The 56380-nt window shown below is 35.4% G+C and overlaps 1 long non-coding RNA gene across 4 annotated transcripts; it reads right to left on the bottom strand.

Moving 5' to 3' along the window:
• Positions 1–2083: 2083 nt before the first annotated feature.
• On the bottom strand, positions 2084–35772 carry LOC149921297 (uncharacterized). 4 transcript variants are annotated; one of them, XR_016477322.1, is made up of 4 exons: positions 35635–35772; positions 32973–32988; positions 3267–3376; positions 2084–2387 (listed from the first exon to the last, which is right to left on the bottom strand). It is a non-coding gene; the product is annotated as an uncharacterized LOC149921297 (long non-coding RNA). The 4 variants fall into 4 exon arrangements; XR_016477324.1 differs by lacking the exons at positions 2084–2387; positions 3267–3376 and adding exons at positions 31502–31753; positions 32795–32904 and having other exon boundaries at positions 35635–35714; XR_016477321.1 differs by lacking the exons at positions 32973–32988; positions 35635–35772 and adding an exon at positions 20680–20787.
• Between the last annotated feature and the right edge of the window lie 20608 nt (positions 35773–56380).

The following is a 56380-nucleotide window of genomic DNA, read 5'->3' on the forward strand; positions in this document are numbered from 1 at the left end:
AAGGAAACCGACTTAACTCATAAAAAATAAAATACTTTGAATTTGAATTTGAATTTGGTTTCAGCATACGGCCGTTTTTGTAAATGAGCTGGTTCGCTGTTGCGGGAATCAATATTTTTTGTTCAGGATTTAAATTTACATCGTTATTTTCGATGCTGGGTATTTTGTCTACTTCTTCCTCGTGTACATCTGAATTGGCTCTTTTCGTAGCATCGGTATGCCCCCATTTCCCACAATTTTTTGTACCTTTTTTAAGAAAAATTACCACACTGTAGTCATTGTATCGCGTATTAATTCTTCTAGGCAAATCAGATTTTGGCAGCATATACACTATACGTTTAAAATTGTTTAATATTCCTAAATCGGGATCTTCTTCCGCATTGACATCTATATAAATTACATCAGATGTTATTTTCCCGTATTTTGCTAGCCGTTTTATTAGGAGTTCATTGGGTATTTCGGGGGACAATTTGATATTGTAATTTTTTCAGAAAAGCGTTTTAATCTCTCGCAGCTTACTAATTCTCCTTCGTGTTCGAACCCATCGGTACATAATTGATCCGCCATTTCTGTTGTTGCGACGTATGCACAAATTCTTGGTTTAGGAATTCTTGAGAAATAAAATTTATTTCCCTTACCTATGACTCGGTTAATTAGTATCTTTTGCATAAATTTTAGCAGCTACATGGGTGATCGCCTGAAAGACTACGGCGTGTTCCCTCGTCACCGCTGGAGGTAGAGGTTTTATCTTCTTATTTTTGTCGGGAGGATCTTTACCAGAATGGGGGATTCCCTATTCGTCGTTTTCAGGGGCCGCCATACATGTAGTCAGAATGTATAGCCCGGTGTACCGGTAACAAAAAACCACACCACCGAAGGCCTATCATCAGAATATCCTACGCCAGCGTCCACAAGCCCGGACAGGTGACAAAACCAGCATGGGTAGCAGAACCCCACTACTGATGGCCGCACCCTCGACGCAAGCCGCACAACCCAGCGGAAGGTGCAACATAGGGACGACCAGCCCGCCACTTCGCACACAGCAGTGGGATAGAGAACGGGTGCTCTAGCAACTCCGGCCGACACCCCGCCTACAGAGGCAGGGAGCCAAGCCCTTTGGAGAGAGCGCCTAAAGGGGAACGGCAGGCACACAGCAGCATGCATAACCTGGCACAGCTGGCACCGGAGATCCCGGTGTGATCTAAAAGGCCGGGAGAGGGTCCCACCGTGCCCTCATACGGAGGCCCGCAGCCCCACAGCAGGCAACCCAATCCGCCGAGGCGGCCAGTTTGCCCGGCCCCTCTCCATTAGCCTGAGCCGAAGCCCAGTATCCAGCCCACACCTGACCGAAGTCGGAGGTGGAGATAGGACCATTTGATCAGAGCTAACATCTCCCAGTGCGCCACCGCCCTTATGGGTTACAAGAGCTGGACCCCGACTCCCCGGTAAAGCCACCAGTTATTGCACACTCTAACCCATTTTGGGTCGGGGCCGCCATACAACGGCACAACCTGAAGCCTCAGCTAAAATACTAAAAAAAACACTAGACAACACGGAGCGAAAAAAGAGACGTCTTCACCCGGTGAGTGCCAGCGCTATTTTATTTAATTTTTAATTTAATTTTATTTTTTATTTTATTATATTTTATTATATTTAATTATATTATATTTAATTATATTATATTTTATTATATTTAATTATATTATATTTAATTATATTATATTTTATTATATTTTATTATAATTTATTATATTTTATTACATTTCGTTACATTTTATTATATTGTATTATATTTTATTATATTTTATTATAATTTATTATATTTTATTATATTTTATTACATTTTATTATATTTTAATTTATTTTTATTATTAAAACGCACGCTTAATTCTTTTACCAACTTGTGACTTAAAATAAATGTTTTCCAAACAGTCTTTATTGATACAACACCATCAAAATTGGTAGAATAAATTCGGGACCAAGTTGTAAGATTACTACACAACGCTCATCTTTGCGTAAACATTCTTGTATCACTTTGCATTGAGCTTATATCTCCTTTAAAATAAATTGGAAATTTCACATATATATTTTAACTGAAGTGCAGATTTAATTATTACAAAAAGAGTGCTATCACATTCTAGTATAATGTAAATTTAATTATAATATACTTTCTTCATACATTCAATTGCAGAATTTCTTTCCATAAGCGCTCAGGCATTTTTGAGGTCGTCCACTTTTTTTCTTAAATGTTTTGCAGTCATCGTTTGTTGCGCAGCGGCAAACGCAAGCAGAGGAACTAGATTCCCCAACAGAAAATTTAAAGCAATGTCCATATTCTTTCTTCGCACATTTCAAGTCGTTGCAAATTGTTTCTATGCCCCTACATTCTGAAAATATGCAATTTATTTTTATTCTTTTTACGCGATTGTTTTATACAAGATTCCGGGTAACGTTTGATTGTTCAAATCCATCTCTCACGTCATTGATCTCGAGCCCGATCACTCTTGGTTTGCGCGTAGAAATGGAAGATACTAAACGTTTGCTACTAGAGTACTCTTAATTAATCTATTTCCTACTTTTATGTTAAATTGGATTAAATAGGATTTTGAAAAAAAAAATGTTTTTTGTTTAAATATTATTAGATAACCACAAAATTGGTGTCAACTGTGCTACGGACAAGCTAAGTTCATTGTAAGAATTTCTTTGATCGCTTTTCAAACTGCAATAAAATGAAAAGCTTACGATGATACAGAGCCCCTACTTTAAGACTTTTATCGATAGAGTTTTACTGAGAGCGAAAATTGGAGAGAGTTGTATCCTTTTTTACAAAGCGCTTAAATTGAGGAGCAAGGTTTCATTTTTTACAAACCTCTAAAACTGAGGTGTGCTGTTTGGTTTTTTATAGTAAAAGCAAAACGAAGGGTATATTCATTTCTAATAACTCCCTTTAGAAATTAGTACATTCGTGGAGCCACTTAATGAGCGTAAAATGAGATGAGCGCCGATTTCTTTCTCTTTATTTGCAACTACTCAAAAGACACTAAGGAATGTTCTCATTGTCATTTGCTCCCTTTAAATTGGTCTGTTTCAACCGATTTATTCCATTAATAAAAAAATACCGAAATTACGAAATAGCGGTAATTACATAAAATTGTAGCAGATGGCGCCAGCCTTATTCATTTTATCCGTTTTCAATAAAATAAATTTCTGTAAAAATCCAAAAAATCGACAAATATCCGTAAACACTAGTTTAATTCCCTTCTTACTTGCTCCCATTTCAACTGCTCCAATTCCAAGGACAGCGCAGAGCGTCAACGCCAAGAAAACCGCCAAAAGTTTCAAGCCCATGATGTCGTACAGTTCACCGGGAATTTACCTTAATAATCAAAAACATTTTATTAGAAAATCTATATAATAAAAAGCTGTTGGTTGGGTGGTAGGTAGGATCATTCGTCAACCGATTTTGGCGATTTATTTCTCGATTTTCTGACGCTTTTCGCGCGCTTGTTACTAGCGCGAGGGTCACGTGGCAATTTTTTTACGTACGCTGCGATTCGCGTTTTCGCATCGAGTCGGCTTCAATTTCCGATTTGGTTTTTAGTTTCTTTATTACAAATTTTCACAAGTGACTCTAATGTCAGTTTTTAAAAATGCTCAAAATCTGTCACCCCTGAGAGTTAGGCCGGGTTTGTCCCAAAACACAATACACCCGAAATTTTCTGTCTTTCCGCCGCAGAGGGGGGGATCGTATGGGGTAGTTTCCGAAGGCCTGTGAGCTTCGGAAACGGGGAGGGGAGGGGGGTTCGGGGTCGTTCTGATTGGATAGTCCCGTGGCCTTTATGCATCAGCCATTGGATACAGGGGTTTAAAGGTTACTGGGGGGTTTGGTACGACTGCGAGTTAAAGGTATTTGTGCGGGGAAAAGGGTACCATGGAAATTCTCGCATTGGAAAGGGGGAGAGGGTACTACGGTAATTATCACATGGGGAAAAGTGGGAGTGGGTACCCCGATAATTATCACATGGGGATAAGGGGGAGGGGTACCCCGATAATTATCACATGGGGATAAGGGGGAGGGGTACCCCGATAATTATCACATGGGGATTAGGGGAAGGGGTACCCCGATAATGATCACAAGGGGATAATGGTAAGGGGTGACCCCGATAATGATCACATGTGGAAAAGGGGAAGGGGGTACCCCGATATTTATCACATGGGGATAAGAGTAGGATGAGCTAACGTCTTCAGGGTTTTTCCATGTAGAGGGGTCAGCACCGGAAGTCCCCGCTTTCTTCCCCCTTCCGGCAAGTGCCGCGGGGGGTTGACGTTTTCCTCCCCCTCGGGTAATTGACCCCCGCCGAGTGGCGCGTGTACTGCGCGCTGATTGGCTGGCACGGAAACCACGTGGTTACTACGTGGCGGGTGTACTGCGCGCTGATTGGCTGGCGCGAAATTATTCAAAATGGTGCTGATTGGTTGGTGTTTTGGCGCGAAAAGGGGTCAGTACTCCTTTAAAGGAATTCCCAGGTTCACTATACTCGGTCCCCGTTTTCCATTGTTAAGGCGGTGACAGGTTTTGATTGATTACGAGCAGGTGTTATTCGGCGTAGAAATAACTTAGCGGCGCAAATACCTTTAGTGACAATACCGAGAGAATCGCAAACAACTATTAATTATGTCATATTTCTCGAATTATTACGTCAAATTGAGGTGGCGCATTCGCTGAAAAAATGGCCGGGTAGTGAACGATACTTTCGCATAGTCATGGTAGAAACCGGTTCATTCCGCTTTCGTTAAGTAATTAATCATTTTAACAAATTGAATACACCTGTCAATATTCATTAACTGTCACGTGATTATTTTGTTCCTCCCCCCACCCCTTACCTTGCCAGTATATAATAATCGCGCAACGGTCAATTTTGCAGAAGTGACAAACACCGCACTCACTCTCCCCGACGACTCAAGAAGATCAGCAAGATGGTAATTATGTTTTTTTAAAAAAAAATTAAGCGAGATTAGTTTTTAATCTCTATATGTCTTAGGCAGCTCGATTATGACACTCCCCCAACAGCAGCAGTGCAGTTGCCCGAAGTATACGCTAGAAAATCGAAAGTCGGCGAAGTAATTAAAAAAATTAAACCTCGACAATTATTCGCTGGGAAAGGGGCTAAACAAGACAGAAAAATTAACAAAGAATACCACTTGGCACGATATTGTATTAGAATTCTCCGAGCTCGGAGATTTGGGCGTTAAAATAACGACCTTTGACCGAAAAATATATATAGATATAAGGCGTTTCGCCACGCACGTAGCATCCAGTCGTCCGCAACCGACTAAACAGGGTGTATGCGTTAAACTAGAATCAGGACCCCAGCTTAAAGTAGCCTTAGAAGACGTCAAGGGCCAAGACGCCGTTTACCTAATTGAGGGCGATAAATTAGAAATTCGCCATAGCCAGACCACCGGTCACACTTGCTTGACCAAAAATTCTGGTTCCTCATTTGCAAAATCGCTGACCCTATTTGGCAGAAAAGACATTCATGACGTCCTGCGGTTATTCAGGGAAGTGACTCAACGCTACGACGAAATTCGTAAAATACAATGACTCAAAAAGCTCCTCTCGATTTAAGTACCAGGTTTCGACCTGAGAACTATTATTCGGTTACTAAAATTATCTCTCGGTTTTCCAAAAAATACAAATGAAAACTTTTAGAATTCAAGTGCGAATAGAAACCCAATTAAACCAAATTTTCCAATCCAATTAAACGAAATTAGCGATGAAAATCAGGGTTATAGTCGTATCAGAATAGCGGTCAGTTCGGACGAACTCTAAGAGCCCATTAATTTCCAATTTATGAACCTAAACGAGTTGACGGCCGATGGAATTTTAAGCGGTATCGAGCAGGTAGCCCAGTCCCATAAGAATTTATACTTTGAAGCCCCCCCAAAATTCGACATAATTCTTCTGCAAGACACCAATATGAGTGGTATTCGAAAAAGTATTCGTAACAGGACTATTGAGTGCTTAGAAAATTACATTGAACAGGGCAATACCTTAAGTCCAATTGGCAATTCTGATAATCTGTGTTTTGCCAGGGCTGTAGCTGTAGGAAAATGCCTCGCTGACTACCAAGAATTAAAAAATAAAGGCCAATCCAAAAATTTTAATATGAATGATCTAGATTACACTCGTAATGTCAACCATCCAAAACAAAAAAGCGGCTTTTGCGTTACACAGATTGTCAAAAGTTCCCCCAGGTCCTGTTCAAATAAAAGACATTCCTAAATTCCAAAATATCTTGCCAGATTATCAAATTATACTACTCGATTCCGATTCCAATTTTGATCCCATTTATTTAGGCCACTTTCAACCCAAAAAAATCTTTCTCCTTAAATTAGGAAACCCCGTCCACGTAGTGAGGTCTTACGCCGCCATGTTCGGTGGAATAGGGTACTGCCCATTTTGTTTGAAAGTTTTTACGAATAGCAAAGAAAAAAAGAAGCACAATTGCGAGGGCCCCGTTAATTATCAGCGGTGTCTCGACAGGAATGTTTCCCATACCGAAGCTAGTCAACTCTGCGCCCACTGCTTTAGATATTTTTCGGGGGATACGTCCTTCCAAAAGCATATAGAATTAGGCACGTGCGACAAACTCAAACGTTGCCTGACTTGCGGGAAAGAGTTTGAAGGGGACCACGTATGCGATTTGAATTGTCACTATTGCAAAATTGAGCACCCGAAAAATGCGTGTTTTGTTCAACCTATCACGTTACCGGAAAATTCCACCAGAATCCTTTACTTTGATTTTGAAACTTTAGTCGACAATGACGAGATTAAACCCGTTCTGCTCATTACTGCTATGCAAGACAGTCCTTACTCTGAAACGTACGATTACCGTACCTTTACCGGCTTAAACTGCGTCGAGACGTTTTTAGATTACTTATTGGAGAGTCAGGTCGTTGCAAAAAAGGGTAAGACCAAATATTCAAAGGTCGAACAAGTTTTTAAAAACATTACGTGCATTTCGCATTTTGGGTCTGGATTTGACAGCTTACTCGTATTAAAAGGTGTTCTGGCCCGGTCAATAACCCCCGAAGTTATCTTTAAAGGCTGCAAACTTCTCGCGATGTTTCTTTCCAAATACAATATAAGATTTATAGATAGCTTTTCTTATTTTCCAGCCACTCTCAGAAGCTTCTCCAAAACCTTTAATTTAAGCGAAAGCAAGGGATTTTTCCCGTATTCATTCTTAAAAAAGACATCTTAGACTATATTGGCGTCGTACCGGAAAAATCCTTTTTCGAAGTAAATAAATTCACCCCCGACCAATTGGCAAATTTCGAAACAAAGTACGCCATTGATGACGTCAAGCTGTTACAGAGGGGTTTTGACCGGTTCAGAAATCTTTTTAGAGAAAAGGTCAATTTCGACATTTTGGCGGGAAAAAGCGTGACTCTACCAGGAGCTTTAACCGATTTATTTTTGAGTCGGTATCTGAAACCAAATACCATAGCTATTATCCCGCCAGCAGGGTACAGGGGCAAGCATTCCGTTAAAGCTCTCAGATGGGCGGCTTACTTGGAGCAAAAAATGCACGTAAAGTTTCAAACGGCGTGATCTTTGGAGGGCGAAAAGTATTTTGCCCCCTACCACCCCGACATTTACAGCGCTGACCCTATAATAATTGGGGAATTTTTCGGGTGTTTCTGGCACGGGTGTCGCAATCACACTGACAATAATGGGTACAATTACGAACTCAAAGAATCTAATATCAATAATTACTTAAAAACTCTCGACAAAATCGAGTTTTATCGTCAAAATTACCCCAACGCGCGTTTAATTACCATATGGGAGTGTGAATGGGACACTTTTTTAAAAGAAAACCCCGAAATAAATTCTTTTTGCGACGAACTGGCTTTCTCCGACCCGATCAATTCGCGAAGCGCTCTGAGGGGTGGGCTCGTTGAAAATTTTTTAATGTATATAGAATCCACCCCCAAGAGGCCTATTAAAATTTACGACTTTAACAGCATGAACCCCTCCGTTTCAATGTCCAAAAATTACCGATACCCCAAAGGGCTCCCCGTAATCTTAACTAGCAACTTTAATTACGAACCCGATTTCTATTTCGGGCTTATCAAAGCGACTCTTGCCCCACCCCAAGATCTATATCTCACCGTCTTGGGCTCCCTGATTGGCGATAAATTAATGTTTACGCTATGCAGAACGTGCGCCCTCTATAATCTAGCCGACTGTCGTCATTCCGAGGCGGAACGCGCGATTACAGACACGTATACGATCCCCGAGTTTTATTTATCCCTTCAATATAACTATAAAGTTTTACCAATTGACGAAGTGCAGCATTACCGTGAAACTTTCGACTCTGACTGCCCCCTATTTGACGATTACGTCAGAGATTTTTATAAAATGAAAACCCAATACGCTGGTTTTCCTAAAAACGTTGACACCTTAGAAGAAAAACAAAAATATTTAAAAGACTTTTGGGAACAGGACGGGATAAAAATAGGCCTCGAAGAGGTTAGCTCTAACCCCGCTATCAAAGCGCTTGGCAAGCTTTCCCTTAACCAGCTTTGGGGGCGTCACCTAATTCAATTACGTCTAAATAATAGTTCTTTTATAAATTCCTACGCCGACTTGGTTAAAATTTTAACTGATAAAACGAAAGAGCTGACCGATTTAAAACTCCTAGAAAACGGAATGGCTCTCGTGACGACCAAATATCACGAAGACCACGTCCCGGCTTATCGTAAAGGTTCCCCAACTGTGGGCATTTTCGTCGCCTCGTATGGGCGTATTAAATTATATAATCTTATGGCTAAAATAGGGCCTAATTTGGCCTACGGCGATACAGACAGTTGTATTCTGATACACGATAAGAAATTAGATTTAACTTTATCAAGCAGCTTGGGCGGACTTACGGATGAATATCCTAATGACCCCATTAAAGCTTTTACCACGATAGCCCAAAAGGGTTACTCTATCTTGTTCGAATCGGTCAAAATTTTAACCAAGATAAAAGGCGTCACTCTTACTAAAAAAATCAGACCATCTTAAACTTTGACACGATAAAGCAGTTGGCGCTCGAGAACCGCGAATTAAAATACCGAGTCGAGATTCCCTTTAACGTGAAAAGACAAAAAACCGGGCACTTGTATCTCAGACAAGCCGAAAAACTCGTGGGATTGACGTCGACGAAACGTATATTTTTCAAAGACGGTACTTCTATTCCCTACGGATATTCATGTCCCTCACACGCCTAAAATTTCAAACCCCGTGTACCTTTCTTTTGGCTGGCCCCAGTAAGTCGGGAAAACTTCACTGGACGTTTAATCTCCTGAAAAATAAAAATTTAATGTTCGACAATCCACCCCAAAAAATTTTATATTGCTACAATCTTTGGAACGATCAATTTGACGAATTAAAAACCCTCGCCCCCGAAATTGAATTCCATAAAGGGCTCTTTAGCGATAAATCCGAAGATTTATTTGACAAAAGACAAAACAACCTCATGGTGCTATACGACCTTTCGAGCGAGTGCTTAGACAACGCAATGGTATCTGAACTTTTTCGCGTGTGTTCGCATCATCTGAATCTGAGTATTGTATTCTTATGTCAGAACGTCTTTGGTGAGGGCAGATTTTCGCGCGACATTTCGCTTAACGCCTCATTTATAGTCCTGTTCCGGAGCCCCCGTGATCCATCACAAATAAAACATTTAAGTCGTCAGATTTTTCCGCATAACCATAATTTTCTGAGCAACGTTTATAATTACGTAACGTCGGATAAGCCCTATTCTAACGTGGTTGTTGACCTACAACAAAAAACTGCCGAATTTCTAAAAGTTAGAACACAATGTCTCATTGACGAAGGACCGATGCTAGTATTTACCGAAAATTAGCTTTTTTGTTTTATGTATATATCATTTTTGGTAGAGGAAAATGTACATTATTGTAATAATCAGAATATATAACAAAAGGTTTATTCTAATTTTACGTCATTCTGTAAAATGCCTTTGCCTAGGTCAATTATAGAAAGCCGCCCGTATTTAACTTTATTGAAAAAGGCTTCCCTAAATCAAAGACGATTTTTACTTAAGAACGCCACGCGAGATCAGGTTGGCTCAATCGCGAATATCTATCATAATATTTGCCGCGGAGCTTTACCCGTTGGCGAGAATAAACGACGGCAATTGCAACAATAAAAAAAATCTATTAGAAAACTAGGTCAAAGAGATCTCAGTGATAACTATCGGCGAAGAATTCTAGTCTCGCAAACGGGCGGTTTTTGGGGGGCGTTCTCGATTCGCTCATCCCGCCAATCTTGGGTCGTATAATTAATCCGGCACGATGAAGAAATTTGTCTTGCTACCCGCGGATAGATATTTATCCGATACCGAAACATTGCTAAATTTAATACAAGAACACATGAATAGTATTCTTAACAAATCCATTCGAGACGGTAGTGAAGAAGAAAAACTACGAGAATATCTGGCAATGTTTGCGCGGTATCTCAGAATTAAAGATAACGACGGCGCACCAGCCGTTCAAATAAAACCGCCCCCTTTACCTCCTTCTTCGAGTACGTTAGCGCCGATACAGTTGCCACACGGTGCGATCTACCAGCCTCCCGCTGTACCTAACGTTTCATTCGGTAACCCGGCGCTCGCCTCGCCAAGTGTTTTTTTTTTGCCTCCCCAAACGCCAAATCAGCCTCATCAACTGTTCGCCGCGCCGCCCGTACAACACGTGCAAAGAGCCGTACAACAACCTCTCCGCCAACTGGAAATGGCTATTAACAGCCCCCTCCTAGCATCACCGATAAATCCTGGAATTTCTACACCATGGCAGAGTGTCTCCGGCATTTCGGGGTTGGACGAAAGTCAGTCGCCCGATTACGCCCATGAAACTTTGATTGCAGCCCCACTGCATCTCGTGACGTCACGAAATATTCCATTCAAGCCTGACTTTGCGAGTACACCAGGCTACCAAAAGGGGAAATGGAAGAACGGCGCTAGCAACGTTTTCACTTCGCCCGCTGGAGCTGAGCTACATAAATCTCGAAGCGAAACGAGTCTAGAATATAGCACGCCAACTTTCAAAGACAGCAGCTACAAGCCCTCGGAATCCACTCTTCGTAATACGACCGAACCTGTTTCCTTGCCTTTCGTAGGACCGCTCTTGACAAGAAAAGAATTGCCAACCCGCCAAGGTCGCAAAGAAACACGCCGGGCGTATTCTAATGATCGTGAAATTAATGATTAGGAAATTAATGAATGGGAAAATTAATGTTTTTTGTAAAAAAATGTTTATTAAACACTATTGATTACAAAATCTGTTTTCGTTATTAAATAAATGTACACACAATGCCAATAGCGAAATTACTTCGTTCATATATATTTCATTATAAAACCTTTTTAAAATTTGCTTAAAGCTTAATCCAGCAGACCTATTTAACAGAAACGAAGCAACGTGCAAACCGCAAGTATCTTGTTTCATATCTTGAATTATATTTTTATTATAAAACCATTTCTGAGCTAAATGATCCTATTTAAAACCGTAGACATCAAAATGTTGACCGAAAGAACAAAAAAATCTCCCACGCGTTGTACTTTCTTATTTTTAGCACTGACGAAGATTCCTATCCAATGGCTTCCTGGCATGGATGAGTCTAGTACATTGGCCACCAAACAAAAGGGCTTTTTTTCGGACAATCTCGAGGTAAAGTATCTTTGGAAAATGTGCCATGAAAAAAGGTTTGGTTCTAGGGTCGCATTTTAAAAAGGCGTCCAATTGAAAAGTATTTATGGCAAAACCCTTTAAATTTCTTCTGGGTAAAATGACCCCAATATTTTCTCGTTATTCTTGTCCTTGATATGGGAGAGTGGGCGGGGTTTATTTATCACCTTCGATATAGTAAAAACCTCTTTGCCCCAATATCCTCTAAATCCCTTACGAAATACTTTGCTGGTTTTTGATATGCGCACGTGATCGCCAATCTTGAATTTCGGTTCCTCTCGTTTCGCTTTCTTTCCAAATAATTTTTGCCAAACTAGATGCTCATTGGCTAAGGTTATTTCGCTAGGTCTAAATCCCGTCGTGCGATGAACGCTGTCGTTATAGGACTTTACAATTTTTGGTAGTTCTTTTATAAAATTTTTTCCTTTACTTTTGGTAAGAAATCTGTAAATTTTATTTTTAAGCGTCCTATTCACTCTCTCGCATACGCTGCTTTTTTTATCGCCGTAGCAAACGAAATGCTTAATCCCCTGTTCCTTGAAATAGCGTTGCACGGTACGATTTAAAAATTCAGAGCCTTGTTAATTTCCAAAGGCGTACGTTGTTTGTGGATTTTTTTGAAAGCCTCTAAGATATCGCTCGCTCTCTGGATTTTCACGGGAATAGCGAATAAATATCGGGACAGAATATCGATATTAGTAAGAATATAATTAAATTTATTAATATTTTTTAATTCGTTTAACTCGATTAAATCAGCCTGATGTTCTTCGTTCAAGCTCGTGACATAAGTCCTATTTCTAGGAAAATTACATTTTCTATCTTTGTGCAACGTCTTGGATCAGCGCCCAATCTTTAAATTTTTTCTTGGAAATAGAGGGTAATTGTTCGGATAAACGTTTTAGTCCTCCCAGACTTCCGAGATTTTCTGGGTCAAAATAAATAGATTCTATATTCTTGTCTTAACAGTTCAAAGTGTGCTACATTATTAATGAAAGACCAGCAAAGTTTACATTTTTTATACATTTTAATGGAAATTTTTAATACATCAGCTCTGATAAAATTTCAGATTCATTTTGCAATATATTATGATCTAAATTTTCTACCCCCAGTTTATAGTCGGGAAAGTTCACGTAAAACGCCTTAATTACGTTGTCATAGTTCATAAGGGGTATCGCCATCTTTCAACTTTTTTCGAGTCTTTCGCAGAAATGTGACGCGATCGGTTTGCAACTAATGTGATGGGCCAATTGATTATGGCAGGGCAGGTTTGGGCACGCCTCGGTTAACGTAAATAATACACTTTTTAATTCGCCTAAAATAGACATTTTCATTCCTTGAAAAGTGTCTTTTCGGTCGGTTATTTCTTTGTCGAGACTCGTACGGATAATCTTCAAACGGTCCCAGGCTTCTTTATCCAGGGCGACCCCGTTGGCGGAGGAATACACAACGTCGTAATTTGAATTAGACCCACGAATATAGCCGCGAATATCAATATTTCTTCCACGCTGACAGAAGAATCCTTCCAACTTGACGTTATCCGACAACCAGCTGTGAAAACGTATAGCTTCTGTAGTGTTATTGAAAAACCTTTCAATTTCTTGATCATAGTTCCAAAGATTTTTCCACACTTTTACGCTAAAATTTACATATTTTCTATGTCCTTGACGGTTAATTAAAATTTCAGGCTCCGCGAGATTCGCCGATAAAAAAATGTCGAGTTGGTTGGAGAGAAAATGGGGGCGTGTCATTCTCAAACAAAAGCTCGCGTGGAACTAATCGAATATAAAACAGGGTGGCTCATTTTATTCGGTACTATATATCACCTTTCTGTCCTGAGTAATTAAAATCTCGTTATCAAATTCAAAGTACATTGTACACACGACATAAGTCGGTAGGGGGTCTTTCAATTGAACATCTAAACGTAGAGACCCCTGTCGAGGAATACTCGTATGATCAGCCAAGGCGTTCTGGTCCTCCGACATATCAAAAGTAAAGACCGTGTACCCCGCCTTAAAATTCGCGAAATTTAGATAATTACCCCTATCTTCGGAAGCTATGCCCATTGACTCGAATAAAGCCTGATAAGATAAACAGTAATTTGAATTTGCATAATCCATTTGAAAGCCGTCAGGAGGGTACCTATCCGGTCCGACTGACAAAGACAAGTCGGTGATATTTATATGTTCAAATTGCAAGCTATTTGTGGTCAATGACCCGTTGAAAGCTTCTTCTTTGACAAAAACTACAACGGCCCTTTTTGGTATTCTCCCGAGTATTACGTTATCGCGATTTATATTTTTCAGACCCTGAGCGATAGAAAAACTTTTCATAATTGTTTGCGTAATGGGATAAATCGCTGGTATTCCGCTTTCTAACATCCTAGCGTGGGCTAAACTTATCTGCGGAGCCACCTTGACTTTAGTAACGTATAAATACGCCTGTTCTAAAATTAGCTTATAATCTTTTCCCTGCTCTAAAACTATTATACAAGTTAAACGAGGGCTTCTTACTAAGCGGAATCTTACGGGTAGTTGTTTGACAATAAACTTATTCATGTGGCAAGTATCGAGGGGTAAATGGCCCATTAACTCAAACGTGGTCGATTCTTTCGTTCGCGCGCATCTCTTCAGCATTCCGTTACGAACATTGTTAAATAGAGGTTCCCACATGTATTGCGGGTTACAGGCCAAGTTCATATAAAACATTCCATTCTCCAGTTGCGTTTTCTTAGCGTCTTCGCCAAAATTCAGCAATTTCGCCAAGTACGCGTTATATGCCGAAAGATTATTTGTAGATTGCACAGACGTGTCGCCCAGATAAGCGTCGATTTGCGAAAAAAGAGTTCCAATAAGATTATTCGTGACCCCGACTTTCACTTCAGTGGCTGGTACGTCAGTACCATCGAAATGCACGAGTTTCATTTTTAGTTTGAGCATAGTTTTAGATAAATCAATGTATAAGTCATCAGATGCCGGAATAAAAAATTCGAGAGGTTCACTGTCGGTCAAGTTATACGTGGGTAGATATCGTATTTCGGTTGTAGCTAATATGTTGGTATTTAACACGGGTCGTTCGAACAAGTCTAACGAACTTAGCATGCCTTCTCTAAGCGCCATTGTTTCTTATCCCAAAAAATCGTCTTTCGTCCTTGATTTTTTCGTTTTCTTTTTCCGTTGTCTAGAAGGCGCGCGTCTCTTACGAGTTCCACTGCCTGACTGGAGCTTACTGATTCTGTCAGCGGCTTTATGTAACAAATTGATTCCGGCTAATCGTAAATTGTCGCGGATAGCCAATTGCGGATCTACACCGGATTCCAAATCACCGAACATACGCTTTCCGAGACCTAGCGCTTCGCTGCGCAAAGGTGTTACCATCGGTGTAATATGTCTCATTAATTTCTTAAATATTCCACCCAAACCACGCCCTCTCTGGTAAACGGGGCCAGCAAACACTCGTCCCCCATATTGAGACTTATAGTAACGTAAATAACTGTCACTCTGTGACATCTTTCTTGAAATGAAGTCGAACGACCGTCTTCCCCGCGTTAAATATCAAATTTTCTCCAAAATCAGTTTTTAAGTCTATTTCGATCAATTCTAACTCTCTAGATTTAACCGGGTAATAGTGTATTTTGTCGTATATAATAGAATTATTACGAGGCTGATCATTGCTCGCTAACGGTATAATTTTCATGAGAGGAGCGAAAGTATCTCCGGTATACTGGGGGTATATTAAATTCGAATATAGATAAAGCGTACTGGCTCCTCGGGATAAGTCGGCGGGGTAAGTACTGTCATGACCAACCAGGTCAAAATCGAAATCCGTAAATCCTAATAATTCTCCTAAACCTTTCTTACTCGATTTGAAGAAAATAGTCACAGCCCCGTGATCAGCTCCTACATGGATTGTGCCATTGGGGTTTATACCGAAATGAACAAGGTTTCTCACGTGATCAGGGATAGTGTTTGACATGGCGTCTAATATTGCTTGAATACTTAAATAAGTTCCAATCGGAATATTACAGTCAACTTCTACGTTGCGTGTAAAAGTCATATCGCATAGTAGATTTTCTTTGATTTCAATATAATTTAGATGATTTAAAATTATGCTCCTCGTATAGGGGGTTACCGGTTTTGACGGCTGATATACCCCCGATTGATACCCCGTGTCATCCTTCCCCTCGAAACATAACAGTTCTTTCAAAGGTCCGTCAGGAATAAATAACTCGAAATTGGTCTTCTTCTTCTTGGGGTCCGCGGAGTTATGTATTGTCGGATCGTAAATCAAATAAAGTCCATCGGGTTTTTCCCAGATTTTGAAAGAAATGTAGGCGTCCAGTCCATTTTCCCTTATTCCTTCGTTAATAGCGCGTACAACTTTTTTAATCAGACTATATTTGATGACAAATCCGGCAGTGTCTTTTTCGGCTTCCAATTTAGCAACTTTTAATGAGATTTTATAAATGTAAGGTCGTTTTTTATAATAGTCAGCGGCTACCGTTTTTAATTGAAAATTATTAGTTTTATCCGTGATATTTTCCCAGTTGGGAGGCAAAATTACTTCCGACACGCCAACAACAAATTTGTCCGGTAGTGTTATAGAACGACCCAAGTTTTCTTTAAAGTTTGACTGAGTATTCGCCGGATAGAGGTCGCTAGAGGCGTTACTCGGTAGAGTTACGTAAAAGTCGTTCATTTTTATAAAAAGAATGACGGTCTCTTATTTGGAGGGGATTCGAACTATTTGCTATTTACAAAGTTGTTCGGTAAGCTACCGTCATCCCTACTCGACATTTGTTTCGTTTCCTACAGATTCTCCTTTCATGAAAGGGCACAGCGGTATCTTTTCCAAGTGTCGAATGAGGGGTACGCTTTTCCAATCGGTTATGACTAGCGAACAGAAGGCGCACTTGACCGATACGCTGTCCGGTAACGAATAAAACCCTTGCGTGGCCAAGTCTGATTTATGTACACCTGGTACCTTCCAATTAACGAAACTCATTAATCGTTTTTTTTTCGAAAGAAATTTTAAAGGAATATAGTGGCTATTTAACGCAGCCATTTTTCTTTCGAAATTTACGTATACAACGAAATCGTCCCGAATAAAAATCTAGAGTTTCCTCTAACAGCGTAGTGGGTAACCTAGCAACGGCGCATTCCCCGATAAACATCTGCCGTAATCAATCAAAACCTGTCACCGCCTTAACAATGGAAAACGGGGACCGAGTATAGCGAACCTGAGAATTCCTTTTAAGGAGTACTGACCCCTTTTCGCGCCAAAACACCAACCAATCAGCGCCATTTTGAATAATTTCGCGCCAGCCAATCAGCGCGCAGTACACCCGCCGCGTAGTAACCGCGTGGTTCCCGCGCCAGCCAATCAGTGCGCAGTACACGCGCCACTAGGCGGGGGCCAATGACCCGAGGGGGAGGAAAATGTCAACCATCCCGCGGCACCTACTGGAAGGGGGAAGGAACCGAGGACTTCCGGTGCTGACCCCCACGGGTACCTCTACATGGAAAAACCCTGAAGATGTTAGCTCATCCTACTGATAAGGGGGAGGGGTACCCCTTTAATTATCACATGGGGATAAGGGGAAGGGGGTACCCCGATAATGATCACATGGGGATAAGGGGAAGGTGGTATCCCGATAATTATCACATGGGGAAAAGGGGGAGGGGTTACCCTGATAATTATCACATGGGGAAAAGTGGGAGGGGTACCCCGATAATTATCACATGGGGAAAAGGGGGAGGGGTTACCCCGATAATTATCACATGGGGAAAAGGGGGAGGGGTTACCCCGATAATTATCACATGGGGAAAAGTGGGAGGGGTACCCCGATAATTATCACATGGGGAAAAGTGGGAGGGGTACCCCGATAATTATCACATGGGGAAAAGGGGAAGGAAGGGCCTTACTGGGGGTGGTTCTACATTGGGGAAAAGGGTACCACGGAAATTATCGCATGGGAAAAAGGGACGGTGCTTTACTGCGGTGGTTCGACTATGGGGTAAAGGGTGCCACGGAAATTCTCGAATGGGTCCAAGGGGGAAGGTGCCTTACTGCGGTGGTTCGACTATGGGGAATAGAGTGTCATGGAAATTATCCCATGGGAAAAAGGGGTTTGGGGGCTTACTGGGGTGGAGTGCCTCGAAACACACAAGTAGCCGAGGGTCTGCCTGGAAGGGGGCTTTTCGGTTAGTATATTACAAGAATAAGTCAATTGGTCACTCTACTCTGAAAAGTTGAGCGTCATTTGATTAAAGTAAATAAAATTTAAATAAACAATTAAGAACCTTCTTATTATATGTTCAAACCCTCTAACATATTAATTATCTTAAGTTTCCTTAAAACAATTATGAGCACCTGCTTGTTTATTACTTTCAAATCGATTTTTTAATGAAAAGGTGTTAAGAGCGCTTATATTTTGAATTTCAAATTCTGAACGTACAAATAAGGTAAAAAGAAAATGATTAGACAGTAATTATCATGACTCGACAAATTTGAGGTGTTGGAGTATGATTGAAAGTTACTCCATCTCACCCTTACAATTTTAATTTCTTTTTGTACGTCAGCTTCATAAATTCTTTGGTGAGCTGCCTCAAACTAGTGTAATTTAATTTAATTTAATTGGAGATTTTCGGTCAAGAATGGCAGATGGCGCCATAAAGATACGGCAGCTACCACTCACGCAGTTACATTTAATACTTGAAAAATGTTTTGCTCGAAATTGGGAAAATTTTAGCTTGAATTTGGTAATTTTAGTGCTTCCAATGGCCATTTTGAAATTTCACCTTAATCATAATCTCAAATAAAACACCGGATGCGGTTAGCTAAACAGCTTTCTAACGAATACGTTTAATATATGTGTATATATATATAATCTTGTGAACAGCAAAAAATAAACCCCTCACGTCCTTGGTCACATTGTGTCCTTACAAATAAATGAGAAAATTAATACGAATCAAAATCTTTTGGTTCAAATTCGGCCGATTAAAAATTGGATGTTTGTTAGAAATCTACCAGTAAGCCGATGTTTTGAACTTTTGGAAAATTGGCCAGGCTTAATTGTGCCACTTAATTTGCTTAACCACGTAACAATTTAAATATTTTGCCATGTCTTAAAAATATTTCGCTTTTTATAATCAATTTAAATTCCATTAAGAGTTAATAATTTTGTGTAAGTTGAATACGTGACAAGTGCAAACTAAGAAATATCGTAATATATCAACAATTTCCTTGCAAAAGCATTATTTTTACAAAAACATAGTTCAATTGAATATTATTTATCTAAAAAATGTCATATAATTCCTTTAAACCGGGAACTAGCAAAATTCCTTCGACGTTTCAATAACTCTTCAATTTTGCCAATAATCAATACAACCACGGCGGTTGAAGGCTTCAGGCAATGGATTGGAAAATATGAGATTTTCGAAAGAAACTAACAATTTCTCGTAGCTTCTTTAAAATTTATCAGTTTTTTAGATCGGAGAAGTTGCGTTCTCGTACTGTTTTCTATGAAAATGAATATTTACCGACAATTGTAGCACATGTTGCAAATTTAAAAGAATGGTCTAGTTACTGATTGTAGTTGCTTATTCTAGGCTATTCATGATTTCATTTTTCTTAACATGATTAAAAGTGCGAAAGAGGTATATCGCGAATTGTTCCAAGATAATTCGCAATAATCAATAAAAACGATGGTACTCTGTGAAAAAATCCCCTCGCGACAATTCGTTGTTTTTAACAAGTGACATTTTTCACATCTAAAATGGGCCTTGGCTTCACTCGAGCTAACAGCCACGATATCAGAATAGCCAAACCACATTCAAATATCTTTCTACCTTGATACATTTATACACTTTTATTTAAATAATGAATATTTAGTGTAATTGCATAATTAAATCATGATTAAAAGAATAAATTATTCAATAATGATTATACAGGATGTTGCAAAAGGTTATTAAAAAAAATTTAGGAGTTTTAGGGGTGAGTTGAGTAGTATAACTTGTTTTTTCCAAATTTTCTACGATGACTTAGAGCCATAGAGCTTCCAAGTTTGACCTACTAGGCCCTGGAAGTAGTCTGCAACAAGCAGAAAACCAAGCACCAGGGAAATGCTAACATTAGGGTTTGATTTAGTGTGACCGGTAAAAAAGGACTTTGTAAACAAATCGAGGTAAACAGCGTAAAAAAGTAAACTTAAACAGTATTTAAAGTCACTATACTAATTAAAAATGAATATTGGTTAAACACGTTTTGGTTTTCTTCATCTACCCGGGTATATCAAATTATTCTAATATGTGAAAAATTCTACTCTTACTCTACATTATTTCTTTAGCAGTCTAAATAAAAACAAGCTTCACTGATTTTAAAGAAATTAATTTCACGCCGTCTAATAACTCATGTCGTTCAAACGCCGAGAGCGTCCTGCCTAACCTCTCTAAAAGCTCAGATTCTCGGGGTGGTCTTGGTACTTATGACAATGGCGGTAGAATAGGGAGAAAAAGATGTGCCCAACAACATTCTACTTTTGTTAGTGGAGTTCATACAACATTAACTTTAAGCAAATGACTACAAATAATATTGATCTTGATCTCGCTATGTGGTAATTCATTCCGTAAATGGTTTAAAATTTCAAATAGATCTCCTTAATCAAGGAACACCACTGCACGTGTAAAAAAAGTGTCGCGGAAAAATCAGATAACCTGGTATGGTAACATCAAGTGCAATTCTTTGATTATGATATATGATATTGTATTAAATTAATTAAATACTTGAATTTCTTAATTAACAGGATTTAAAATGTATTTCCCAGGAAGTTGAATATTTGTAATATAAATCTAAAACGGAACCCTTAAAGGATTGTTTGTTTATCTTTTCAAAAACATTATAATAAATAATTAGGCAAATTCTTACGAGAACGAGTTTTGAAGGAAGCAAACTCCGGCAATTTCCAAACAAGTAATGTTCTCTTCCGTGTAATACGCGCCTTTTTATCGTGAAGCCGCGAATCGTGTAGTTGATATGCAGAGTTTCCTTTACCTCGCAGAGATGCTTCACGTTCGAGTTTAGTTATCTTTACTAGGGTTCACTTCACGTAGAATATAATTGAGACTGGGCGTTCACGTCACTGTTGCGCAAACAGCTTAATTCGGGGAAACGTCTGGACTACTCTTACTCCGAAAGTTCCTCTTTTCACTATTACCTGACAACCTTGACAAAGATGCGGTTCATACAGGCTACAGACGCAATTACTTCTAAGTAACGTATACTTGATACCAATGATTTACGCGCCTACATATTAAAATTTACGTCAAAGTTATGACTTTAGTACAATTAAAAACTGCTTTGTCATAAATTAAATTTGAAAACCTGTCGTTCATGAATTATATTCTCGTAGACGCTTTCATGTTGAAACTCTTAGTTAGAAAGCTCCGAAATTTAGCTACAGATTCTCAATAATAGAAATTATTGGGTAAAATTCCTTGTTATTAAAATAATAATATTATTTAATAAGAATAATATTAAAGATAGTATTGTTATTTGAATTTTCATCGTATTCCTTTAATTATAATTTTGGAAATAAAGATTTCTGTAAAACAAATGATTGGAAGATCAGAGTTAACGTCCTCATATGTGTTGTTTCATTCGAGACACAAAGTCTTTTAAAAATAAATAACACATGATTGAAAAATAAAAGTTAAGGGGACTCCTAATATGTATACTTTCGTTTGTAAACTCTCGTGTTAAACAACAGTTTCGGGGACAAAAACGATGAACGCAAAATGGAGGCGAATGTGTTTAAGAGAAAAAAGGTTACTTGTGAAGACCAACGGTTTTTCAATTTAAATTTTAGCACTCAAAATTTAATTTGAGCAAGATCCCCATTAAATACAATTTTTTATTATTCTTTTATGCCAAAATTTTCTTACATTTTTTTATTAATCGAAATTTTTACATGAAAAATTTCATGCAAATCAATGAAATTTTTCAAACTTAAGCGAATTTACCAAATAGACGAATAACAAAAACAATTCAAATATTGTAACCGGCAAAAACTGGGTGTAGAGGAAATCTTAGAGGGTAGCGACACTGTTATTGGTTGCTTTATATCCTAGTACACGCATGCGCATTTATAATTTTTATGTTTTTATTTTTTTGAACATGGCTGCCCTTCAAAACATTCACGAAAGGATCTTAGTCGTTCGATCCGTAAAGATAGAAGTAAATAGAGCCACTACTGAGAGTTGGGGATCCCTAGTTATTTACTTGGGAAATTTCATCCCCCCCCCCCCCCCACCGTATGTGTGATAGGTGCAAAGATGCGAGGCGCCATCTAGCAGCGAAACTTATAGGACGATGAGAAATTTGAATCGGCAATTCCTATGACTAGTTTCAAAACCGAATAATTTTAGTCTTTACGCAAGTTCTTAAGCTTTTTCTTGTTAAACTGTGTATACATATAAATATTTTCAAATGTAATGAAAGTAAAACAAATATTTGTAAATTTAGGCATAAACCTTAAAATGGTAAAATGCCTAAAACTTGTACCGTTCTTAGCTGTAAAAGTCAGTCTTTGAGTATTTTTTTGAAATAAAATATAAGCATTTTACAATTGATCATATTATATCATTTAATTTTATCGCTTAAGATTTCCTCATTCTAACAAACTGATTATAGCCATTAAACGATTAAACTTCAAACTTGGGAATAACCATTATGTGTGTGGTAAGCGCTTCAACAATAACAAAATTCAATTCCTCCGTTATTCTTTAGAAAAGCAAGTTTGGATTTTAACTTCACATTTAATGAAACCGGGACAAAAGTATACAATTAAAGGTGTTTCATAGTAAAATTGGTATATAGATGATAAACGGTTTTTGTAGCTGACTTATAGAGAACATGATGAGATGGACACCATGCAGATTGACCGTATTGGTAAAATACCCGAAATATTAGATCTTCCTTACAAGATGAGCGCTCCTATGGTCTTGAATTGCAAGTAACAGATGATGATCACACGGAGGTCACTACTTGTCTTCATAATTTTTTGGTCTTGCCCAATACAGTTTAATAAGTCAGGATTAATGTTATTTAAAATTTGTAGTCTGCTAAATCTGAATTTATAAAATTGGATTTCATTGAAGATGACTCTTCATGTAAAGTTCAAGACTCAGTTTTAGATACAATGCCAGTTTGGCGGGATGTTTGAATTAGACAATTTCTTTCGATATGCTAGAATAGGATTATAATTGGCGGGATGTTTGAAGTATATAATTACTTTCGATATGTTATAATAGGAATATTTTTCGACGTTGTAAATTAATTATATTGGATTATTATTGCACGTCGTAAGACATCGAAGGCAGCTTAACTAATCTAATATTCCGGCTGGGCCGAGTTGTTAATCTCCAAAGGCGTAGGTATTTTTAAGGAGGCACTTTGCTTACCACATCCAAACACACTACGGGAATGGACAAATAAAATTGATGGTCAGCCTGTGTTCACTGCTGAATGCTTTGATTACATTAAAAATGAGGTTACCAAATCCAAGCATCCAATATTAATAAAGGTATCTTTGGATGAAATGTCCATCAAGAAACATTGGCTGGAAGAAATTTCGGTGATGAGGCAGTTAGTTGCAACAGATATTTTTCCAACTTTAACTGAATATAAGTATGGTGACGAACATAGAAAAAAATAATCAAAATTTATGTGAACATAGAGACATCAATAATCACCTAATTCAAGAAGCTGTTCAAAAGAAACTTACCAAGCTCATTCTATTTCAAGGGCAATAAGAGTAGCTACAATGCCAAATCCTTAGGACTACTTGTCAAAATTTTTATTATTTATTCAATCTAAGAAATATCTCCAGATTTAATAAATATACTGAAAAAGAAACATCATATTTATATAGACTTTATTTTAATTATTCTTGACATGATTTCCTCCCGAACAATAATATGGCAACAATTGCTTTGTTTACATTTTGCGGACCCAGCTGATTGCCTTAAATGCTTATTGTAGTTTATTTTGCCGCGCATTGATGGCGTCACGTAAGCTTGCACCTATCACGAATCGCCCGCGGAGGGGGGGGGCGTCACATTTGTTTGGGCACTTCAATGGATTAACGATAATTATTTTTAATAAACTGAAATAGACCAGAAAACCATCATGTATCGAAATAAATCAGTTAAAAGGTAATGATAGTTTTATTTTGGTTAACATTGAAGGACGAATTTGATACTAAGCTAAAATTAACGTTTAAAAGAGCTCTAAGCCTTTGGATTTGCTGGCGATCCTTGAAAATAAATTTACTTAAATAAACTAAATGTTACGAATTTTAATTACATTTTCTCAAATTTAATACAATTAACAAGTAAAAATAAAAATAATTACTTAACATTATTTTTATGTACAAGTGCCACCAGTAGCTTAATTAAGTAATTTTATTTACCAAATTGTATTCAAATGTACTCAAATTGGCCAAATTTACGGAAATTACATTTAATTACTCAAATATAATGAAATTTTTCCACTTTTGCTTAAAATTACCCAATTTTACAAGAGATTAACCAAATTTTCTTGGATAAATAAATAAAACAAACTACTTTCATTTGTAGTTTTTAAAATAAAGAAAATAAATATAAAAACTTTAAATTTTTGATCTTTGATTTTTCCATGTTATTTTAAATAAACCTTATTTTGTTTGCCATGCCAAAACGAAAGCCCTTAAAGGTCTACCAAACGGTTCAAAACCCCAAGTTTCGTCAGCATCGGTTTAAATCACCTCGGGTAGCCTCCTTTTTAAAAGTATTCTACGAGTAAAACTATGGAGGAACAGGTACGGAACCGTATTGTAAAAACATTGCATCCCTTCTTTACGCATAATTTGAAAACCATTAGTTGGTCTAAACTGTAATATGTCATCGAAGATCATCCGATGCCAAAATTGGGGTTTCTAATGCAACAAAATGAGAATTTTGCTGTAAATATATCACCATTTTATCAAAAGAACGACTCCTTCTGTTTCCTCCAGGTCACACTTTCATCACAGCCAAAATCCAGCGAACCTTATTATTTAATTTTAATTTTTTAATTTACTTCTCGGGACCGGTGGCGTAAGAAAATACTAATCCACCGAATTTCCATCATTTTCATTTATTATTTTTGTTTTAATTTTTCCTCATTTTTATGTTCGAAACTTTTTTTCCTTTATTACTTAAGCAACGCAGTTTCTCTTTCTCTAGTCTACGGTACGCCATCTTTTTCTAATAAAGAAACAAATGGTCAAAAGGTGAAAAATAATCCGCAGCTAAATGTCGCCATCTACATTCCTGAAACCGATTTTTTTTCCCGGGAAAATCATAGTTATATTTCAATAATAATTTAAAATCTGAATTCATAATGTTAATTAAATACTAACTTAATTCATAATGTTAATTAAATACTAACTTAATTCATAATGTTAATTAAATATAAATTTAACTCACAATGTTAAATTAAATTCATAATGATAATTTATTATTAAATTAATTTATAATGTTAATTTAAATCTAAATGCTAATTAAATATTAATTTAATTTATAATGTTAATTTAAATCATAATGTTAATTAAATATTAATTTAAATTATAATGTTAATTAAATATTAATTGAAATCATAATGTTAATTAAATATTCATTTTAATTTTTACGTTAATTAAATACTAATTGCAATCATAGTGTTAATTAAATGTTAATTTAAATCCTAATGTGAATTAAAGAAATAATTTAATTCATAATGTTAGTTAAATGTTTATTTAATTCATAATATTAATTGAGTACATAATGTTTATTTAATATTAATTTAGTACATAATGTTTTTTAATATTAGTTTAGTATATAATGTTAATTCAATATTAATGTAGTACAAAATGTTAATTTAATATTAATTTAGTACATAATGTTATTTTAATATTAATTTAATACCTAATTTTCATGGAATTTAATATTAATTTAATAACTAATTTTTTGTTATTTAATATTAATTTAGATGACAATGTTAATTTAATCATAATTTAATGCCAAATTTTCATGTAATTGAATATTAATTTAATACTTTATTTTCACGTAATTTAATATTAATTTAATGCAAAATTTTCATGTAATTTAATATTAATTTACTGCCTAATTTTCATGTAATTTAATATCTAATATTCATGTAATTTAATGCCTAATTTTCACGCAATTTAATATTAATTTAATGCCAAATTTTCATGTTATTTAATATTAATTTAATACCTAATTTCCACGCAATTTAATATTAATTTAATGCCTAATTTCCATGTTATTTAATATTAATTTAATACCTAATTTTCAAGCAATTTAATATTAATTTAATGCCTAATTTTCATGTTATTTAATATTAATTTAATACCTAATTTTTAAGTAATATAATATACATTCTTAATAATATTAATTTAATACCTAATTTTTAAGTAATATAATATACATTCTTGATAATATTAATATAATTCTTAATTTTCATGTTGTTTAATATTATTTAATTCCAAAATATTCTTAGAACAGACAGCGACTTTCACTAACCCTGGGAGTCAGTTTATAGACATCCGTTGGCAATCGTGTCAAATAAAACGAAATTTATTAAATTGGTCACTTTATCGGAGTATGATTCTGGCGCTATCTATGATGCGCTGAACTAAAAATGAAGCTCCTCTCAGATATATAGATAGATCTAACGACGTAAGAGGCTTGAAATTTAATTTCCCGAAACAACTAGATCTTGTAGAGAGCCACTGAAACCATATTGGCTTCGAGGAAATTTGTTTCCGCTTTATGAACTATTCTCGTCAGAAATCAGAAAGTTTTTTCTTTGCTAATATTTCGAATGAAATTGGATTATAATGAATACGCCGTACTTCCAAATGTAACTGCCAGGAATCCATACCTCTACTTGGTTATCGCGACAGAATTTGGTCTTGATGTGGCTGACGAGTTTTTTTGACGTCACAATGTTAACTGAACAAACAACAACGTGAGAGGGGAGCGCGCGCAGAGGTGATTTTTTATCTCGTAGGCGGGGCCAAACTCTTCAGAGTGATCTTACCGTACGCGATACGGCAAGATAAGCATTCCGAGTAGAGGTATGGATTCCTGCAACTGCCAAAAGAAACTCATTCGTGAATTACCTTTTCGTAAATGTTTTAATAAAAACATTTGGCAGTCTGAGTGACTGAGCCTGCTATTATTTCGGTCATCATCTTTTACGAATACTGTCAATGGTTTAAGTGTTTTAAAATACTTCTTTCGAGCAGAGTTAATATATGAAGAAATATATAAATGAATAATCGGCTAGGCTAATAATCGAGGCACCACCTTAGGCTCAATTCATCTAGCGACTTTTAATGCTAATCATTTAGTCAAATCCGGTTAATCTTTTATAAACCTCAACCCAGAAATCGTTGGTAAAAATGTATCTGATACATCTCAAGTAACCGATCTGAACTGATCCGGTATAATTAATCTCACCGGATTCAGTTTGCTGCAGTTTTTTGCCTTAAACGTTCATCAAATATATAATCTTGTGGAAATTCAGATAAGCTTCGGGCTTAAGCTATCTGGTTTGCAATTTTTATAAATAAAACTGATCTGATATAGTAGCGTAAATACAGATAATCTGATATCTGAATTAGCTTAATTATTTACTCGGTACAGATAACGCACTGCACAATTTTCTGTTTTCTGGGAATCGGTTGGAAGCCTTAGTTTTAGTATTGTTCAAACATATTTTTTCTCTTACGTCGTGTACCCTGGTTTAGCAAAACGTTTAAAATTTGTGAATATTCTATTGCGACCAGAGTGTTTCCGTTAGACGTCGAGGTCGAACGTTACCGGAGATTTTCACTAATAGTTTCAATTATTTCAATAAGTACTATATAAACAGTTACTTGGAGGTCCTGGCTATCGGATATATTACTTATCGGTGATTTCCTGAAAGATGTTTTATTTAACCGCCTATTGAGGAAAATCTCCACTGGCGCCGCCCCCTGCTGGGGAAAACTAGATAGGTAGCGTATAAGCATACGCTATTAGAGTTTGGCAGATAGTTGCTTGATGCTTTCTTATGGTACGTAATTAAGGATTAGGCTTGATGAAAATGAATAGAAACTATTATTTTAAATTGTTTTGTGTTTCTTCCGTGGCAATATAGTCATTTCGACGCCCAGGGCTACGTTCAGTGAAGCTCAACGGTCTCAACGTTGACAACTTTTTTTCTACTGAACGGTTTTTGAAATTTCCGGTTTTGACGTCACGTTGGCAACGTTAGCTCAACAAACTCAACGATTGAAAGAGCAGGTTTCTTCGTTGTTAAACGGAATCGTGACGTCACAGCACGCGGGAAGGCTAGCTGCGGACGACACATCAGACGATATTTAAAATAAATTACAACAATCGTAAAAAAGCGTTCAGCGAGACAGGATAAAAAGTCTCAACGGAATCAACGTAAAATGGTATACAACCGTTAAGCTTCACTTAACGTTTCAAGATCTAATTTGAAAATAGCAGACGCTACTTCATTGGAGCCACCTGGGGCGCGCCAAAATTCTAAAAAGGAATTCTTCTCTTGAGAAGAGTTTTTCGTTGACGTAAAAATGTTACGTTACCGTCCACAACGGGTTAAATGTATCCCGTTAATAATGTGAACCATATCGAGTCATTCTTAAATTGGTTGTCCGAGGCCTGCTTCTTCGCGGCCTCGGTAATCTAATGGTAGTGGCGTTGGGACGGTCACCCAAAGGTCGAAGGTTCGATTCTTGCCCGTGGTGACAGTCGCTCTGGTATGGATCAATACACAGAAACTTCTAATCATACTGTTTATTTGCTTCAGCATCAAGTAAACTGACTAGAATATTAGCTGCCATTTTTATTTATAATTATCCCCTTTTTGACCAAGTGAGAAGGACCGTCAACATTTTGAGAAGTGAGAATTCTCACTATCAAGGAAAGAATTCTTAGAATTTTGACGCACCCCAGCTGGACTTGTTGAAATTAGTCGCTTAAATAGCCACATTTATTTGGTTAAAACGCTGCGGCGCTGTGTAAGAGTTTTCCGTTGTTTCTCACCATTATCGTATATAAGCGTAGTTATTCAGGGTGTCCACTTCAAAACAATCCAGAGCTAATAATTGAAAAGCTATTTTTCCTAGGAATTTGATATTTTCAGATCGCATAACTTAGCACGCGCAAAATTTAAACTACGCACAAAGTACTTTATTTTCCCGCCCAAATATTTTATTAATCGCGTGACCCACTTGATGTGGAAATTAGACATTTCACGAAAATTAACAAACGTTAACGTCTAGCTGCTGTTTTAATATCACACTAACGAAAATACTTGTTTAATTTTAGTTTTGTTTTTGGTTAAGCAGGGTAAACGGTTTGGGAGCTTCAATAAAATACCCTCTCTCTGACGAGATCGCTGAATGAAATAAATCCGGTTGGTCGTCTGGCTTGCCACCAAAAACACACCCACACAAAACCAATTCATACTCAAGCCAAACCAAGTCTACTACGTTTGAACATTCACTTTATACTCGCAATACGCTTAAATAACTTGACGTCACTGTGTTGACTGAACAAAGAACAAAGTGGGAGGGGAGCGCGCGCAGAGGGGATTTTTTCTTTTGTAGGCGGGGCCAAAACCGTCAGAGTGATCTTACCATACGCGATATGGCAGGATAAGCATTCCAAGTAGATGTATGCATTCCTGTTGTTCCTTATTGCTAGTTTTCATAATGCAAAATGCGATGGCGAGCGTCGTCGCTAAAATCTTTGTTAAAGGGCCACATAATCATTTGAAAATTTTCATATTCATATGGATTAAAATGGAATTATCAATACCCTTTGATGATAAGACAAATTTTGTCACATTTTTTATTTAAATAACGTCCCTAAACATTAATTGACGCAGGCGACAATAGTTCAAAGAAAGTACATAAAAATACCAATTTAATTATTAATTAATTAATAATAGGAGTATTATGAGCTTATCGAAATTTATATTGTTTACGGTTGATATATTGCGAAAAGTTAATGAATGGAGAAAAGTCTTCCATCACTCGCTAAAAGGGGGCGCGACGGTACCAAAACCTAAAAGGCCACGAGGGGTCGCTGTTGGAGTTAGATGAGCCTGAAATGATGAAAATGAACTATGACGAGCTGTTACTGTTTCCCTCGTCATTTACCATTAACCTCATAATTTAAGTTCGTTTCAGTGCCGTAATTAACGTCTCTTTTGAACACAGATTGGCGCGTTAAGCCTTTGCCGGGCCTCGGCCTTCTTTTCCCACCCTTTCCTTATTTCGCGAGTAATTAGCCGCAACTGGCTGCCGAAATATTTCTAATATTTTCTCCGGGTGAAGACGAAGATGCGCTTGGACGTTTTTTTGGTCTGATATAGTGGTCATAAGCCATTAGTTTGTAAAGACAAGCGTATTAGGCTGAGAGACCGGTATTTTAGACAAACAATTTAAACGTACGTGCTATTTACTTAGTTTTCGAGGGAAAATTTCTTGTACTAAAACAACCCTTTTATGTTGGTGAATAATAATATGTAGCATTTATTCTAATAAAATAGTTAATTTATTTAGTGATATTTGTTAATTATCTCCCTGAGATCATCTTTTACATTACTAAATGTGTTTTTCCTTTAACCTTTCTTATGTGTAGTTCGCTTTTTACCTCTCCGATGTGACTTTGTCCTTTAGGAGGGACTATACAATCGCCGTGTCGGTCGGTGTGTGTGTCTGAGCTGCGAACGCGTTCGCATTTTCGGGACAAAGTGTAATCCTTGCGTACGCAGTTTCTAAGAATTAGGCAAAAGGTTTTTCCAAAAGCACCCCCTTTTTCATTCGGTGTATTATAAATTTCAATTGCGATTTGTGATTGTACGTGAAGAATCTTCAACGTTTGGGACGGACCGAGTGCTGAGGATTCCAGTAACCGTCTCAACGACCTAATGACAGGGTTTCCACCAAACGTTCACGGTATACGTCATAGTATAAGTTTGCGATCGCATCGGGCGGGTTTCGAACCCGAGCCCTCCTGCATAACAGAACCACAAATACATGTCACTGTTCATTGAAAATTATAAGCTCAGCTTAAGCGAAAGAGTAAATTAAAAGTTTTTTAAAGTCTTAAATTTTTTTACGTGTTTAATTTTAAAGGTCAAATCTTGTTTTAGCGCAGTCAGCATAGATAAGAGAGTTAAAGGGTAGAAGTTTTATTTTATTTTATTTTTATTTTTTATTTTTTTTATTATAATATATTATATATTTTTTTTATTATTATTATTAAAACGCACGCTTAATTCTTTTACGAACTCGTGACTTAATATAAATGTTTTCCAAACGTCTTTATTGATACAACACCATCAAAATTGGTAGAATAAATTCTGGACGAAGTTTTAAGATCACTACACAACGCTCATCTTTGCATAAACATTCTTGTATCATTTTGCCCGATTACAAAGCATCGTGAAGGGTTATCAAAAAATGTAATGTTTATTTAGGCAATTTTAATGTATTATATGGCTTTAGATATTTCTGGCTCTAGTTATAAACTGTTGTTGAATTTGCATTGAGCTTATATTTCCTTTAAAATAAATTGGAAATTTCACATATATATTTTAATTGGAGTGCAGATTTAATTATTACAAAAAGAGTGCTATCACATTCTATTATAACGTAAATTTAATTATAATATACTTTCTTCATACATTCAATTGCAGAATTTTTTTCCATAAGCGCTCAGGCATTTTTGAGTTCGTCCACTTTTTTTCTTAAATGTTTTGCAGTCATCGTTTGTTGCGCAGCTGCAAACGCAAGCAGAGGAACTAGATTCCCCAACAGAAAATTTAAAGCAAAATCCATGTTGTTTCCTCGCACATTTCAAGCCGTTGCAAATTGTTTCTATGCCCCTACATTCTGAAAATATGCAATTTCTTTTTATTCTTTTTACGCGATTTTTGTATAATTCGCAAGATTCCGGGTAGCATTTGATGGTTCAAATCCTTATCTCACGTCATTGACCTCAAGCTCGAACACTCTTGGTTTGCGCGTCGAAACGGAAGATACTAAACTAGAGCACCCTTAATTAACCTATTTCCTACTTTTATGTTAAATTGGATTAAATAGGATTTTGAAAAAAATAATGTTTCTTTAAAATACCCTTATGATAACCAGAAAATTGTTGTGAACTGTGCTACGGACAAGCTAAGTTCATTGTTAAGCTGGTTTTCCACTAGCGCGTCATAATGTTATTTTCTTTACGCGCCTAAAAACGTTTGAACGTTTCAAAGCCGAGAAACGCGTCGTTGCGCGCGCTAGTGGAAAACAAGAATAAGAATTTATTTGATCGCTTTTCAAACTGCAATAAAATGAAGAGCTTACGATGATACGGAGCCCCTAATTTGCGACTTTTATCGATAGAGTTTTACTGAGAGCGAAAATTGGAGAGAGTTGTATCCTTTATTAGAAGCGCTTAAATTGAGGAGCAAGGTTTTGGTTTTTACAAACCTCTAAACCTGAGGGGTGCTGTTTCGTTTTTTTACAGAGCGCTAAAATTGAGGAGCGCTGTTTCGAATTTCATACGATCACTAAAAATAAAAGCAAAACGAAGGGTGTATTCATTTCTAATAACTCCCTTTAGAAATTAGTACATTCGTGGAGCCACTTAATGAGCGTAAAATGAGATGAGCACTGATTTCTTTCTTTTTATTTGCAACAACTCAAAAGAGACAAAGGAATGTTCTGATTGTCATTTCCTCCCTTTAAATTGGTCTGTTTCCACCGATATATTCCAGTAATAAAAAATTCCCGAAATTACGAAATAGCGGTAATTACATAAGATTGTAGCAGATGGCGCCAGCCTTATTCATATTACCCGTTTTTAATAAAATAAATTTCTGTAACAATCCAAAAAAAATCGGCAAATTTCCGAAAACACTCGTTTAATTGCCTTCCTACTTTCTCGCATTTCGACTGCTCCAATTCCTAGGACAGCGCAGAGCGTCAACGCCAAGAAAACAGCCAAAAGTTTCGAGCCCATGATGTCGTACAGTTCACCGGGATTTTACCTTAATAATCAAAAACGTTTGATTTGAAAATATATTAATACAAGAATAATGTCAATTTGTCATTTTACCCTGAAAAGCTAAGCTCTTTGTATTTTGAAGCGGCGTCATTAGATTAAAGAAAATAAAAATAAAATAAACAATTAAGACTCTTCTTATAATATGTTCAAACACTCTAACATATTAATTTTCTTTAGTTTCCTTAAAACATAAATTTATGAGTACCTGTTTGTTTATAACTTTCAAATCGTTTTTTTTATTAAAAGGTTTTAAGAGCGCTAATATTTTGAATTTCATATTTCTGAACGTACAAATAAGGTAAAAAGAAAATAATTACCAGTAATTATCATGACTAGACAAATTTGAGGTTTTGGAGTATGATTGTAACTTACGCAACCTCACCCTTTTACAATTTTACTTTCTTTTTGTACGTCATCTTCATAAATACTTTGGCGAGCTGCTTCAAACTAATGAAGTTTAATTTAATTTAATTGGAGATTTTCTGTCAAGAATGGCAGAGGGCGCCATAAAGATACGGCAGCTACCACTCACGCAGTTACATTAATACTAGAAAAATGTTTTGCTCGAAATTGGGAAAATTGAAGCTTGAATTTGGTGATTTAAGTGCTTCCCATGGCCATTTTGAAATAACACCTTAATCATAATCTCAAATAAATCACCGGACGTGGTTAGCTGAACAGAAATCTAACGAATACGTTTAATATATGTGTATATTTATAATCTTGTGAACAGCAAAAAATAAACCCTTCACGTCCTTGGTCACATTGTGTCCTTACAAATAAATGAGAAAATTAATACGAATCAAAAGCTATTGGTTCAAATTTGGCAGATTAAAATACCAAATTTATCCAAAACTCTTTCAACCATTGAATGCTGGGGAAATCAATTGGTCGAAATCGAAAATTTGATGTTTGTTAGATATCTAGCAGTAAGCCGCTGTTTTGAACTTTTGAAAAATTGGCCAGGCTTTATTGTTCCACTTAATTAGCTTAACCACGTAATAAATTAAATATTTTGCCATGTCTTAGAAATATTTCGCTTTTTATAATCAATTTCAATTCCATTAAAAGTTAATAATATTGATTCAGTTGAATACGTGACAGGTGCAAACTAAGAAATACCGTAATATATCAATAATTTCATTGAAAAGGCATTATTTTTACTTAAACATAGTTCAATTAAATATTACATATCTAAAAAATGTCATATAATTCCTTTAAACCGGGAACTAGCAAAATTTCTTCGACGTTTGAATTTTGCCAATAATCAATACAACCACGGCGGTTAAAGGCTTGAGGCAATGGATTGGAAAAGATGATATTTTCGAAAGAAACTAACAAATTCTCGTAGCTTCCTTAAAATTTATCAGTTTTTTTAGATGGGAGAAGTTGCGTTCTCGTACTGTTTTGTATGAAAATGATTATTTACCGACTCTTGTAGCACGTGTTGCAAATTTAAAAGAATGGTCTATATACTGATTTCTTATTCTAGGCTATTCATGATTTCATTTTTCTTTACATGCATTAAAAGTGCGAAAGAGGTATATTGCGAATTGCACCAAGATAATTCGCAATAATCAATATTAACGATAGTACTTTGTGAAAAAATCCCCCTTTGTTGACTTTAACAAGTGACAAATTTAGGATCTAAAATGGGCCTTGGCTTCACTAGAGCTAACACCCACGATATCAGAGTAACCAAACCACATTCAAATATATTTCTACCTTTCTCATTTTTCTCAAAAAACTTTTAAAAGCAAAATAATTTTTGACGAGCAGGATTACTATTTGAATTTACGATGTTTTAAAATAATTTTAGTTTTTCCCATCATTCTACGATGACTTTGAAGAGCGCCATAGAGCTACCAAGTTTGGCCTACTATTTACTAGCCCCTGGAAGTAGTCTGCATCAAGCAGAAAACCCAGCACCAAGGAAATGCTAACATTAGGGTTTGATTTAGTGTGACAGTAAAAAAGGACTTTGTAAACAAATCGAGGTAAACAGCGTGAAAAATAAACTTAAACAGTATTTAAAGTCGCTATACTAATTAAAAATGAATATTGGTTAAACACGTTTTGGTTTTCTTCATCTACCCAGGTATATAAAATTATTCTAAAATGTGAAAAATTCTACTCTTACTCTACATTATTTCTTTAGCAGTCTAAATAAAAACAAGCTTCACTGATTTTAAATAAATTAATTTCACGCCGTCTAATAACTCATGTCGTTCAAACAAGAGAGTGTCCTGCCTAACTTTTCTAAAAGCTCAGTTTCTCGGGGTGGTCTTGGTACTTATGACAATGGGGATTGAAAAGGGAGAAAAAAGATGTGCTCAACAACATTCTACTTTTGTTAGTGGAGTTTATACAACATTAACTTTAAGCAAATGACTACAAATAATATTGATCTCGATATCGCTATGTGGTAATCCATTCCGTAAATTGTTTAAAATTTCAAATAGATCTCCTTAATCAAGGAACACCACTGCGCGTTTTAAAAAAAGTGTCGCGGAAAAATCAGATAACCTGTTATGGTAACATCAAGTGCAATTCTTTGATTATGAAATATGGTATTGGATTAAATTACTTAAATACTCTTAATTCTTAATTAACATTATTTAAAATATATTTCCCAGGAAGTTGAATATTTGTAATATAGATCTTATCTTATCTTATCAAAAACGATAAAATAAATAATTAGGCAAATTCTTACGAGAACAAATTTTGAAGGAAACAAACTCCGGCAATTTCCAAACAAGTAATGTTCTCTTCCGTGTCCTACGCGCCTTTTTATCGCGAAGCCGCGAATCGTGTAGTTGACATGCAGAGTTTCCTTTACCTCGCAGAGATACTTCACGCTCGAGTTTAGTGATCTTTACTGACGTTGACTTTACGTAGAATGTATTAAAGACTGGGCGTTCACGTCGATGTTCGCGCGATCAGCTTAATTCGGGGAAACGTCTGGACTACTCTTACTCCGAAAGTTCCTCTTCTCACTATAACCTGAAAACCTTGACAAAGATGCGGTTCATACAGGCTACAGACGCAATTACTTCTAAGTAACGTATACTTGATACCAATGGCCTACATATTAAAATTTACGTCAAAGTTATGACTTTAATACAATTAAAGAATGCTTTGTCATAAATTAAAATTCAAAACCTGTCGTTCATGAATTATATACTCGTAAACGCTTTCGTGTTGAAACTCTTAGTTAAAAAGCTCCGAAATTTAGCAACAGATTCTAAATAATGGAAATTATTGAGTAAAATTTCTTGTTATTAAAATAATAATATTATTAAATAATAATAATATTTAAGATGTATTGTTATATGAATTTTCATCGTATTCCTTTAATTATAATTTTGGAAATAAAGATTTCTGTAAAACAAATGATTGGAAGATGAAAGTTAACGTCCTCATATGTGTTGTTTCATTCGAGACACACGTTAGTTCCTCGCAAAGTCTTTTAAAAATAAATAACACATGATTGAAAAATAAAAGTTAAGGGGACTCCTTATATGTATACTTTTGTTTGACACACGTAAGGTCCACACAGTGGTTGTAAGACTAGTAAAACCAATTAAGTTAACGCCCTCATATGCATAGTTTCGTTCGACACACTGAAGGTCCTCGCAACGTCTTTTTAAGAATAATATATAACATGATTGGAAAATCAAAGTTAACGTCCCAGTGGAGTAGACAAGGGGAGGGTTTCCATGTTGACACCCCCCCTTCATATACTTCGACCCTCCCCTTGACAAATTTCTGGTTACGCCACTGTAAGGGCCCCATATGTATAGTTTCGTTCGACACACGTAAAGTCCTCACAATGTCTTTTTAAGACTTGTATAGACCTATACTAAAAGGTGCGTAAAAATGTCAAGCCTCTCACCCGAATTTGAATTTATATAAAAGTTAATATCTGGCCCTGCGCAATTTCGGCTTTTCGACTTATAATCGCTTGCATTTCAGTCGACGTAACAAAGAACTGATATTGATTGGTCTTCAGTGGCGTAACTACGTGGCACAATTGGGTCAAGTTGTCCAAAAAGGGCGCCATTTCGTTTGAATTTTTCAAATTTGTTTTTCTTTGGAAACAGTGAAGGCGTTAAGGGTAGACGAGATATGATATAGCCTACGTTTGTTTGCACTGAGGGGCGCACAAATTGACTTGTGCGGGCCACCAAGAGACACTTCAAGTCGATTTTTAGGGTCACAAATTAAAATAAAATAATTGAAAATAAATTAAAGACTATTTTCGGTTAATGCATAATATTTTTAAAATTTAATCTTAAGTCAATGTATAGGGGGAGCAAAAATCAAGGAAAAGGGGGCCCACAACTGAAAGGCATTGTTTATTAGCCTACACCTAAAAATCTCCTGTTCTGAAAACATTTCGGGGTTGTGGAGAGGGGCGAGCGCCCCTTTTTATCTAATGGTCCTTGGGCATTCGACGATAGTTACGCCACTGTTGGTCTTCATATAAATTCAAATTTACGCCGGGAGGGTTGCATTCCTCTTCACCGTCGTTTAGTATAGGTCTATAACTCATTTTTGGGGAATCAAGGTGAACGTCCTCATGTATAGTTTCGTTCGAGACACATAAGCTTCTCCCGACGTCGTTAACCGTCATCGTTCGTTGTAATACTTGATAGGTAATGCAATAACCTTTAAATGTCGCGCCGTCTAAGTTCTTACGTTGTCCAGTAGATGGCGTATGCGTCAATGATGAGTAATAGCGGGAAGAATATCTAGAACTTTCGGAAGAGGCCGGCTAGTGATTTGTGTCGCGCGAAGTGTGTGTGTATCATTATTCATTGTTATAAATTCGGTTAATTAAACTGTTTATATTTTTTATGATTTAGACTGTTTATTTATTAAACAAGATCATCCCGTTAGCAAGAGAGCTAACATACTTGTGATTTCTTAATGCTATAAAACTAATTTATATAATTATTTTAGAATATTGCCAGTTTGATATAAATTTTTAAACTAATTGTTTAAAATTGCAACAAAGATATTTACCAGTCCAATTAAAAATAGAAACGTGTTCAAGCGGTTAAATTTTAAATTGAAAAAACGTTGGTTCCCAAATGTGTGTTATGTTGTCACTTAAACACGGTATCCTTAAAACTGTTTAGATTTCAGAGATATTTTCTCTATCGTCCCCGTGGTTGTTGATTTTTGGTGGTATGATACTGTATAATGTTTTAACATGACTAATTATTTCAATTAATAGTATATTTATTGCAAATAAAATTTCCAATTAGACTAAAATTGAATATTGTAAATGCTGTGTATAATAAACCTAATGGAAAAGCTGCTAGATTGCAATCTACATTTGAAAACGTCAGCCCAAAACAACTACATGTACATTACCCTACGGGGCAAAGTTCTGATTGTCGGCTTTTGAGATTGGTTTTGCGGGTGAAAGTTAGCCAACCACTACATGTTATGGCCAAAAAAGGATGCAGGTTTTGAGACTTCTGAAATCGTAATCACCCAGCAATGGTCTATCATTAGCCGACATAGTTCTAGTCCATCCCTTATCAGTGGCGTAGCTGAGAGCTCAAAGCCCCCCACCCACGCAAAAAAAATATATGGTACCCCTTTTTAAATGGTTTTAGGGTGAGCGGGCGCCCCGAAGCTCGGCGACCTCCAGCGCCGCGGGCCCTGTGGACCATCAGCTTTGCACTGTCCCTTATATATGTAATAACATAAGTAATATAATACCAAAAGGTATGACAATTAGCAATAAATTATCACTGATTTTCACAGTGATTGTGTTATCCAAATTTAGTTCAGCACAGACACTCCCAAGGCGAAATATACTACTCACAAGGACGAAAACATACTTCTAAGACCAGTTGCAGGTCCACATCGAAGCTGCGAGAGAGAGTCCGTGGTGTCCGTGTACTAAATTAATCCAAATTAAACAATGACACAAAATTAATTTGTATAAACAATGATTTCATTCAACACTTACTACACTGCAAATTTGAGGTACATTTAGCGAACATGTCGAGAACAGTTATGTGCTCCCATGTGATCTTGTAATGTGTCTATGTGAACTCACAAGGTTCTTAAAAATCATTATGTGTTCTTCTTGTAAACCATGGTGTTATTAAAGTGTTCAAGTGTTCTAAAATTGTAGAATTAAAATTTTCAAGAACGTTTGGTTCGCATATCAAGAACACTATTCTTTCAAAGTGATCTTGAGATGTCTCTAGATTTTCATATTACACAGGCATAACGTGTTAAGGTTTTGAACACATTTTAATGTTCAAAACTTTTTGATCCAGAATATTAAATTTTTCATTTTAAATACTTAAAATTTAAACCACTGGCAGCTCTATTACATTATTTGGGTGTTTTGATCTAAAATAAGTTGATAAATAGCACCTAGTTTACAGTACTTGACCATTCGTAATGAATGCTATTTCTTAACTACTCAGTGTGAGGCTGAGAGCGACCAAAATAATCTAATACTGCTTGCAGTGGATAACAAAAAGTAAAGGAAAAACAATTTAGTTTGTAATGGTCAAGTACTGCCACCAGGTGTTATTTCTCAACTATTCAAAGTGCGAAACAACAAAATAATCTAATACTGCTCACACATGGGCAAAATAGCTGCCCTCCACCCTCCATCCCTCTGCCCTCCGGAGCGAACGAACGTACTCCTTCATTCATCCATCCGCCCTCCATAACTAATATCTGCCCTCCATCCTCTACCCCTCCGCCCTCCAGTGAGTAGAGCTACACTCCGTCATATACCCCTCTGCCCTCCGTAGCTAAATCTGCCCTCCATCCTCCACCCCTCCGCCCCCCGGAGCGAAGACACGCACACCGTCAATCATACCTCTTTCCTCCAGAGTCTAGAAATACACTCCGTGAAATTCCCCTCCGCCCTCCGGAGCGAAGATCCATCCTATGCCCTCCAAAGCTAAGATTTGCCCTCCACCCTCCGCCCTCGAGAGAGTAGATCTGCACTACGTTATTACGAGTTAATCTTAAATTGATTTCTACTAAAACCTAAAGTGTATATTGTAGTTCTTCCAAGCACACAGTTAAATTGGTTGGTTTGACGTTTACTACGTTAAGAAGTAAGCGTTTTATAAATAATGGCTTAAAGGCCGAGAACAGACTACATTTTCTCGTGCGCGTCCTACACATGCCAATTTTTTTTGGCAAGAGACCATACTGCCACTCAAGGTAGTCAAGCTGTCTGTCGTCAAAAGGTTGGCATGAGTAGGATGGGAGAGGTTGAAATTCGCGCACGAGAAAACTTTGTTACTATTCTAGGCCTTTAAGCTGTATTTAAGGCACTTTTTTTAACGAACACGTTGAGAGAACATCTCCGTTCGTAAACTTTACACGTTACAAGGCGAAACACGAAAAGTCCAAGAGCCCACGACAAAATAAGTGACTGATACAATACACGGTAGTCTTTGAATTACCATTACGAAGGGTAACCAAGAAATGTTTGTCTTACGGGCCGGAGTGCGGGTTTTTCACCATAGCAACCAAAAACATTTTCAACAACAAAAATTTCGTAGGGGATTTTACATGGGAAATCAACAGAATGTAAGGGTTCCCTCCCCCCCCCACCCTCTTTGAAATTTTTAAAAAATTCAGACAAAATTGTTTTTGCTCCAAATTGTTTCAAAATTTTGTAATTAACTAAAATCAAGTAAATAATGCTAAATCTCAGTAAAATTATGAAATTGCGATTGAAATTTCACTGCTTTTTTGAAATTCCACAAATCACACGATGTTGCCTAAATTTACTAAAATGGTTGAAATTTAATGAAATTTAGTTAAATGCGTCGCTTTGGAACCATTTGGAACAAAAATATTTTGTCTGATTTCAAATTTCGTGATTTTCATCGTCTTTTCGCGCCATCTAGGAACCGAAATTGGAATCTATTTTTTAATTTCATGTTGTCATGAGAATTACTGAATACAGCCGAATTATTTTGTTAAAGAAAGTTCGATATTGGAAGCTCCAAATATTTTAAATAGCCCAAGAGGTTATTATAAAAAGCATGATTAAGGTTTATTGTTAAGAAGTAAAGAGAAATACATAATTTTAAATGTGTATAGCTCATTAAGACAACATTAGCCCCAAGAAAGCGTGGTAACTATTTTAAAAGAAACTGCCAATTCAACTGGTAAGACGGAGAAATAAATTTACAAAATTAAATATTTCTACATACTATTTTAAATTTAAGAATGATAGGAATGTCTTATCTTTTAAATTTGCTCGCCCCCACAATTATGAAATGTAAAAATAAAGATTCCAATTTTGGTTTCTAGATGACGCTAAAAGATGACGAAAAGAGCAAAATTCGAATTTGACCGTAAAATGGCTAATTTCAAATTTCACGCGGTGGAATGACCGGAAACGATATGAGGCATCCTTGCGCCGATTGTACTATATATTTTGTCTTTCTTAGCCTGCAATTGACTATAGGGAAAACAGATTTAAACGTATAAAACTTAATTGAACGACTTAACCGGTGAATTTGGCTCGGTTAGGGCCAATGTAGAAGTATAAACAAGCATAACGCTAAAGTAAAAGTATGTTATAAAAGCATGTAAAAGCGACATGTTATAGGCATTCTTTGAGCCATTCAGATCAATTTTTGCTGGTCAATATCACATGAATTATCAAAAATGCAACTTCATAACGTCTATCCTTCAGCCAAATTGTACACCCTTATTAAAAAGCCCTGTTAACCTCTGTGAAAATGGACTATCTAGGTGAGCACTGTTATATTTGCGTTAATCTAATTACTCTTGAGCCTGAGTTTAACAGTGACTAAATGAATTAAATGAGAGTCAAACAGTATTACATAAACTAATGATTTAATAAGGCTATTAACGAAAGAGATTAACATTTACCTCGAGCATTGTTACAGCTTATTCATACAGCGAGGTAATAATTCACGCGCATTAGGGGTCACAGGTGTAAATACACGGGCGTTTAGAAATAGCGGCGATGGCGCCATCTAGAGATCATAATCAGAACATAACAAGCACAAAGCACACCCCAGCCCATCCGTGTTCTCCCGTCCATCCTCCCCATTACGCAATAATCCCTCCGCCTTTACCCTCCGTCCTCCATATTAAAATATAGCCCTCCATATTAAAATATAGCCCTCCATATTCTACCCTCCACCCTCCCGAATACGATTTAAACCCGGCGTTTTCTACCCTCCACCCTCCATTGAAACCTTGAGCCCTCCATATTCTCTCCTCCACCCTCCCAAATACGATTTAACCCCTCCGTTTTCGACCCTCCACCCTCCATTGTAACAGTGAGCCCTCCATTTTCTAACCTCCACCCTCCCGAACATGATTTAACCCTTCCGTTTTATACCCTCAACCCTCCTCAATAAAATGCAGCCCCTCCATTTTCTGCCCTCCGCCCTCTATTCTTCTACCCTCTAATCTCCGACATATATCGGAGGGTTTTCAATTCCCTCCGGGACTCCGGAGGGTCCCTCCGGAGTTTTGCCCATGTATGATACTGCCGCCAGTGGATAACAAAAGTATGAGAAAAAACACAAATCTGGTTTGTAATGGTCAAGTACTGCCACCAGGTGTTATTTCTCAACTATTCAAAGTGCGAATCACCAAAATAATCTAATACTGCTGCCAGTGGATAACAAAACTATGAGAAAAAAACACAAGTCTGGTTTGTAATGGTCAAGTACTGCCACCAGGTACTATTTCTCAACTATTCAAAGTGCCAGTGACCAAAATACTGCTGCCAGTGGATAACAAAACTATGAGAAAAAAACACAAGTCTGGTTTGTAATGGTCAAGTACTGCCACCAGGTACTATTTCTCAACTATTCAAAGTGCCAGTGACCAAAATACTGCTGCCAGTGGATAACAAAACTATGAGAAAAAAACACAAGTCTGGTTTGTAATGGTCAAGTACTGCCACCAGGTACTATTTCTCAACTATTCAAAGTGCCAGTGACCAAAATACTGCTGCCAGTGGATAACAAAACTATGAGAAAAAACACAAGTCTGGTTTGTAATGGTCAAGTACTGCCACCAGGTACTATTTCTCAGCTATTCAAAGTGCCAGTGACCAAAATAATCTAATACAGCTGCCAGTGGATAACAAAAAGTATAGGAAAAAACAATTTGGTTTATAATGGTCAAGTACTGCCACCAAGTGTTTTTTCTCAACTACTCAAAGTGCGAAACACCAAAATAATCTCATGGAGCTGGTTGCAGTACCTGACTTTCTAGACTTTTATGTAATCCACTGGCAGCTGTATTAGATTATTTTGGTGGGTCTTTTTGGGTTAATTTGCTGTACCTTGGGTAATTATTTGAACCGAGTCGACTGTATCTTAGAATTATTGGTGAAGTTTTATTTTCTACTAAAATCCCTTACTGAATCAAATTAAAATAGGTTTTTTTTATTTATACAAATATAATTAACATTTTCTTAAATTAATCTCTATTTCAAATTCAAATAGGTTTTTTTATTTAAACCAATAAAATTAAAATTCCATTAAATTAATTTTAATTTTTATTGGTAATTAAATGTAAATAAAATTCCTTTAAATTGATTTTTATTTATTTGAAATTAAATGTAATTAAAATTCCATTAAATTGATTCCACGAACATTTTAAGTACACTTCCAAAAACAACATCTGTAGAACACTTTAGGTGCTCTTAAATTGGGAATTTAAGTGCACCATACACTTTCAGAACATATTAAGTTCACTTTAATAGCACACTTTTAGATCATAAGAACATTTTTAGTTAATATTATGTGAACGTTTTAAGAACGTTGAAAAGTGCTAAGAACATGATTAGAGCACTTTTAGGACACTTTGTATGTGTTCTTCAAACATCCCGGAAGTGTATGAGATCTTAAATCGATACCGTTTTAGGTGATCTTAATGTGTTTTTATTGTGTTCTTTAAATGTACCTCATATTTGCAGTGTATAAATAAAAGTAAAAATATTAACCATAACCATTATATTTCCTATTATCCCAACGTTAAGTTATTTATTGATAATATCTCTCGACAATAGCCAAATAAATCACGACATCCTAAGTAAGGACTGTTAGCTCTGCCATGACCGTTCTTTTTTTCGACTAATTCCTGGTTTCAAAGCGTCCGATAGGAGGACACGTCGATCCTAAGGCGCCAGTTATTTATTTACTTACGAGGAGTGTACCCGAGGTGTAAATCACCGATTTTGATGAAACTCGGGGGGTATGTAGAGCTTAGGGTAACTTGAATTTACACCAAGGGAAAAGTTACGCTGGGCTTCCGTTTTGTTATGGCAACCGAAAATGTTTTTGACAACTTAATATGAAAAACTCTACATTAGAAAAAGCATGGGATTTTCTCGGTGAAAATTTTGAAAAATAAAAAAAAAATAATAATTTAAAGTTCAACTAAAATGCTCAATTTGAACAATTTTGGCTGAAATTCATCAAGTTTGGGTAAACTTAAACCAAATTTGGGTAAATTGAGAAAATTTCATTGAATTTGATAAATAAAGGAATATTTGCATATTTTACCTAAATAGGTTATTGTCAAACAACTTTTTTTGAAATCGACCAAAATTGGCTAAATTGACCAAAATTGGATAAAATGACCTAAAATGTTTAAAATAGGATTAAATCAGGTTAAACAACTAATATCGTCTAAAATGGGTAAAATTATAAAATTTTGGGGGTAATTTGAGAAAATTGAGTAAAACAGCCAAAAATTAATAAAATTGAATAAAATTGTGTTAATCCAACTACTATCGGATAAAATTGGGTAAAATAAGCAGACTTCGCCCAATTGACAAAAATTGGGTAGAATTGTGTTAAAACTACTAATATCGGCTACATTTGGGTAAAACGAAAAAATTTGGGTAAAACAGCCAAAATTTGATCTTGAAGTATGTTTTTTCACAATTGGGGTATTTTGGATGTGAACGAAAGGGAGGTTTTTAACGAAAAAATCTTTAAGTTATAGTAGTTTCGTTATTAATTAGTGTTTACGAAATTACAACGAAATCGATAGCCTTTTAGTTTCTAATTAAACTTATTTTTTTGGTTTTCTTCAGTTCATCTACTTTTGGTCCTCCTCACTTTTTGGTAGTTTGACAGATTTATTGTAGCCAATTTCAATTGATTAAAGACGATTCTAGTCGAAACTTATTTAATTTAAGTAAATACTGCTCTTTTTATCCAATTTCGTTCATTTCAATTAACTCAACGCGATTCTAGTCAAATTCATTTATTTAACCCCAATTACGGTTGTTTAACCAAATTTCATTCATTTTATTCAATTTCAATCATTGTTAGCTACGTGTTTGGCTGTTTTACCCAAATCATTAGCCGACATTAGTAGTTTTAACACAATTCTACCCAATTTTTATCATTTGGGCGAATTCTGATTATTTTACCCAAATTTTATAGTTTTGCGCAAATTTTATTTTTTTACCCAATTTTATCCGATAGTTTATTCAGTTTTATTAATTTTTGACTGTTTTACTCGATTCTCTCAAATTACCCCCAAAATTTTATAATTTTACCCCATTGTAGCCGCTATTAGTTGTTTTAACACAATTTTACTCGATTTTTGTCATTTGGACGAATTTTGAGTATTTTACCCAAATTTTATCATTTTACCCCATTTTAGACGATATTAGTTGGTTAAACCCGATTTTATAATTTTACCCCATTGTAGCCGCTATTAGTTGTTTTAACACAATTTTACTCGATTTTTGTCATTTGGACGAATTTTGAGTATTTTACCCAAATTTTATCATTTTACCCCATTTTAGACGATATTAGTTGGTTAAACCCGATTTTATCCAATTTTAAACATTTTAGGTCATTTTACCCAATTTTGGTCTTTTTAGCCAATTTTTGTCGATTTCAAAAAAAGTTATTTGACAATAACCTATTTAGGTAAAATTTGCAAATATTCCTTTATTTATAAAATTCAATGATATTTTCTGAATTTTACCCAAATTTGGTTTAAGTTTACCCAAACTTGATGAATTTCAGCCAAAATTGTTCAAATTTAGCATTTTAGTTGAAATTTAATTTTTTAAATTTTTTTTGAGTTTTCAAAAATTTTCACAGGGTTACCCCCTGTGAAACCGGGAAAATCCCATGCTTATTTAAATGTAAATTTTTTCATTTTAAGTTGTCAAAACATTTTCGGTTGCCATACCAAAACGGAAGCCCAGCGTAACTTTTCCCTTGGTGAAAATTCATGTTGCCCCAAGGTCTACATACCCCCCGAGTTTCATCAAAATCGGTGATTTACACCTCGGGTACACTCCTCGTAAGTAAATAAATAGAGCCAATAAATCGCAATTTGATACTAAGACGAATACAGTGTACAATTGGTGGAAACCCTGACGTTGAGAGGTTGCACTCAGCACTCGGTCCGTCCCAAAGTCAATAAAAATAAGTTGGAGAGAAAACGCCCGTACAAACACAACAGACTCAACATCCACAACCATCATAACACAAACACCACAAACTCAACACCCACAACCGTCACATCACGAACTCAACATTCACAACCTACACATAAACATTACAATAACGAAATATCCAATCAAACTGAGTTAAAACTGTCGCTACGGTGAGCATTGACGAAAAAAGACCAACCAAACCAAACCGCAAATCAATCCGTTAACGCTCACCGTCACACGGTGGTTTTGCCAACCCTTCGAGAAACTGCGTACGCAGTGATTACCCTTTGCCCCGAAAATGCAGGCCTGACAGACCGACAGACAGACAGACACGGTGAGGTAAAAAATTAAACATCTTATAAAAAATATTTATAATTGATATTATAGTGTGTGTTAACTCTCGTGTTAAACAACAGTTTCGGGGACGGCAACGATGAACGCAAAATGGAGGAAATCTCTGATCTCTACCTTATTTTCAAGGCGAATGTGTTTAAGTGAAAAAAGGATACTTGTGAAGACCAACGGTTTTTCAATTTAAATTTTAGCACTCAAAATTTAATTTAAGCAAGATCCCCATATAAATACAATTTTTTATTATTCTTTTATGCCAAAATTTTCTTACATTTTTTTATTAATCGAAATTTTTACATTAAAAATTTCATGCAAATCAATGAAATTTTTCAAACTCAAGCGAATTTACCAAATAGACGAATAACAAAAACTATTCAAATATTGTAACCAGCAAAAACTGGGTGTAGAGGAAATCTTAGAGGGAAGCGACACCGTTATTGGTTGCTTTAGATCCTAGTACACGCATGCGCATTTATGATTTTTATGTTTTTATTTTTTTGAACATGGCTGCCCTAGTTATTTACTTGGGAAATTTCATCCCCCCCCCCCACCGTATGTTTGATAGGTGCAAAGATGCGAGGCGCCATCTAGCAGCGAAACTAATAGGACGATGGGAAATTTGAATCGGCAATTCCAATAACTAGTTTCAAAACCGAATAATTTTAGTCTTAACGCAAGTTCTTAAGCTTTTTCTTTTTAAACTGTGTATACATATAAATATTTTCAAATGTAAATAAAGTAAAACAAATATTTGTCAATTTAGGCATAAACCTTAATATGGTAAAATGCCTAAAACTTGAACCGTTCTTAGCTGTAAAAGTCAGTCTTTGAGTATTTTTTTGAAATAAAAAACAAGCATTTTACAATTGATCATATTATATCATTTAATTTTATCGCTTAAGATTTCCTCATTCTAACAAACTGATTATAACCATTAAACGATTAATTTTCAAACTTGGGAATAACCATAATGTGTGTGGTAAGCACTTCAACAATAACAAAATTCAATTCCTCCGTTATTCTTTGGAAAAGCAAGTTTGGATTTTAACATCAGATTTAATGAAACCGGGACAAAAGTATACAATTAAAGGTAATTCATAGTAAAATCGGTATATACATGATAACATGATGAGATGGACACCATGCAGATTGACCGTATTGGTAAAATACCCGAAATATTCGATCTTCCTTACAAGATGAGCGCTCCTATGGTCTTGAATTGGAAGTAACAGATGATGATCACGCGGAGGTCACTACTTGTCTTCATAATTTTTTGGTCTTGCCCAATAGAGTTTAATATGTAGTTTAAATTGGGTAGTCTGCTATATCTGAATTTATAAAATTGGATTTCATTGAAGATGACTCTTCATGTAAAGTTCAAGACTCAGTTTTAGATCCAATACCAGTTTGGCGGGAAGTTTGAATTAAACAATTTCTTTCGATATGCTGGAATAGGATTATAATTGGCGGGTGGCGGGAAGTTTGAATTAGACAATTTCTTTCGTAAGTTAGAATAGGATTATAATTGGCGGAAGTTTGAATTACAGTGGTGAAACTAGGGGGGTGATGGGGGTGGCCCACCCCGGGTGCCACCCATTTGGGCGTGATTGGGGGGTGACACCCGACCGGGGAAAAATAAAAACGTGCACAAACTAGATACTAGTAAGTAGCACACCATGATATCCGCCCCGGGTGTTACCCATGCTAGCTACGCCACTGTTGAATTAGACTTGTAAATTTCTTTCGATATGCTAGAATATTATTATAATTAGCGGGTGGCGGGAAGTTTGAATTAGACAATTTCTTTCGATATGCTAGAATAGCATTATTATTGGCGGGATGTTTGAGTTAGATAATTTCTTTGATATGTTATAAAAGGAATATTTTTCGACGTTGTAAATTAATTATATTGGATTATTATTGCACGTCGTAAGACATCGAAGGTAGCTTAACTATTTAACCTTTGAAACTTTGCGTCGATGTGAAACTAATATTCCGGCTGGGCTGCCTTGTTTTTCTCCAAAAGCGTAGGTATTTTTAAGGAGGCACCTTTGCTTACCACATCCAAATACACTACGATAATGGACAAATAAAACTGATGGTCAACCTGTGTTCACTGCTGAATGCTTTGATTACATTAAAAATGAGGTTACCAAATCCGAGCATCCAATATTAATAAAGGTATCTTTGGATGAAATTTCCATCAAGAAACATTGGCTTGAAGAAATTTCGGTGATGAGGCAGTTAGTTGCAACAGATATTTTTCCAACTTTAACTGAACTTAAGTATGGTGACGAACATAGAAAAAAATAAGAAAAAAAATAGAGACATCAATAATCAACAAATGATAGAAGTTGTTCAAAAGAAACTTACCAAGCTCATTCTATTTCAGGGGCAATAAGAGTAGCTACAATGCCAAATCCTTAGGACTACTTGTCAAAATTTTAATAATTTATTCAATCTAAGAAATATCTCCAGATTTAATAAATATACTGAAAAAGAAACATCATATTTATATAGACTTTATTTTAATTATTCTTGACATGATTTCCTCCCGAACAATAATATGGCAACAATTGCTTTGTTTACATTTTGCGGACCCAGCTGATTGCCTTAAATGCTTATTGTAGTTTATTTTGCCGCGCATTGATGGCGTCACTTAAGCTTGCACCTATCACGCATCGCCCGCGGAGGGGGGAGGGGCGTCAAATTTGTTTGGACACTTCAATGGATTAACGATAAATATTTTTAATAAACTGAAATAGAACAGAAAACCATCATGTATCGAAATAAATCAGTTAAAAGGTAATGATAGTTTTATTTTGGTTAACATTGAAGGACGAATTTGATACTAAGCTAAAAATAACGTTTAAAAGAGCTCTAAGCTTTTGCATTTGCTGACGAACCTTGAAAATAAATGTATTTAAAATAACTAAATGTTTCGAATTTTAATTACATTTTCTCAAATTTAATACAATTGAACGTAAAGTAAAAATACACTTAACGGTTTTTTATGTACAAGTGCCACCTGTAGCTTAATTAAGTAATTATATTTCCCAAATTCTATTCAAATGCACTCAAATTGGCCACATTTACGGAAATTACATTTAATTACTCAAATATAAGGAAATTTTTCCACTTTTGCTTAAAATTACCCCATTTTACAAGAGTTTAACCAAATTTTCTTGGATAAATAAATAAAACAAACTACTTGAATTTGTAGTTTTTATAATAAAGAAAATAAATATAAAAAATTTTAATTTTTGATCTTTGATTTTTCCATGTTATTTTAAATAAACCTTATTTTGGTTGCCATGGCAAAGCGAAAGCCCTTAAAGGTCTACCAAACGATTCAAAACCCCGAGTTTCGTCAGCATCGGTTTGAATAACCTCGGGTAGCTTCCTTTTTAGTAGTATACTACGAGTAAAACTATGGAGGAACAGGTACGGAGCCGTATTGTAAAACAATTGCACCCCGTCTTTACGCATAACCTGAAAACGATTAGTTAGTCTAAACTGTAATCTTTTACCGAAAATCATCCGATGCTTAAATTGGGGTTGGTAATGCAACAAAATAACATTTTCACTGTGGATATATCACAATTGTGTTCAAAGTACGACGCCTACTGTTTCATGGGGACCGGTGGCGTTAGAAAATACCAATCCACTAAATTTCCATCATTTTCATTAATTATTTTTGTTTTAATTTTTCCTCAATTTTATCTTCGAAACTTTTTTCCCTTTTTACTTACGCAACGCAGTTTCTCTTTCTCTAGTCTACGGAACGCCATCTTTTTTTTAATAAAGAAACAAATGGTCAAAAGGAGAAATATAATCCGCAGCTAAATGTCGCCATCTACATTCGTGAAACCGAACATTTGCCGGGAAAATGATAGTTATATTTTATTATTAATTTAAATCATAATGTTAATTAAATATTAATTTATTTCATAATGTTTATTAAATATAAATTTAACTCAGAATGTTAATTAAATATTAATTTTGTTTCTTAATGATAATTAAATATTTATTTAATTTATAATTAAATATTAATTAAAATCATAATTTTAATTATATATTTATGGAAATAATAATGTTAATTATATATTTATGGAAATAATAATGTTAATTAAATATTAATTTAAATCATAATGCTAATTAAATATTAATTTAAATCATAATGCTAATTAAATATTAATTTAAATCATAACGTTAATTAAATATTTTTTTAAATCATATTGTTAATTAAATATTAATATAAATCATAATGTTAATTAAATAGTAATTTCAATCATAATGTTAATTAAATATTAATTTAAATTATAACGTTAATTTAAATTATAAAGTTAATTTAAATTATAATGTTAATTTAAATTATAACGTTAATTTAAATTATAAGGTTAAATTAAATTATAATGTTAATTTAAATTATAATGTAAATTAATTATTAATGTAAATCATAATCTAAATTAAATATTAATTTAAATCTTGATGTTAATTAATTATTAATTTAAATCCTAATGTGAATTAAAAATAATTTAATTAATAATGTTAGTTAAATGATAATTTCATTCATAATGCAAATTAAATATTAATTTAATTCATAATCTTAGTTAAATGATAATTTCATTCATAATGCTAATTAAATATTAATTTAATTCATAATGTTAGTTAAATGATAATTTCATTCATAATGCTAATTAAATATTAATTTAATTCAGAATATTACTCGAGTACATAATGTTAATTTAATTAATAATATTATTCGAGTACATTATGTTAATTTAATATTATTTGAGTAAATAATGTTAATTTAATTCATAATGTTATTTGAGTAAATAATGTTAATTTAATATTATTTGAGTAAATAATGTTAATTTAATATTATTTGAGTAAATAATGTTAATTTAATTCATAATGTTATTTGAGTAAATAATGTTAATTTAATTCATAATGTTATTTGAGTAAATAATGTTAATTTAATTCATAATGTTATTTGAGTACATAATGTTAATTTAATTCATAATATTATTTGAGTACATAATGTTCATTTAATTCATAATATTATTTGAGTACATAATGTTCATTTAATTCATAATATTATTTGAGTACATAATGTTCATTTAATTCATAATATTATTTGAGTACATAATGTTAATTTAATTCATTATATTATTTGAGTACATAATGTTAATTTAATTCATAATATTATTTGAGTACATAATGTTAATTTAATTAATAATATTATTTGAGTACATAATGTTAATTTAATTCATAATATTATTTGAGTACATAATGTTAATTTAATTAATAATATTATTTGAGTACATAATGTTAATTTAATTAATAATTTTATTTGAGTACCGTATTTAATTAATAATATTATTTAAATACATAATGTTAATTTAATATTATTTGAGAACATAATGTTAATTTATTATTAATTGAACACATAATGTTCATCTATTATTAAATTATTACTTAATGTTAATTTAAAATTAATTTAGTACACATTGTTAATTTAATTCATAATATTAATAGAGTACATAATGTTCATTTAATATTAAATTATTACATAACGATAATTTAATATTAATTTATTACATAATGTTTATTTAACATTAATTTAGTACATAACGTTAATTTAATGTTAATTTAGTAAATAATTTTAATTTAATATTAATTAAGTGCATAATGTTAATTTAATATTAATTTAATACATAACGTTAATTTAATGTTAATTTAGTACATAATTTTAATTTAATATTAATTAAGTGCATAATGTTAATTTAATATTAATTTAATACATAATGTTAATTTATTATTAATTTAGTACACAATGTTAATTTAATATTAATTTCGCATATAATGTGAATTTAATATTTATATAATACCTAATTTTCATGAAATTGAATATTAATTTAATAACTAATTTTCATGTAAGAGGGCTCCATATTCCTAGAACAGACAGCGACGAAGTGAAGGGAAAAGCCCTATGCATGTACTCTCTCTCTCTATACACTCTTTTTTTGGGGAATTTGCTGGGCGTGTTCATGTTGAGTTTACCCCCCTTAACCCCCATTCTCCATATCCTGGGACCAAAGACCCAAGCCTAGACCCCCCACCGGTGGTTCCAGGCAATGGCCGACAAGCGGGCGGCCAAAAAGAGGGGTCGAAAAGACCGCGAAAAAGAGTGTATACCCTGGCAATCGTGTTAAATAAAACGAAAATTTGTTAAATTTGTCACTTTATCGGAGTATAATTCTGGCGCTATCTATGATGCGCGGATCTAAAAATGAGGTGTTCGGAGGAAGCTCCTCTCTGATATATAGATAGATCTAAGAGAATGGAAATTTAATTTCCCGAAACACCCAGATCTTGTAGAGAGCCACTGAAACCATATTGGCTTCGAGGAAATTTGTTTCCTCTTTATGAATTATTCGCGTCAGAAATTAGAAAGTTTTTTCTTGGCTAATATTTCGAATTAAATTGGATTATAATGAATACGCCGTACCATTTAGTTGGGAATATTAATCTAGAGGTCCAATCAAAACGTCGGATTTCAGTATTTCGCGAAACAAGTTTTTAAAAATAAGAATACTGTCGTCTGCTCCCATCGGCGTCCCAAATGACGAGAAAACGTTATCATTCTACCCGTGGCGCCGTCTATCTCTCAATGGTTCGTTCAAATAAGACGCTTTTTCAAGCAAAAAGATTTTTTTCTTCAAAATAATGGATGGCGCCACGGGTCATATGATAACGTTTGCTCGTCATTTTAGAGCAGACGGCACATTCGTATTTTTCTAAAACTTGTTTCGCGGGGAGCAGATTTGATTGGATCTCTAGATTAATATTCCCAACTCAATGCGCCGTACTTCCAATTGTAACTGACAGGAATCCATACATATACTTGTGGAAATTCAGATAAGCTTCGGGCTTAAGCTATCTGGTTTGCAATTTTTATATATAAAACTGATCTGATATATTAGCGTTAATACAGTTAATCTGATATCTTAATTATCTTAATTATTTACTCGGTACAGATAACGCACTGCACAATTTTCTGTTTTCTGGGAATCGGTTGGAAGCATTAGTTTTAGTATTGTTCAAACATATTTTTTCTCTTACGTTGTGTACCCTGGTTTATCAAAACGTTTAAAATTTGTGAATATTCTATTGCGACCAGAGTGTTTCCGTTAGCCACGAGGTCCAAGGTTACCGGAGATTTTCACTAATAGTTTCAATTATTTCAATAAGCACTATATAAACAGTAACTTGCTGGTCCTGGCCTTCGGATATATTACTTCTCGGCGATTTCCTGGAAGATGTTTTATTTAACCGCCTATTTAGGAAAATCTCCACTAGAGTTTGGCAGCTAGTTCATTGATGCTTTCTTATCGTACGTAATTAAGCCTATTAAAGGGTTATGCTGGATGAAAATGAATAGAAACTATTATTTTAATTTGTTTTGTGTTTCTTCCGAGGCAATATAGTAATTTCCACGCCCAGATTAAGGTGTTTTTATCTAATTTGAAAATAGCAGACGCTACTTCATTGGAGCTTGGCGCCGTAGTGCCATCTGGGGTGCGTCAAAATTCTGAGAAGGAATTCTTCTCTTGAGAAGAGTTCTTCGTGAGAATTTTTCTCCCCGTGAGAACTTCCTCAAAAGCGTCAAATGTAAAAAGATTCTTCTAAAGATGGCGGCTTACGAGAATGCCATGAACGCTGTAATCTACGCCTTTGCAAATAAATATTATTTTACACAATTTCACGACAATATATGAAGGAAGAAAACATTTTATTTATTATTTAAAATTAAATATTTCATCGGAAATTAACTTCAAATTCGGTTTTCTCTGAAATACACTTTCGTCCACAAAATTATACTGTTTATTTTCCTCAGCGTCAACTAAACTGACTAGAATATTAGCTGCCATTTTTATTTATAATTTCCCTCTTTTTGATCAAGTGAGAATGCTCTCATTCTTCTCAAGAGCACTCGTGAAGAGAGATGACGTCACCTCCTGTGAGAAGAGATTACGTCACTTCCTATGAGAAGATATTACGTCACTTCCTGTGAGAAGAGATTACGTCACTTCCTGTGATAAGAGATTACGTCACTTCCTGTGAGAAGAGATTACGTCACTTCCTGTGATAAGAGATTACGTCACTTCCTGTGAGAACGACCGTCAACATTTTGAGAAGTGAGAATTCTCACTATTAAGGGAAGAATTCTTTTGACGCACCGCAGCTGGACTTTGTTTCACTCTCGAATTACGTCTACGCAAAGAATATAAAGCCCCAGGAATGGAAGGATTGATATTATTGGCCGCGTGTTTTGGTTGCGTTAGAAACTTCCGTCAAAGCAAATCAGAGTAACCGGAAACGGTTAACGCAACCCAGTCTCTCTTTAAAAACGAGAGGCGCAAAAGTTCCACTAGACGGAGTTACACCTTCCATTCCTGGGGCTTTATATTCTTTGGTCTACGCGGATGAAATTAGTCGCTAAAATAGCCACATTTATTTGGTTAAAACGCTGCGGCGCTGAGTAAGAGTTTTCCGTTATTTCTTTACTTCGGAAAAGTTCAGCCTTTGCTATCACCATTATCGTATATAAGGGTAGTTATACAGGGTGTCCACTTCAAAACGGTCCATTTTTCCTAGGAATTTGATATTTTCAGATCGCATAGCATAGCATGCGCAGGGGGCCATTAGATGACACCAGACTCAATGACCTTGAACAATGTCCTCAAGGTCATTTAAAATTATCTCGAGAACCGTTGGGTTTATAGACTCAGTTCCGATTTGAAAGGTGTGCTCCATTGAAATTTATGTCCATTTGACTCTGAACCGATTTAAATAGGCCAATAGGAAGCTAAGAAAATAAACAACTAAAACAAGAAAGTCATAAATAAAAATTTTCAAGAGATCATAATTAGGTGTTAATAATTTAAAAAGTACTTGTGCTAAATTCACTCTAGTAAGATATTTTGTGCTATTAAAATTCGGTTAACCTTGAACCATGTTTTCAAGGTCATTTAAAATGGAAAACCCTTAGGTTTGGAAGGTCGGTGCTAATAGCCGGCCATTTACAGAGCTATTACAATTGCCGAACTGGTTTTAATGTATTGCTTTCGTCACGAGATACGTAGGAGTTCAGTTCAGTTTTGAAGGTTAGATCTTTATACAAAGGGCGACTCGTCGAATTTTCTTTTGGCTATCATATAGTGAAACGTCACTTCTACGTCACGAAAGACGCGCGTGATACATCCAAACAAGAAGACCAATGTTACTTTATAGAAAGGCCTATTCGAAAAGTGTGCGCCATCACTTTTTAGATCTAAATTGCTTAATTAGCTTAATTGAATTAAATTTTTATATTGTTAATTAGTCATTGGACATTTTATTTATGACCTTCTTGTTTATGGTGTTACTTTCTTAGCTTCCTATTGGCCAATCTACATCGGTTCATTTATTTCAATTGTTTTAGCTTATATTTATGTCTATTTGTGTTGTGTATCGTCCTGGTAACCACCCTGTAACGGCATTGCCTCCGTGGTTACCTGCAAATGTTTTGCGAAATAAATATTATTATTAAACCGAGTCTCTAAGCCCAACGGTTTTCGAATAAGACTTT

The sequence above is a fragment of the Leiobunum rupestre genome, chromosome 11 (assembly GCF_980474605.1).
Source record: "Leiobunum rupestre chromosome 11, qqLeiRupe1.1.hap1, whole genome shotgun sequence".
NCBI lineage: Eukaryota > Metazoa > Arthropoda > Arachnida > Opiliones > Sclerosomatidae > Leiobunum > Leiobunum rupestre.